At 25.2% G+C, this 66,427-nt stretch overlaps 3 protein-coding genes, 1 long non-coding RNA gene and 1 pseudogene across 6 annotated transcripts in view; 2 read left to right on the top strand and 3 right to left on the bottom strand.

Moving 5' to 3' along the window:
* Positions 1-5,641, bottom strand: part of LOC126905828 (uncharacterized) — a 56,229-nt gene extending 50,588 nt beyond the window's left edge. For both annotated transcript variants that reach the window (XM_050685913.1, XM_050685914.1), the window contains exon 1: positions 5,372-5,641. The gene's annotated coding sequence lies outside the window, so the exon portion shown is untranslated. The remainder of the gene's footprint in view (positions 1-5,371) is intronic.
* LOC126905838 (uncharacterized) lies at positions 3,111-5,747 on the top strand. The gene is made up of 3 exons (XR_007704116.1): positions 3,111-3,305; positions 3,389-3,503; positions 5,633-5,747. It is a non-coding gene; the product is annotated as an uncharacterized LOC126905838 (long non-coding RNA).
* A 17,548-nt stretch (positions 5,748-23,295) lies between these two features.
* Positions 23,296-29,343, bottom strand: LOC126904457 (juvenile hormone esterase-like). 2 transcript variants are annotated; one of them, XM_050683502.1, is made up of 9 exons: positions 29,072-29,343; positions 28,718-28,994; positions 28,177-28,556; positions 26,918-27,086; positions 26,292-26,479; positions 26,035-26,221; positions 24,948-25,026; positions 24,737-24,862; positions 23,296-23,568 (listed from the first exon to the last, which is right to left on the bottom strand). In XM_050683502.1, exons 1-9 carry the CDS (start codon positions 29,249-29,251, stop codon positions 23,553-23,555), a joined length of 1,602 nt encoding a protein of 533 aa, XP_050539459.1. In that variant the 5' UTR covers positions 29,252-29,343; the 3' UTR covers positions 23,296-23,552. The 2 variants fall into 2 exon arrangements, with proteins under 2 accessions (XP_050539459.1, XP_050539458.1); XM_050683501.1 differs by lacking the exon at positions 23,296-23,568 and having other exon boundaries at positions 23,773-24,862.
* A 4,043-nt stretch (positions 29,344-33,386) lies between these two features.
* LOC126903920 (uncharacterized) lies at positions 33,387-35,715 on the bottom strand (annotated as a pseudogene).
* Positions 35,716-47,024: 11,309 nt separating this feature from the next.
* On the top strand, positions 47,025-57,386 carry LOC126904228 (WD repeat-containing protein 81). Its single transcript, XM_050683032.1, has 26 exons — positions 47,025-47,251; positions 47,338-47,461; positions 47,523-47,679; positions 47,751-47,971; positions 48,190-48,381; positions 48,451-48,798; positions 48,861-49,061; positions 49,300-49,445; positions 49,509-49,678; positions 49,751-49,860; positions 49,931-50,101; positions 51,456-52,345; positions 52,414-52,496; positions 52,560-52,789; positions 52,853-53,027; positions 53,087-53,265; positions 53,323-53,558; positions 53,757-53,841; positions 53,903-54,080; positions 54,166-54,239; positions 54,396-54,448; positions 55,493-55,700; positions 55,764-56,051; positions 56,121-56,270; positions 56,353-56,459; positions 56,799-57,386. The coding sequence occupies exons 1-26, from the start codon at positions 47,142-47,144 to the stop codon at positions 57,028-57,030; spliced, it is 5,118 nt and encodes a 1,705-aa protein (XP_050538989.1). The 5' UTR covers positions 47,025-47,141; the 3' UTR covers positions 57,031-57,386.
* The last annotated feature ends 9,041 nt before the right edge of the window (positions 57,387-66,427 follow it).

Here is a 66,427-nt window from a genome sequence, read left to right as displayed (position 1 = left end):
GTTATGGAAGTTTTAAGAAAAAAAAGTGAAAAAATTTCGAAAATTAGCGATTTTTAAATTTGTAATTTTTTTGGATATTTCCCCCATTTGCGGGGAACAAGGGAATTTTTTTCAATTTTTAAGGGTAATGTCTTCAACTAGATACGATTTGTGATCTTTTGACGTATTTTTGAAAGAAATCGGTCCTATGAGAGCTGAGAAAAAGTGGCAACAGACATAAAAAAAAAAAAAAACACATCATAGTAAAATTAATACCTTCTCCGCTTCGCATCGAAGCTAAAAAAGTGTGAGAGAAAATATTTCTTTTACTTTTTTTTTATACCATTTTTTTTTTAGTTATTCCAATTAACTATAATATGAATATAAACTGTGCAACAATATTGCTGAATAATTCATTCATTTTTATTTTATAAAGTTTTTAGTCACAATTATTTCTCATAAGGGTGTCAATTAATTTTTTTTAAACGGCAACATGCATATTTAACTAGCATATAAAACAAAAAATTATATATTAAGGAAAAAATATCAATATCAATTTTTAACCCATTATTTCGAATTTTAATAACATTTTTGAAGTACTAAGTGGAGGAAAAGCTCCACAGAGTAATGCGTAATGATAAAAGTAACATAAACCACACCTCACCTCCGCTCAATATTTTAAAATAGAAATAACTCTTGAAATTATCGGTCAAAAATTGATATCTTTCATGACATTTTCTTAATTATATCACTATTTAATTTATAAATTAGTTAAATATTTATGTAGTCCTTTAAAAAAATTAATTTGGAACCCTTATAAGATATGAAGTCTGGATTAAAAATCAACTATTGAATAATAATTCGAGAAATATATGAAACTAAAAAATATCAATAAAACATTTCTTAACAATGATTTTTAAAAAAGGTTCCAGACTACCGTTAAGAAGCTTTGTTTCTATTGTGCGTCAAACATCAGACAATATTTTTAAATATTAGACCTTAGAAAGTTAAATTGCATATTGTTCTTTTTTCGCACAACAATCAAAATCTGCCTATTTTGTGATACAAAAAAGTAATAAATAAATATTTACGTATACATTTATATAAATAAATAATATTGTATAGAGATTTCAACTAAGAAACAAGTTAATAACCTCCGCTGACGTTCTTCAATAATTCTTTGATTTAATATTCCTTAATATCAATTTGACAGTTCCAACGTCAACATTTTTCTTCCTCGTTTCGTTAATGAATAATGCAACTTATAATAATATTCGAGTAGTTATTTCAAAATTCTATTATTGTTGTCTTTCGCTTAATTTACATTCATTTTTTAGTTAATATTATATTCATATTTATTATTCGTGAATTTTTAAGTTTTACTAATTCAGTTTGTCATTATCTAGTATGATATACCTGAGAAAAGTAAAAATAATTGTAATAAATTTTAAATAGGTTTTTTAAAAAAATTCTTGAGAAAAAATATTTAAGTTTAAATTTTAAAAAAAATACCTTCAAAACAGCTTGTAATTGTAAAAAGGTAGTAGTTCTTCAAAAGATTTGGGTTCTTTAGTTTTGCTTTTGCGATAAAGGAATACCAATAACTACATAATAAACCAATAGCGGTTTATTCATGCTTAAAACACGATTAACATTATTTTAGACTGTACTTACTTAAAATGCTTGTTTTTTAAATTTTATATAAATTTGTTTGTGTTAAAAATGGAAAAGACAAAAGATGTTTCGTATAATACGTGTTTCCAAATAAGATATTTTTCTCTTGCGATCCATTGACCCTTTTTAGCTGTTGTTCTTATATTTGTTTCTACTTTAAACTTACCCATTACTGTAAAATCCTATTAAAGCGTTTTGTTTGACATTAAGTTAATAGCATTACCAGATAACTGTTCTCTACTTATTGCGACAATTAACGCTATGTCAATCTATTTACTTTTAATCCTAATTAAAAAGCTTATAACGTATGTTGTATATTCAGGACATAATTTGATATAATATTTATATCAAATTAAATAACGCAATGCAATTAAAAATGATTTTTAAAGCTATCAAGTAATTTAAATAAAAGTTATTTAGCCTTTTAAAATAATGTAAAATAGTTGTTTTTATCGAAAACATGGACACTATAGTGCACATATTTATTACTCCATATATATAGTGATAAATTATATAACTTTTATCCATCTAAAAATTAGTTAGCTCAAACGGAGTTTTAATATTAAAAAATGAAATCACTTAAACACTTAAACTAACGTACATTTTCTAGAAATTATTGAGTGTAGTTCTATTTACATCAATAGAAATCTTATCGAACTAACTTCTAAAATTCAGAATAATTATGATATAACACATGGTAATATATTACTAGTGATGGGTCCAAATTAAGAACATGGAATCCTATTTTATCTAGAAGAAAAACCTTTAATGTAATTACGTTTAACTTATATTACATGCTGTAATTTAATACTCTTAAAAAATAATTATTTTATTAAGGTTACTACTATAATAATACAGTATTAAACCCTAAGTATTACTTTTCTTATATTTTTGATATCAAATCAATTTTTATAATCTCAGTTAAAAAATTTTAATCTACTGTAAAATATTGTAATTTTGAAAAATCGAACAAAATTGATTAACTATTATTAAACATAAAATCGTTGTGTTTATAATAAATCTCTATTTCTAGGCATTAATTCACCACACTGTATCTCCCGCTTTATTATAAAAATACTAATACTTTTTCCAAATATTTGTCCAAAAGTTGTAATCGAACTGATATTTTCTTGAATAGATCATTTTCTAGTTCGTAATTTGATTAAACTTATATGTTTCTATTTAAAAAAACCAAAGTTAATTAAAATTACAGGGGGGTATAATGTTTTTTAGGATATTATAGAACGTATAGAACTATTGACTTCTGTCAAGAAAAAGTAATATTATGTTTTATATTTCAAAGGTATTTCATGAATCATAATTAAACAATATTGTTTATACACTCTGAACAAATTGATATTATTCTATACAAAAGACAGAAAATAATATTTTGCATTATACATCAACATGTGGTTCTGTTATGATAAGCGCCAGTGTCTGCTCTACAAATCGTACGATTAATCACAGTGACGGATAATAATTATTATTAGTGTACCGTTCATATGCACTGAAATTAATCCTAATATTTAATTCAATGAAACTACTGGGAATTGAAGAATACATAATTTATTAAATCCCATGAGAGTTATTTAGGTAAAATCACCAATAGGTGTCATATACAAGCCGCATGAAATACTCAAGTAAAATTTAAAGTATTAAAAATAAAATTATTTTTATTTGTCTTAAGAACTTATAACTAATAATTAATTTTTTTTTTTCGTGTTAAACATATAAGCTCGTTGTCAGGAACACGTTTTGTAAAATAAAAAAAAAATTGTCAAAGAACACTTTGAAAATGGAAATTGGTCTTCAACACTTCATTTTGTTTTCATTATACAACCGAACAAAAGGTATTTACGACAATGTATTACATATTTTTAATTATTTCAAATATTTTAAGTACATTAGATTAAATCATTTTTTAATGTTTTAAAAATAATCAAAAAGTTTCATTTAAACATACATTTTGGACTGGTCCTAGATTTTGTAGAACCTCGGACATAAACAATTTTTATTATAAATTATGCAACTACTTTAAATTAGAGATGAAAAAAAAATAATAAATGTTTTTAATCAACAATATGATCTAGAACAAATATTGATATTTTCTAAGACTGGCCTTATATGTATATTTCAATACGAAAAACTTAAATAAATATAAAAAACACAAAAAGTGAACGATTGTATATTAATACCTCAAACATTTCATTAAATTAAATTTATAAATTTTATAAATGATTTGATAAATTTATGTAAAAATCTGTTGACTTTTGAGAATATTAGTTACTTGATAGACGTTTAAATAAAAGCTTGAAGTTTTTTAAGTTTAAATAAAGTATTTGAGAGAAAAATTTTAGAACGATTTCTCAATTTTTGGTTTTTATGGCTTATTTAGTTTAATTTATAATCTAAGGTAAGGAGAAGAGACAAACTCTTATACTTTTTTTACTTTTTCTGTAAAGAAAATTCCTTTGTGATAAAATGTCTACACTAAATTAATATTTTTATGACTTTAATTAGACCCATTTTTAAAAGAGTAAAGTAGATTATTTTGTACAAAAAATATATTTCTATGTAGAAGGTCTTAAATATTTTTATTCTGAAAAACATTGTATAATGCATGCAACAGGTACTAATGATTTTAAATTATTTTTTTATTTTTAATTAATTAATGATAAATATTTTAGCAACATAACAATTAAGACGAAAAATATTTTTAGAACTTTGTATGAAACACTTTAAATATCTAAAAACTTTTAATATCGTTGTAATTATAGAAACTTTTGATTTCGAATAATTAAGTAATGTAAGTTACAATTACAATTGACATTTATTATACCTTAAAATAATAATTGTTGTGTTGTAATTCTTAGATAGTCGTTTAGAAAACTATATAAATAATACTACAGACAAATTAGAGTGATGCGTTTAGTTTTGATTACTTATTTATGATTTATTCGGAGAATAAACTTTAGAAAAATACAACAAGTATAAAGTTTTTTAAAAATGTTTGTAGTAAAATACATTTGAAAAAACAAGGTTATTTTAAGTAACCACGATAAAATCAAAACAACTACGAATAATTTCGTACCTGTTGATATATCTACTAATTTTCTGAATTTCAGTGTAATAATTTAGTAAGGTCACGCTAAAAAGTAAGGAAGTTGCATTCTTTTGCGCTCCCTGTTAATTTAAGCACCCATTGTTGCTCTTTTGAGAACACTATTTGATATTAAACAGATTTATTATTACATTGTTTTCCGAACAAAATTAAATCATTGAAAAACTAGAGTCAACAAAAATATTCATATACTTTATTTGTGATATTTTATTTGAATAATGTACTACTGTTAATTAATTATACGAGTTTATAATAACCTGGTAGTGCTTTAAAATATACACAACTGCGTAAATAAATCTTATATTTGAAACTACATATCATTGACAACAAAAATAAAAAATGAATCCGTCTGATACTGTAACATTAATATTCTCTTTCATTACCACTAAATTACGCATGGTACCCATAATTAATATTTTTATATTTTAACATTGAACTATAGAAAAATTATTTGTATATTTCTGCGGTTTTAGAGTGCAATTTTTGTTTGATTTATATATTTTCATTTTAATGAAATTGACAAACTGGACCTAACTGTATATCGTTATATTTCAAATAATTCTGATTAAATTTTCTATAAAATCTACGAGTACTTACCAATAATTTTATTGAATTTATAATCTGTATTTCGATACTAATAATTGTTTATGAACCACAGTCCAACAATTGAACACCGCGAAATTTTTCATTGTAATAAAATTACCGTTAAAGAAATATCCCACAGGGAAATATATGTCTAATTTTAAAATTAAATGTCGACCAAAATATAATAAAAAGTAACTTGATAATAACTAATGCTTGTAAACGAAACAACCCTCGAGAACTCACTAATAAAAACGAATTTTATGACATTTTCAGCTATGTGTGTACAAGTGATGTAGTTACACTATCCGGTGGTTGCAGTGCCATGTGTACCGATACGCTTTACAAGAAGTAGCGGTCGTGTGGTCAAAACAGCCGCGACAAACGTATCCAACGTAACGACTACTCTTCACCGTTTGTACCACACGCAATATGACCTATGTGTCGGGCCTTTGATTCTGCGCAACGTGGCGCATTGGATCCGCTTTTACCACCGCAGAGCGAGTAGCTTCATCTTGCTTGCATAAATACGGTTGGCCAATGCACATTTATTTACGTTATAGGTTAACTTGTTGTAAAATCCTTTTTATTAATCACAAGCTCAATTCTAATTGGACGTTTTTCGCACACACAATCATTAATTACTTTATATAAATCCTTTATAATATTGCCATTTAATATGAAATACCTTAAAATGTTTCCGATAAATGAACAACGCGAGTCTAAAACTTTTAAACGCGTCCTCCAGTAAAATAGTGTCATTTAAAATTTGTCGGTATCAACTGTGCGTAACTTATCGAGCACTTTCCTCTAACCATTTCAGTTTCAACTCAACAAACTCACGGCGATTAAGAACAGTTATTTACTGTTTTCCACTAGTTTAACGTTGTGTCGTTTCACAAATAAATGGTTCATTTGTTGTAATAATATTAATAGTTTGTAATGCTATGCGATTTACTGTCCGAAAATAAAATTGTAATTATTTGAATAGGTTTATATACAGACTTGTGACCGAATATTTTGGAAGTTATGAATATTTTTATACCTGAGCTGCAAGAAAAGAGTGGAAAAGTGATGGGATTTCTAAAAAAAAAGAAAACCCTCACTTCGCTATCACTATATTTAAATGTTAATAAATGTTGAAATATTGGTTAGAAAAATTCCATATATTGAATCAATCATTTTCTTAGTGAACCTATATAAGTTATACCTTTATAAGGAATAACGAAGTAATTTGAAAAATATTTATGCACTTCTAAATCGAAAAATAAATATTACTAAGCCAAACCTAAAAGAATTCTCAAAATTAATATTATCTTAGAAGATATCTAGCTAGATTACTATATTGACCACTGTAGTGACACTAGTAGTTCACTCGGCCTGAATATTTCCCTAATTTATTTCCAAGTATATTTCCCTATTATGATTATATTATTATTTAATACATTTATTTTCCCAACCATCAACATAACAAACAAAAATAATGTTATTTGTTAAAAGTTATTTGGTAATACGACTCACAGTTTGTAAATAAAGTCAAAAATTAGAAAAGGTCAGTTAGATACGCTCTCGTAAAAAATCCATGTATCTATTTGACTTGTCAAACTTGGTGAGAAGTTATTTAGTTCTATGATTGTATTATAAATGTGNAAAATAATGTTATTTGTTAAAAGTTATTTGGTAATACGACTCACAGTTTGTAAATAAAGTCAAAAATTAGAAAAGGTCAGTTAGATACGCTCTCGTAAAAAATCCATGTATCTATTTGACTTGTCAAACTTGGTGAGAAGTTATTTAGTTCTATGATTGTATTATAAATATGCTAAATATTAAAAGTTTAAAAATGCTATATATTTATATTATAAAATGACAGACTTTAAACTCTCGTGTTGTAATTATTAACGAGCATACTGTTGTCAATAATTTATATAAATTATCACTGGAGTAGTTAGTGAAGGCTTATGGGAGTATTCGTACAACGAATTTTCATTTGGACCACATCCAACTGTAATAGTTTTAACGTGGAAAAATGCGGTAAAAGTAAAAGGAAACTACATTATTTTTATTATTTCAACATGTAGCATAAGTATTGATTTTACAATACATAAAGAAGTAGATAAAAAGATTAATCGAATGGAAATAATTAGTGAGGTTTCTACCAAGTATGTCTGTATAGTCGTAAAAATCATAAAATGTTTGGGCGATTCAATACAACGTTCGCTATACGTATACACATAGATCGTATAAATACTTATAAAATGAAAGTGTATCGATTCAAAATCAACTTTAAGAGTTATAAAACATTTTCAATGTTACACTTGTTGGACTTACACGAAACGTTACAACCGATTTATTATTAATAATAAATGTTGTTTTGTGTTCCAATGAACACTATAATCCATAGAAATCAGACTATGGCAACAGGGAATTGTTGGTATTTACAGATGTGAAGTATAAACGATACTTTCAAATACGCTTATATTGTTAAATTAGGTATAATACGTAATGTACTTTACAATTAATAATGAAATATTTCTTTAAAATGTATATCCGATATGTCTCTTTAACTTTCTTTCAATTTGTTTTAGTTTAAAAAACGGTAGCACAGTGGGGTCATGGCCCAGTATGGTCGTGGCATAGTTGGGACAAGTTTAGATGATATCTGACAGTGATTATACTCGTTATCATAAGAAACGCTTCGATGCAAATCTGTAGATAGTATTTAATTTTAAGAAATTAATGGATCGCAAAATAAACTCATATTTTTTGTTCCACTTCGACTGCCATTTGCACATAGAAAATAGGTTGTCGGTACAAATTTTTTTTTGAACGTCTAGTACATAAAAGAAACTTTATTTTAACATATATTTAAAAGACGCAGATTTCCCAGAACATTTTCAAAAGTTAAATTGAAAAATGTCTACTTTTTATACAAATTTTCAAAAATTCAAAAAATTATTTTAACTTTTCTTATTTTGAAGAAGTAAAATAATCAAAAATAAGTATAAATTTATATTTAATGTAAGTTAGATTAGTTTTTATTTTATGTTTATTTGCGGACTCATTGCTATGGCAAATCCTTATAAGATATATTAAAATAAACGAAAAATTGAACACAACTGCAGCAGCCGTTTTCACGTAGAAGATAAGTCATCGGGACATATATATTTTTTTAATTTATAGCACGTAATATAAGCTTTAATTTAACATATGTCTAAAAAACGCAGTATTTCCGGAAGATTTTTAAAAGTTGAAAAAGTTAACTTTTGTAAAAAAGTTTCTAATTTGAATACCCCTCTGTGAGCAGCTTAAGTGTTAAATTTTCAATAAAATGATATCAAATAAAACGAAAATATCTAAGGTTTCAATATAAAAAATTTATTGTAATTCATTCATTTTTCAATAAGTTTTGGAAATTTTTAGAAAAAAAGTCAAAATTTACCAATTTTAAAAATCGTAATTTTTTGGGGGATTTTCACCATTTACGGGGAACGAGAGAATAATTTTTGATGGTAATGTCTTCAACTAGGTACTATTTGTGATCTTTTGACGTATCGTTATGATAAATCGGCTTATCTAATAGTAAAGAATCTGTTAAAAATCAAGATCTCTATTAGTAATTCGTTATTATTTGTTACTAATTATTTAAATAGGGATTGGGTTTTTGCCCAGTCACAGTACTTCGCAGTAAATGTCTAGATTTTGATGTATCAAATAGTTAAATTCGATCAAAAAAAGTTTTTATATTTATTTTTATTTTACTACACAATTAATTAATCAAACAAAGTTAATAAGTTAGTCATTTTTTCTAAACTTGTGATAATAAGTTAGATAAAAAAAAATAAAGTTGTGGAATAATTTATAAGTTACTTGGTTTTAATATTAAATTCAGTCAAGTTACTAGTTACTACAATAAGTAAAAATATCTTTTTAGTCTAAGATAAGTAGCTAATATAAATTTTTGCTGCTCATATAAAATGTAATTTTTTATTTGATAGTAAGAATAAATTCCAACCATGTTAATTAAATTTCTCGGGGAAATGTTATTTTATTTTAGTACTATATTAATAGTTTATTAACCCCAATAACTGAACACTAACAAAATTTATTAAAAAAATAAAATCTTAGTTACTTATTAAGTTATTTAGATAAGTTAAAATATCAACACAAACTTAACTTCTAACTTTTTAAAGCGGTAATACTCAGCATTGGAAAATAGTAAAATAAAAACATTTGTTTATTTGAATGAATGCCAAAAGCTCAAGTACAGAAATTAATTATGAACACAATTTAAATATAATAGAACTTAAAAATAAAAATGATGGACAATAAGGTTAAAAAAAGGCAAAAGAAGACATTTTATTACACTCAATAGATATTCTATTTATAGAATAAGAATAAGAAATGTGACCATTTAATAACTTTTATATTAATTATACATCATAATAATGACATCTCTACTTTAGGGATCTAAATGAAAACTGAAATTATGGAAGTTAGGCTCTCTGTTACTGTTGGTAATAAAATGTAATTTTTTTTTAAATAAATAGCGTAAAAAACTTCGTTTTATTCGCTCTAACCGTTCAATTGAAGCTGTGAATGGTTCCAAATGATACTCTCATATTCTAAAATGGGTCTTTCCAACAAATAATGTAAAGTTTTAAGACAGTTTGTGTTATTGAACTCCTGGATATTACGTATAATGAAGCCCAGAGCTATTAATCCTTTTGATCTTATATGGTTGTGTGACGCAAATGATAAATTTGATTCCATAATTATTCCTAAATCCTGGGAAGATGATTTTTCGGCAAAATGGGTACCCCCCCCCCAAGTTGAAAGTATGTATAATACTGTTTTTAATCTGATAGTAGGATATTTTATAACATTTAGATACAGTTAGAGGCAAACCATTTATAGAGCACTAATTACTAAAGTTATCTAAATCTTTTTGTAAATGAATACAATTATCTCTGGATTTTAAAGTGCAGTAAATTTTTAAGTCGTCAGCAAATAAATGATACTTGCTGAATTAGGAAGCAATTTTCAATGTACATAAAAAGAATAAAAAAAGAGATAGATTTTGTAGATACACTAGATAGAAAATAGAAATGTTCTGATAAATATTCATTAAATTTTACAACTTACGATCTGTCAAACCAATAAAACTTTAACCACAACAAAAGAGGGTTAGAAACACCATATATAGAGAGTCTTTTAAAAAGGAAGGAATGGTTAACTATGTCAAACACTTTACTAAAGTCCTATAAATTACATCTGTTTAAAAACCTCGTTCGGTAATACTCATTAATTCATTATAAAAACATAATAAGTTTGTTTTTATAAAATTTCCGTCAAGGAAACCATGTTGGCTAGAATTTATAAAATTCTAGCCATAAAATTTATAAAATTGGCTAAAATAAAATGAAAGGGATGGCACTAATAGTTTATAAAAAGTTTAAAAAGCGATGACAGTTTAGAAATGGGTCTATAATTTTTATCGCTTGATTTATAAATGGAGCTTATAAAACTAATTTTCTATATAAGGAACATCATTTATGAGTTACGAACGATTTAACAATTTGTAAATAGAAATGATTAAAGCATATAAGCAATATTTTAATAAATTATTGGAAAAGCCATCTTAACCAAGAAAAGAATCAAAATTAAAAAAATCAAAGCCATTAAAAATATCCTGAAATATATAAATGAGAGCGTAATAGTGGATAAATCTACCAGGTTATTTGTACTTAGTGAAGCTGTCCTGACATCTAATTTGGTGTCTGAATAACATGAACTAAAAAAATTCTTGAACAGATTCGCAAACATTGAATCACCCGAACAACATGTATTATTATAATACATTTTATTAGGGATATCTTTATTAATTTTGAGATTTTTAACGTAACTCCAGACAAATTCGGGTTATGAGATAAATTGGCTTGAATGGAATTTATATAGCGAGATCGACAGCGTTTCGCTTTAATTTTGCATAAAGCACAAAAACGAGATAAAACGTTATAATCCGATTGATTTTCAGCCCGATTATATTCATTTTTTAAACATATTTCACCAAAAATAATAGATTTTAATTTATATCACTAGGGAAAATTTGATTTACGATTTAAAAACTTAAGTACAAACATAATTATAGCCCTGTAAATAACTTCATAATAATTTGAGATAACCTTAGTGAAATTTAATATATTATTAGTATAATCGACCAGTCTACGAAACATAAAAACGTATTTGTAGCCGAGTAGTTGCCTTTAGAAAAATTGTATACTAATGGTTTCAGAGAGATCAGTTTATGACCTTTATAATGAGGTTCATTAATTATAAAAGGAGGTAATCTTTATCAATAGGAACTAAGAAATTGGACTGTATGTAACTAATAGAGCTGGATAAACTGTAATGACAAGGTCAAGAATATTATTTTTATTATTATTTACTGGGTTAAGCTTAAAAAACCTTCATATGTTACAGTCTCAGATAAAAAATTAAATTGAGAAGAAGTGAAACCCAAAATTATAGCATGATATTTATTATTTAAACAATTTAAATTTGGTAGATTAAAGTCACCTACTATTGTAATATGATCGTAATTTTTCTAGTTCAACACAAAATCTTCTGTATATATCAGCAGAAACACTAAAAAATTAATTTAATAAACCTTTGTTGTATTGATGTCTCAAAGATACCTGAGTAATTTGATTATTAAAAAAAAAGTCTAAGATAGATAAATTGTTAGATCTATTGAATAAAATGTAATTTTTGAAAAAATAAAGTTTTCAATCCCTGATAATTACATTTTATCATTTTATTGAGTATTTATTTAACTTTACGATATTATTTTTATACTCAGCCTTGCTTATCTTTGGTGACACCACTACTCTATAGTACTATTAAGAAAACTAAATTTATAAAGTTTTTTATTAAATATAAAGCAAAAAGTATCGCATTATTTTTAAAAGAGAGTGAAAAATAGTATTTCTACATTATTCAAAAAGTAGTGATAAATGTAGCGAACTTTTTACCCATAGTTACATATATTTTGTATTTTTTTATAAGTATCAGTTGCTCAATACTTTGAAAATAGCTATTTCTAACCACTGTTTTAGATTATACTGTAAGATCGTTATAATGTTTTATAAATAATTTTATAATGTTTTACTAAAAGAATATAATATTTATTCTTTATTCTTTCTTTATTTACAGAATAAACTTGAATTTACATAATTATTATATAAATAACATTTAAACGATTATATAATATTTAATTTTATAAATTAATTAAAATCTAATACAAAAATAGTAGAATATATAATTAATAATCTGGTTATTAAAATTCAATTTATTTTAAGTTTAAATTTAGATTGCTCTCGATAATTCTTTTTCTTCTTTTTCCTCAACCTAATCCTAATTACTTGGAGTCGGTCACCTTTATCCTAAACTACCACTTGACACAATCTCCCACATCATCAACGCTCACATCAGTTGTCCTCATATCACATTCAATAGCATCCCTCCTTCTCGTTTTTTGTCTTTCTCTACCTCTTCTTCCTTCAACATTCATTCCTATAACTGTTCTTATAACTTCCGATTCCTCACTCATTCATCATAATTAAAATTAAAAATATTAAAACTCAAGTTATTTCCTCTATACATTAGAATATTCCTAAGAGAGTAATTAATAATCGTTTTATTAGTGTTTTAAATTCTTGAATGACATAAAGTTCTATTATAATTTGAATGTAACATGGTCTTAATGGCATAGAAAATTAATTAATAATTTACTAATTTACTTTTAAAGTAAAAATATCAATTTAATAATAAAATGATGGGATCAATATACTTGATCTACATTACTGGTAAGAATTGCCTGATAAAAAATTTGAAATTGACAAAGATATCAGATAGTAGTTATTTCTGAGTTGTTTTGTCACCATGGATGCAATTTGGAAAAAAAATTCAAGAAGACTACATTCGTAATCATTTTCCAAAAGCCGATTTTTTAACCTTCAACAATTTTTCAGAAGATAAAAACGAATTATAAATTTAAATGGCATTATACAAAAAATTACATTTCTGAAGTGTAAAAAACAAACCTTTCAACTAATTATTTTTCGATATTTTTTGACATTAAAAAGAAAACATCTTTTTCTAATACAATTTATAATAAATCTCAAATTAGTGATACATATTAGTTATTGGATATAAACCAGAGAATTAAAGTTCTTTCTACTTAAAAATTTTTATATTATCATTACCATTAATTTTTTAACTATTTACAAAAGATATGACATAATTTAATTGGTCTATGTCATTCCAATCCCTTATAGTTGAATCAATGGTTTTATTTATTCAATAAAATAAATATATTTGTAATTAAAACTACTCAAAATATATTTAAGTAACTTATGAAAGTACACAATTAACTATTTAACATAACTATAAATAAATTGTTTTTGTTTCAATAAATGATAGCTATGTAACTCCAAATTCGATCAGAAATTTCCAACTTCACAACAAATAAAATGGCAGTATTTTATTAAATTTTCTGTCTTTCAACTTTTTTTTAGACGTCAATACGGAGAAAGTTACAATAGCTTTTAAAATTTTTAGACGTTTTCTTTTAGTGAAATGGTGATTTTAAGTGTTTATATTGCCACCGGTATGTTCCAACTGTGTATATAATATTACAAAACGAAATGCGCCTTAAAAAACAATTCTTTCAATATAACAATGACTACATTAAAAAACAAAACAATTAATTAAAACTTTTGGCAAACTAAAAATGTTCAATACAATGTTTTAGTTAATTTTATTAAAAGTCCGTGTCGTACTTGACTTGTAAGTTTTTTGAATTTTTGTACTTATTCTGAACTCTGAAGAAATGAGATTTAAAAAATATACAATGTGATTGATTTATCGCTGACCACTAAATATCTCTTAATATAATGAAGATTGTATTTATTTTTTGATTTTTAAGTGGTTAAAATTATTTTTAAGTTCATTCTTCACTCCTTATAAGGATACTAACTTTTTATAATGACAACATACATATTTTACTAACTGAAATATTAAAAATTAACTTACTAAATTACTGATCCGAAATAACTTATAAACCAATAATTTGGAAATATTATCATTTAAAAATATTTAAAGGAGGAAAAGTGCAGGTTGTATTATTTACATCATTACGAATTATTCTGTCGCTCTCTTTCTCCATTCAATACTTGAAAATGTTAATAACTTCTAAAATAATGAGTCAAAAATTGCAATCATTCTATTTTTTTCCTTGATTATATTTAATTCTCCTTTAAATAAGCTAGTTATAAATGTAATTTGGCGTTTGAAAAATAATATTGGAAACCATATTAGAAATATGAGTTGAAACTAAACGAATATTTAACCATTTAACCAATGTACTTTAATAAATATTACTAAACTAAGATAAGAAAAATATTTTTTTAATTATTATTATTTTAAAAGAAAACAAGTATTAAATGTTAAATCAATCACCCTAAGTATGAATATATATGTACTTTTTTAAATTGTTAGTTATACTGCAGAGTTTTTATAAAACTTTTGTAGCATGTTCGATATTTTTAAGTTTCAACGTCAATCCAACTCACTGAGTTATTGATGACTTAACTGTAGTCTGACTGTAGTTTGTACTCAAAAATTTAAATTTTGACCCATAAATGTCAAATTATTTTTTACTGTAGACAAGCATCATTGCTATATTATATCCCCCGAGATGAAATGAAACATATTTTGATGGATCTTAGCTGTCATTTCGTCATCTCTTTTTTGTATAACAATCGAATTATTTTGAGCACTTCAAATAATACATATCATAAACTACAAGTATGTAGTCAGACAATCGCATAACGCAAAAACGCATTGTGATTTTTAGAAACAATTACTTAGACTATTTGGCGAAGGTGTGCATGATAATGATAGCTAACAATGCAGAATAAAATAAATTAATATAAATAAATTAAAATAATTAAAATAATAAATAAATTAAAACATATCTAAGGTAAGTGTAAGAAGAATATTTATTTACACAGATGTGTATTTTCATGTCACAAATTGTGTGTTTTTTGTAAGTTTGTAATTCATAGTTGACAAAATTTCATTGATATCTAACTTTATGATATAAGGCTAAAATCGAATATTACTTAATATAATATTTGATTTTAGTCACAAAAATATATAATACTACACTTATAAGTGGTTGGAATGTCACTTGATAAAAAAAATTTGAGACTTATTCTGTGCACTTTAATTTCTTAATTTAGTTTACAAATTGTATTTATTTATAGTAATCATAAGTTTGGTTATTTATAATAGTTAAAATTTAGTTCTATTTATATAGAATAAAATATGACTTTCTTTTTTCTCACTAACAATATAATTTATCATCATTAAAGTAATAGTTATGTTCTGTTTTTGAATTTTAGTCAAAAAGAGCAACTAAATCAATATAAATAAATTTTTGGATTGCGTATTCATTAAAAAAACAGTACAATACCAATCAGCTCTAACAGGATATTACCAGAATGAAATTTCCGTTTTTTGATTATATTTTGTATTTATAAAACATTTTCCTTTAAATTGCATTAAAAAATAATTATTTCCGTAAAAATAAAAAAAAAACCAATATATTTTAAAGAAAATGTATTGGAAGCTTATCATATGCTAAGGGTTAAAATAATAAATGTAAAAAAAAAATTTATCTGTGTTTTCTTAAGAATATTCATTTAGAGATTTCACTAATGTTAAATGACTTTACTAGTGAAACTATTAAATTAATGATATAATACTATTTTACATCAAAGAAAAGTATAAATGTATAAAACCATCTTCTACGTCAATCTACCAAGTATTCAAAATGATTGATTTACAGTTGAACTTTTAATTTTTTTTTAATAAAAATAACTCTGAGAAATTTTTTTTTATTCTGTTTGATATTATTTCTTTTCGATTTTGTGGTAAAATATGTATTTTTAAGATCTATCTCTTATCCCTCATAGGGGTACCTCTATGATTTTTTAATGACAAAATACATATTTTACTATTTAAAATAATAGAATATTATTTTAATTAAGAAAATGAGTAGCCGATATTTTAACCAGTATTTTGAGAGTTATGAACGTTTTTATGCTTAAATAAAAAGAAGATCGGGGAAGAGAGATGCGTAATGACAAAAATAACATAATTATCACCTCACTTCCAATCTATATGTAAAAATGTTAATAACTTTCCAAATTTGAAAAGAATATTTCTTTTAATCTTGTATATTTTTCATAGTTATTAAAAAAAAAGTGGTTAGGAAAACACAACCTTCCTTACAAAAATGCATTTAAAACTTTTCTTGTGTACATTTTGAGCTTCTACGAGAATCTGAGAAGATATTAATTTTACAATGATATGTTTATTTGTGTATATGCTTAAATTTTCTTTTGGCTCTCAATGCTGAATTTTTTACAACGATTCAAAAGATCAAAAATCGTATCTAATTGAGGATATTACCCCCCAAAATTAAAAAAATCTGACATTTAACCTATTTACAAGGGGAATTTATTTTTCTTGAAAAACTTTTACATAAAAAGCTAACCTTTTCAACTTATTTTCTAAAATGTTCCAGAAATACTCCACGATTTAAAAGTATATTAAAATATTGCTGATGTACTGTAATTAAAAAAAAAATAAAATTTACGATGACTTATCTAAATTTTTTTGTTTGATTTTTTTTTCAATTATATATGCTTATATTTTAGGTCAAATGGTTAAGTTATACAGGAGGGTGAAAAGTAATAACTCCTTTAACGTCCCCTTATATATTGTATTTAGTTTAAATAATTACCATAAAAATTTTTTTCAAAGTCTTATCTGACTTAATGATTGTGGTTTAACAGTTATGCAATAGCTTTACGCCTTAGCTATACGTCTTAAACCAAGTTCACTTATGTTTCAAAAATAAAAATTAACGAAAATAATTGTCGTTTGTACAACAAAGAGTCTCGATGACTTGACTAGTATATTATAAAAGTATGATAATATACTGCGACACTGCCGCACTTAACAACTCAGTACATCAGCATCGTCTGAACTAGGCTTACTACTTCTTTATATTATTGTTAAAAACTTCTGCCATAGACTATTGCTGTCTGTTACTGATATAAATATTTCAGCCGGTAAAAATAATAATTATAGATATATAAATAATTATAAAGTAAAAAAAAATAATTTTTTCACTCTCTCCATATTCATAAGTTTAAAAGAGCATTTTTTTAATCATTCAACTTATATATTTGTATCTATTTATTTACTAGCAGTTAAATAAAAAAGGATTTTATCTAATGTTGGTTTATGTCTTATAGATATATGGTCTCAAAGATCATATCTTATAAGAGAAATTAAAACTCATTTTATATACTATAAGTTAAAAAAATAATTGTTTTCTACTTGTTAACTGCATAAACATTAAACAAAAAATGTTGTTTGATGTAAAAAAATTACCGTTCTTATAATTTTTTATTTTAATTATTTATGTCTGTATTTTTTAATATTTAAATTTTATATTTTATTTATATTTTTTTATTATTCTAAACGAAATAGTCTTATAGAAAGAAGAGTTAAGTACTCTATTTTACAAAATATATATGTATAATGATAAAAAAGATTAAAATTTTAGTTATTAATTTTAAGTTAATAGTATTAACTTAGTAATTTTAGTGAGAATTTTTGGAGCTTCTAATACAAATCTAAAAAATATATTGAAAAGAAAGGACCTATTCTTTCCAAAAAATGTTCTAGCTATCAATGTCTTATAAATTACAATTTTAATTTCATGATTGAAATAATATTAAAAAAGTTAACTCACTTCTTTTTTTTGATAAATCTATAATTGTGTATTAAATATACGTTCGCCATAGAGGTAACAAATTGAATCATTATATTAAATCTAAATATTCTATTATATTTTAATTATGAAGTAAAACAAATTATTTAATCTAAAAGAATCAAAGATTTTTCCTAAAAAAAATTAAGTATCCACAATTTGTTTAGTAAAATTCTTTTTTTTTTGTTTTTAAAATACAAGTATTTCTATAAATTAAATGTATTAGGTTCATTAATAATTTTTTTAATTAGATTAGGGCTTGAAAAAGTATTCCCAGGGTGTCCTGCCCAAATATGTGAATTTTACAATTACTTTATAATTTTTTATAATTTCTCTGTTCAAAATTACAATATTTAATTATTGAATATCAATTTCATACTAATTTTATTTGCTGTAATAATTATATATTCATTCATATAAATCATAACATTTGTAATCAGGATATAATTAAAGAAATAAGAATTGATTGGCTTTTGGAAAAAACCAACAATTTTTATTTTTGGAAAAAGTACTTAACGATATCCGATTTTTCAATTTTTTTAAATAAAAGAGCTTAACTATGTTATTCTAAGAAAATAATTAATGTGTTGATTTTTAACCGAGTAGTGAGTTTTTATTTTCAAGTTCATGCGTATAGATTTTAGTAATATATGATTTTGTTTTGCACATGTCAATTTTGTTTAAAATTCATATTAGTTTATGTAGTTTTCACTAATAACAAAGATTGTCATTAATGAAAAATAAGTTTTCTTTTGCCTACCTGTTGTTTTGTATAATAATTAGTAAGTTATTATGAAGTATAATTGTAGATAAACCTAAGTATTTTATAGTTATAATACTATTTTGTAAATTATTATTTAATTTATAAGTGGAACTAATTTTCTATTAAACTGCTTTTGGTAGTAATACTTATTTTGCACATTACATATTGTGCCTGGCGTAGCCGGGTACTCCTACTGGAATCAGTGACCTGTAAAGACAGCCCGAAGGGCCTAGTGCGCTCTTTTTTTAATTAAATATTTTTTCTAAAAGTTAATACATGGTGGTGGATTTATCATTCATCACTAAATTCCTTCCAAAATAATTTTAAGAAACTTTTTTTGAATTTGTTTAGTAATATTTATTTTTAAATTTTTAAGTGGTTAAATATTTTTTAGACCCATTCCTAATTCCTTATAAGGATACCAATTTAATTTTTACAAAAATTTATCAACTAGATTTTCATTTAGTAGGTAATTTAAGTTATAACAAATCGGTTGTTAAGTACAAAAATAAATGTCAACTAATAAAACAACTAGAGTACGTTCACTTAAACATAAAGCTTAAAGCTATTTTTTATTATTTTAACCATTTAATTTTATAGAAAATAATTTTATACTTGCCTTTTCCTATAACTAATATTTTGGATTAATTTTTTTCGAAAAATTAAATTAATTTTGGTCAAATTTACTGCTAAATATTTCGAGTTGTTAATTGAAGAGTTTTTCTTTTGTTACATAAGTTTTATTACATGAGAGTTGGTAAAAATTCTTTTCATACTGATTTATTTGAGATTTTTAATTTATATGAGATGTAAAATTTGGATAACTATAAATAGAAAAATATACAGATATTCTGATGTAAATTATTGAATATATTTTTTACTTTCAAGCTAAACTTAACTCTAATTGTTTAGTTAATTAAACCGTCCCTACTTTTATCAATTAAACGATATACATATCTTAAAACTTATTAATTTTTCAAACTTATATTTTTAATTTGTATAAAGGTATACATAATAAAAGGTTATTATGTTTACTTTTTTGTCTACTAAAGTGATATTATTTTACTGGCCCTTTCTTAAGAGAATTATTCGTTTCAAACCTTATTATATTATATAATCTACACTTATAATATTTAAGTTTAAAAATACCTCTTACAGTGAAATTAATATTATTTTTATATATACCCAACTCAACAGTGCATGTTATTTTTTTTTTTTAATTTATTAGAACGGGAAAGATATCCCCGTCAAATCGTAACAAGTGAATTTTATAAACTTAATAATAGCAACACATATGTGTACATATACAACGTATATTAAATAGCTTGTCAAAACATGTAATTACTTACGTTTTTATTTTCCTCAAGATTTTTACAAATAATTTTTTTTAATTATTATTTCGTTTTTAGTAATATCTAGTTTATTTAATAGAAAAAGTTTACAATATTATAAATATTTATAACATATATATATATACATCATGAGTTTATCAATTCATTTTTTTTTTTTATTATGAGTTTTATATAGAACTCATATAGAATAGAACTATTATTTAATTAATTTCATTAATTCTTTTAATTGACTAGTACATTGTTGTCTACTAAATCAATAAATTTATTTGTGTAAAAATATAATATATACACTTTTAGATCTATATATTTAAAGTGGAAATTGTAGATTACAAATCCATATTGTTGTCTCTATGTATATAATCTTATAAAATCAATTATTGGCAATATACATTAAGATGAAAAAATCGATAGAATTCGGTTTATGAAGTAAGATTGAATTACACTAAATTTTATACGTTATTGCTGATTGCAATTGCATGTACCTACTTTTTCTGCCAAGTTTTGAGTGAGAAATTCAAGCTTCTACCATTAGTTATTTTCGGTCTCTCGAGAAAAGTTTACGCCTTATGGATTGATTACAGATTCTGGTTAGAGTACTCGAATACACCGGACAATAGTGTTTAACACGAAAAGCATTACTTTAAAATCATTATGACAAAAATTTAAAAAACATTTAGTTATTAAAATTAAAAAAGAGTAAATAGTAAAATGTGTTGTTATAATATGAAATTTCAAATAAAAGACAATAAATTTAAATTTATATTGATGAAGTAGAATTTAATACATAAAAATAACTTTTTATTGGTCTATAACAAGTATTAGATACTACTGAAAATTTAAAAATATATGAGTATATCAAGTGATAATAGAAAATATACTATAGTTTTAAAACTCTTAAATAATACAGATGATTAGAAATCATGTCCTATAATATAATATTTTAATGTCTCATTCATAATATGAGTTCAAGAGTATTAATTATAAATGGCATCGTAAAGAATTATGGACATATTAGTGGAGTTGACTAGTTAGTTGGCTATTCAGCACAATATGCTGGAAAGTGAATGAGAAATAATCTCGACTGCCGTACGTATCGTGACACTTGCAAGTTTTATCTCTGTGTTTGAATTATTAACATTATTAATTATTATTTCTCCTGACAACACTTCATCTTCATTATTTAAATGAAAATGATAGAAGGCAAGTCAGTTTTAATTTTTGCCCATATACTAGTTTAAAATAACAACAAGAGTATCGATCGTTTTAAAATAATAAGGTCATATGTCAAATAGATATGATTATCTAAAGATAATTAACTTAAAAACATTGTAAGAATACACGGGATACACACACTATATCAAGTCTAAGAAGCGAGACACTTGTGCTGTTGTTGTCGTCACTCGAGTTACACATCCTTAGAGCCAAGCGACCGCGCAGTTGCCGGCGCTACTTAAGAGGAAGTGCCTTGAGCCAGACTGTACTTAGTGCAAGCTACTCTAGGTTATTTTTTATGCTCAATAATCACTGTTCTTACAATTCAATAGATTATCTGTATTATCTTATGATAACATTTAATAACTATGTAAATTATTTAACTTGACACCTTATTGTTTGTGAACCGTCGAAACATGACCCCAATAATAAAAATATGTCTATTTACACATAGTATTTCATTCAGCCTTTACAATACCTCAAATAAGTATAACCACCGAAAATTACTTCTACTAATATCAAATTTTCACATATAAATATTAAATATCATTTATATTTACTTATTTTCTTCTTTTTTTTTTTGATTACTACAAAATATAAACAGAATTGCGATGTGCAAATACAAAAAGGAATCCAAATAATAACTTTGGGCGGCGCGGTCTGACGGATTGAACAACTTGGACAAAAACCAGCAAATTTAAAAATTGATACGTGTGTATTTGCTTTATCATTTTTTACATAGATTATGTACTCAAAACACTTAACTTTAAACCTTATAGATTTACGATAAAATATTAATATTAACCTTGATATTTCTAGTAAATAAACACAACTCACCTTTGTCTTCATAAAGCAAACTTTGCGTTTGAATAATCGCTTATTGCATATGATTTTGTTGACATTTGAGACTTTTTTTAGTAGTGATTTGATAAAAAAATTGTTAAGAGAAAAACTGAGAATTTTTTTGGGGAATTTTAGTTCTAATTATACATAGTATCCTTAACACTATTATTTTTTAACTACTACTGATCAATATATGTAATTACTACAGTTTATTGACATATATATATATATTTCTTAGAATACTTAGAATTTCACATAAATCAACCATATTTGAATCTATGACTAATAATCAATGAGTGACATATATAAAATTACAAAATCACACAGTAAAAAGTATAACAATCAGAATACACTTGTGAGGTTGCGACGCGTGGTGCAGTAATAGAGAAATGGGATGACAAAGATAATGAGTTGATTGTGCCAAGTTAAGCCATTTTACTAAAGTAGTTTACCAAATAAACCGCAATAGCGTGAAAAAAAATCATGAACGATCAACTGCAGTGATAACTTCATAAAATAATATTTTTGAACAATTATTGATCACATGTTCAGATATTTTTTTTAAATTTATATTATAAAAAACATATAGTTTAATTGCACTTGGCATATATTCATTTGTTTGATTATACTTTTTGATTAATTTCATTTTTTAATTTATTTTTTCTTTCGACGTAATATGTTTATTAGTTTTACGATGATTAGCATTTTTTAGTCCCATTTTAAATAAAATTATTATATCTGTGTAAAGAAATATTTTAAAGTTATGTGACACATTATTACATGACACGATATTTATGATATAACTAAACATATCAAGAAAAGAAAACACATTTTTTGTGTAGTTAACAATATAATTAGGTTTTTTATTACTCAATTATTAAAGGAAATAATAGATATTTATAATAAACGTCAATATTATAAATATGTATTTTTCAAAAAAGAAAATCTATATATTGTAGACATGAAACTAGAATTTTTTTATTACTTTATGTAAAAATGAACTTTTGACGACCTATTCTTATTAAAATTAGGCCGTCACATAAATTTCAAAGGTGGGCGCAACAATTCCATCAGCGATCCCCAATTACACCACCGTAATATTGTATTCAAAAATTAGTACATGTTACTTCTAAAATGAAATTTCAACAAAAATTGGTATGAATACATTCCATAAATGTATTCATTCCGCTAAACCGGATGTTGTCATTAGCTAATAAAATCGAAAACTTTGATTTCTTTTTCCATACGCCCCATAAAATGAAAAATTGTTTAAGGGATTTAGTGCATCCATTTCATATTAATAAACTCTAATTAGAACTATGTACTATCTGTATATGCTTTTTTTTTGGTTGTATGTTATTCTCATATATTGTTATTATCTATTCTTATACTTTTGTTAAACCTATATGTATACTCTTTTGTGTTCATTTTGTCTGTACTTTATGCCTAATAGGCGTTTATTATTCAAACAAATAAAAAAAAAAATAACGCAGAAAAAATAATTTTGTATAGGCTAGAAAATTTTTCTAAGCTTCGGCTCAAACTTAAAAATTGTTGTAATTTCAAATAAAATTAGTGACTTGAAAAAGTTATCAATATAAAAATTTGAATGCTATGTAAACTAATCGTTATCATAAAAAGAAAATGTTCTACAGCGAAATAGTTGATTCCTCAGTAAACGATTTTTGAAAAAAATGTTCATTTAAACTTTGTTTCTATATAATAAACATAACGAATTTATTTTTTGAGCTTTAAAATACTCAATTGATTTATTTTAAAAAAAGTCTTCATCCCTTCAGGCAATTAAAGCTATTTCTATATTTTTGTTTCAACTTTTATACAGAAAATTTTATCCGAATTTAAAGAAAGGCTGTTCATTTATTTTTGGAGTAAAAATGTCTCGAATAAACTTAACATAATTACTTTATAATAACTTTTTTGTATCATTTAAGACTATAACTGTAAAAAATACGGCACAGCTTATTTATTTATTTTTCAAACATCACTAAAGAACCTTATTATACATAAACTATATTTCGGATTTTTTTTAGTGTAAGTTTATTTCAAAATACGTGAAATTTTAAATATAATCTATAAAAGCTTTTCTTTATAGTATTAAGTAGTAATGATATCACATTAACTTATGAAATACGCAGCAACAATTATAATAAGCATACTAAATACAAATTTTTACCAAAGATCATTAAAATAAGGAATTATTTTTTTCAATTGCTTTTGATAATTCATTATTGCCATTGAATTTAGACAATAAGGGTAGACTTTTCCAAAATACATACATATTTTTAAAGGGATCCTCAACTAATTCAGGCGTAACTGATGAGATATTGAGTATTATGGAATCTTTTGTAGGATCATATTTAGGCCATTCAGAACCATTTTCTTTTCCATTAATGGTGGGATTCCTTAATATTTTTAATAGATACAAATTAATTCTTTTAAAAATATTTACATTATTTTTTGGAATATTTAATAAATAACTTTAATTACCCAGTTGTTGCAAATTGTGTCCATATGTCTATAACAATTTTTGAAACTGCAGTATCAGCAGGATTTAAATCTGGTGCATCTAGTTAATATAATTTGAAATAATTAATTTACGATATAATCATAATACTTATTTAGTTAAATATAAATAAGTCTTTTTTTTATCTCTATTAATTTAAAATACTTTCTTTGAAAGAATTTATTCCACTTAATATATAAAGGGTATCTGTTTATCAGCATGATAATAAAAAATATTATTATTGCTGTCCCTGTTAACTTGTATTATTAAGGAGATAGAATAGCTATAAAAAAATTATATATTTTTTGAAATCTTAAATAGTAATAATAATTTTCTTTACATAGCTAAGAAACCTTCGTTTTAAAGAAGTTTGTGACGATCCATAAAAAACCGCAAAGCTAGAAAGCAAGGTAATAATAATGTATTAAAAAGATTACGAAAGTTGGAATGAATAGAAACTTTATTTTAAGAATACTAAATATTTTTTTTATTCGATTCACTTAATAATATCACTTTTAACCTCTCATCTGCAATGTATTTTTAGATAACTTTAGGGATAGACGTTATCAGATTTTAAGCTAACTCGTACGTAAATTGATTTTTTATTGGTCACATTAAATGTTACTGCGGCTATAAATATACATGTAATTAGATTAAAATAAGCTAAAATTTGGACCACTTTAAATAAGCCATGATAATAGTAGCGTGTTAAGAAATTTGTCATAAAAATTCCAGATAATTTTTAGAACATAGACTAGAGGGAAACTTTACCCCTACACAGATCATTACTACAATAGTTTTATGAAAATGAGGGTATTCAAATACCTCCTCGTAAATATGTCACTAAGTCGCACTAAAATTAAATAACATTGTCGCTATAACAGATTCTGAGAGGTCATAAGGGAATTTTTATATCGACACTCCCTATTTTTTCTACTCGCTTAACATAAAAATCAAATTTATTCGACGTCTCGAATATGATTCATATAATACAATATAGATAAGTAAATTTAGATTATCATACTATTTTTTAACATCAAGAAAAACTATGATTTAAAATTTAAAACTCACTATTTCCCATGTTGAACAAACTGGTTAATTCATCATTGTGAGATACTCCTAAAGGGATTTCGCAGCTTCCCCATCTTGTATTGAATGAAAATTCATTTTGGTAGTTATATAAGTAGACATATGCAGGAGACGTCCATTTATGTGCCAAATCCATTATAGCATAGGTAAATATTGCATCCGTAAACAACTAACAGTGTATATAAATATCTTTAATAAATACTGAATTAAAAGTAAAGTACTAAACACAAATAACACACCTTAACCGAATTTAAATGAGTAGCCCCAGATATTCTTCCAGATGGAAAATATTCCTTTAATAATTTTATGCCAATCTCTTTTATACTTGGAAGAGTCGAATAATCTTCATAAAAAGTCATCATGGCAATTAAATTAGTAAAATTTTGGTCAAGTTCTGGGAATAACAAATCCGTTTTATTGTATAAAGCTAGAAAATTGTTTAGTTTATTAAATAATGAAAAATTGTATTTTTCCAAAAAATATAAAGCAATTTATTAAAAATCTCGAGAACCTCATGAAAAATATGATTTTATTGACGTAAAAATTTAGTAAGATCTTATTAATATATCGTTAACTAAATTGTGTTGAATTTGGATAGATTTTTAATATAATTAGATTTTTGTTTAATTTCGATGAACAAAATTTCACTTATAATTTCAAAATTTGTATACAAAAAAAAACATTATTATTACTATTAAAAACTTCCAACTCATGTATGTGAACATTTGGGTATTTCTGTTTAAGAATGTATAATAAAAACCATTCATAGTTATAAATAATTTTAGGTGATTTTTTTCAATTTAAAATCTGTGAACTTGTTTTTTTAATCTTTCTTTTTAAAATATAAAGGGTAAATAAAACTCACAAGCCACAATAATTCCTCCTTCTCCGGTATTAGATCCAACAATAATGGGCACATCAGATTCCACTTTAAACTTTCTCAGTGGATGTTCACAAATGAATGCTTTTTGTCCTGCATCACAATTTTCAACAGTTGGAGTAGCATAAATTAATGGATGATTTCGCCATATTACCTATAAAATAAACATCACCCTTCTATCATTGTACAATACAACAAACTATTTACATTCAAACAAATTCAGCTATTTTTTTTTAACAAGTTTTAGTAAACCATAATTAAAATTAAAATTATTAATAAGAATTCTATAAATATTTTAACTTTTACCAAATAGTTAGGTTACAAAATATATCAGGATACATACAACTGTGTATATGCATATAAACTAGTTACATTTTCTGTATAAATTAATTTTACTTAATTTTATTTAAAAGGACAGTATGACTGAGTTAGTAACAGTAGTAGTACACGATACATACTATATCACGTTGGAGACTTGGTCAGAGGCGAATCTGTTTGCTGAGCGAAAATTAGTTCAGTATTTTAACTCAGAATTCCTCACTCCAGTGATCATCACAAAATATCCATGTTTAAAAAACTTTTTCTTAGAGGAGGCCGCAATTTCCATAAATGGTTTATAAAAGTCAAAAAAAAAATGTGATTTTAGGTACTAGCAAACTAGCTTCGTGGATTCAAAAAAAAATCTTGTACAAATTTCATGTTTTAAACTATTTATTCTAAAAATAATAATTTCACAGTGAATTTTTTTAATAGCCTTAACTCATTAACGGCTAGCTTTTTAGTCGTATATTTTAAAAGGCAATTGGTTAGTTCATTACTAAAGAGTAGTATACCAACTCCAATTACAGATTTGATTTTTCTCAGCAAACAGTTCTACTTGCGATAGAATCTCCAATCCGTAATAACTGTTACGACAATATAACACATTGTAAAATAAGTCACACTGCCCCTCTATCTTAGAGAAAAAAACATTATTCTCCATGAACATCTCCAAAAATGTTATAAAAAAATACAAAAAAAAATCGTTTTTTATTTTTTGATGTTTTACACTACAAAATATTTATACAAATAAAAAAATTATTATTTAACTCCCTTTGTAAGAGAAATTAAAAAACCCTTATAAGGGTTTGTAACTAAAGTTATCAACCTTTAAATTTAAGTGTCATAAGTGTTTATGTTAAGAATTTAAAGCAAATTTTTCAATATTATTATTAACATTATATATTTCAAAACAACGTACTTACTAATGATCTCTGAATTTCTACAATTTTTTCATCACTAATATTTTGCAAACATTTCATCATACTTGCTGTATTATTTGAATGGCATCCAGCTAGTTTAGCAAAATGTTCACCTTTTTTACGGCCAAATCCTGGTGGAGCTACAGCCCATAAGGCAAGAGGCGATCCACTTTCAAGAATAGCTCTATGAAAAAGACCTTTACTCATAGGAGACAAGAGATGCAACCCTACACTTGCACTTCCAGCACTTTGACCAAAAAGTGTTACTTTCCCTGGATCACCATTAAAATAACGAATATTTTCTTTGACCCATTTCAAAGCTAAAGCTTGATCTTTTAATCCTTGATTTCCAGGTAGCCGATCATCTTCGAAAGTTATAAAGCCTGTGGTAAAAAAATACTGTTTTAAGTAGAGTTAACAAAAACTAATTTATAAGTTCCAAAAAAAATATTCAAATACAAATTTAGTAAAACATGATTACTTTAAAAATAAATTACTTATTGTTTAGCATATTATAATAATTTTAAATTAAAAGAAACTTTACCTAATATACCAACTCTGTAATTGGTTGTCACTAATACTACATCTTTATCCATAAAATATTTTGCTCCGGCATATGTAGGACCACTATGACCTGATAAAAAAGCACCTCCGTGAATGTAAACCATTACTGGCAAATTTGTTTTATCAGTATGTGGTGTGTATACATTTAAAAATAAACAATTTTCACTCGTATTAAAGCCGGCAGGTTCTTGAATACACGGCGTAGGCTCTTTGGTGGCATCCAAAACACCACTCCATGGATCTACTGGAACTGGAGCCTACGAGTTTTATGTTTTAATTATTAATCAAAAAAAATTGTGTAATATATGATAATAAAATTCAAATATTACATTACTTTAAATCTTAGCTCACCAACCGGTGGCTTAGCATATGGTATACTCATAAAAGAGTCAAATTCTCGCCCATTTCTTGATATCAAAACTTCTCCTTTGAGCACTCCTTTACTAGTTTTTACAGTTAATTCTGACGATGCAAAATTAACAAAAATAAACCCGAGCAAGAAAATTTGAATCATTTTGATCTGGAATAAATAAGTAACTAATAAATTCACTTTTAAAAGTGAAACATAATACAAGTTCGTGCATTAAAAATATATATATATTAACTAATCAAAATATTGTAGTATCAGACCTTTATATACTGAGATAATAAAAAAGTGTAACTATAAAGTAAAAGCAACAAAAAACTATTTAAAAATCCAACTGATAAATTAACTTTATGTCTACATTATATTACGTAACTTGTGTAATGTAAATGTTGTGAATGTCAACAGACATTTGTTGATTAACGATTATCTAAAAGAAATGAGTTCTTTATTAGATATTTGTTATTTGTTATTTGTAGAAAAAATATGTCATAAACTATTTTTTGGGTTAAAAAATGTCTAAGCTAAAGAAAAGATTAACAGAATATAAAAATACATTTATTTCATTCAAAATCATGTTAGTTTAATTTTATTAGATATCTAGAATTTATTTTAAAGGAATATAGGCCATTATTAACAGTGTTGTAGAAAATTAATATTTCTTAAACTTTTTTTGACTTAATTTTATTATTATCTTCGACGCGTAGCTGAGAATGTATTGGTTTTACTATGTCGTTTTTTTATTGCCTAATTATTTTAATACTTATCTATATAATGTTTTTTAATGTGCTCTAATACTCAACCGATTTTGATCAATAATACGCCAAAAGATCACAAATAACTTTTTATATACTAAACGGATCATTATGAAATTTTTATTGACAATATTTAGACATTTATTTTGCCGATGTCATGGAAATCTAAATATTAGCTTAAGTACTGGAGGGTTTATACATCGTGTCAAAACTTCTTTCTTTTCATTTTTTAATAATGTTCTAAAAAACCTACATCCTTAAACTTATGTAAATTTAAATATAGTACAATATACCTTAAGATTACAAAAAAAAACGTCCTAAAAACACTTCTATTTTTTATAATAGGCTGCTAATTTAAATTTGTAAAATATGCGTTAAATTGTTTTAATTTTTTCCTTCTAGTCTTTTAATTTCAATCGCATCGAGACGTTTTATACTAGTTATGTTAATCATTGTCAAATTTAAATCTATACTTGATTGTATTTTGCTAGATCTCGATTGTACTAAGATTTAATTTCATAATAAACATATTTAATATTTTTACATTAGAAAATATTCAATTACTTTTTATGTACAGTTTTATATGTTTGACATGACTATTGTTATAATTCACACATAATGAAAAAATTTCCCATTAGTTATATTGAAATGTTTGCATTGAAGTGTGATGACAGTTGGTATTATCAAACATAATAATTTTCATGTTTCTTTAATTTTTTAACACAGTTGACACAGTTCCGCGTTCAATATAATTTAACAAAATAGTAGATTATAACTTAATAATTACACTACTGCAAAATAGTAGTGACAGCCAAATGATTTTACTATAGAAAGGGAACAAAAACTATTATGGTGAAAATCATCACGGGAACTGCGCCACCATATTTCAAAACTTTTTTATTTGTATTATTATATCAAGATGTTTTTTTTACCATTGCTTTAAATATTACTTTATTAATTAATGAATTATAAAATTTATACAATACTATAGTAAAACACAATTATTGACATATACAAGTGTCTAAATCTGGTGGGACACTCTGTATATTATCAAAGAAAACTAAAACAAGAGTAATGACGCCACAATAAGAATTAATAATTATATAAGAAGTCCATAATAATTATGGACTATTAGTGTGCATAAATAGCTTTCTTTTTAATAAACATATTTTAATAGTTTGATTTATTTTAGAATAATACCACATAGAATTTCTTTCGTATAATGAGGAACTGTCTCGGGTCGAGACTCAGTCACAGGAAACTCCGTTTACTGAACAAGTCATTAGTTCAGTGATTAGAGTTGCCATCTTTCTTTATGTCGATAGACTTGTCCTCTCGAAGTGGATATGGTTAAGAAATCTTTTCTTTAAGAAGGCCGCAACAGCCCTCCTCAATGGCTTTAAAAGTCGATAAAAAAAAATAAAATAAAAGATTTAAAATTGAATGTCACAAATTTGTAGAGGTAATATAATTTGTTCATATTAATTATGCACAATAATTTTTAAACTTAATTATCATACGTAGTTTCAAAATACATAATATGTAAAATGAAAATCGTATAAAAATATCAAAAAGGATATGTCATTGGGCGTTCCATCCCCTAAACCCTCCCATTTTACTGTCACTACTACTATCATCTTTCATATTTCGATGTTAAATATCTGTAAAGTGCAAACCTTAAAACTGCAATTTTCTAAGATTATTACCAGTGGGATGCTGAAACCGAAAAGCATTCTTTTGATGTACTTTTTAAATGAAAAAAATCTCGTGAAAAAACTAAGTACAGGAATAATTTCAAAAATATCACTCACACAAAAAATTATTTTTTCAATTCAATTTATGAAAAATTTCCGGAGCGTCTGACCACTTTTTATCTTTATTAAAATAAAGCTTTCAAAGTGAACTACGATGTAAAAAAAAAAATTAAGTATATTTTAATAAAAAAAATCAGCCGTAAAAATAAAATAAATATTGTATTGAATATGTTTTAGGACGTCTGACAAACTTAAAATTTCCGACAATATTTTTTCTATGAGTTATTTGACTTTAAAATGTTCTATTTTAACAAAAACATTTAACAGATTCATATTGAAGCATTACTTATAACAGTAAAAACAATTAATATCCTACTAAGAATTCTTCATAAAAATGATAAAATTTTGCAAACTTTGTATGTATATAAGTTAAATTCAAAAAATATTGAACATGATTAATATAATATATTGCAATACTATATACATAATAACAGATGATACATATATATGTATATATAAATTAATAAAGTTAACCCTCCAATTTTAGGTATTTTATTTTGTATTAATAAATTAGTCATTATATTAGTAAATAAATTTGTATAAATTATACAAAGGTACAAAAATTAAGAAAAAAGGGTTTCTATTGTTCTAACAATTTCTTTATTTTTCTTTACTTATTGAACGTGTAAATATCAATACTACAAATGCAAATTGTGGTGTGTATAAACAGGGACGATTTCGTAGAGGGAGTGGGGATGTGACATCGCCTAAACGTTTTTCACAGAAATAAAATTTTAACTATCAATTCTAAAAATATTTTTAAATTTGTAAAGTCGATATTCATCTTATATCTAAAACTTATAACTAATATTAAATTTTTTTTTAATTGTTCCTGTTTTTAACACGCTTATATAAGTTCACATGTATATTAGTTGTAAGTTTGTAACTCTGCACGCGCCACGTGTTATTATTCTCGCGTATCCCGTCGTATATGACCTTGAGACTAGACTGTCGTAACGCATTCACCCCACCCTTCTCACCAAACGGCGGCACCACTAATCCTGTATAATTTGTTTAAGACGATATTGGCAGGTATATAGCCATTATTATCAATATTAGTAAACATAGTAGTGAATTTATAAATACACCAACTGCCAATACAGAAATTATAACTATTGATAGTCATAATTGACAATAAACACTCCGTGACTGTAATGGCATAAAAAACTAAAAAGTAAAAAATAAATATAGTTTAAAAAAACACGCTTTCAAACTACATTTAATCAAATCTTGATAAGGTTACATCAACACGACATTCTATTCAATCCATCGAAAATTAACGGTGTTTTGCGATTTTTTGTAGCTGGATACATTCCAAAATAATAAAATAGAGGCAGGATCATTTGACATGCATAATTTCAAAACTAAAAATGTGCGAATTTAAATAGACTAGCTTATTATAATATGTTATGTTCAGAAAATGTTTAATTGTTTTGTGGTGTTTAATTAAATTCAAAAGAAATTTTGTATGTGAAGGTTTATTTTTAAATAATAAATGTGTCAAAATTTGCCTGTTATGCATTGTTATAAAAAAAAACTTTTAAAAAGTATTTAAGTAATAAATCAAATAATTCCCAAAAAAAGTATTTAAATTAACACCCAAATACTATTAATAATTAATTATGTATTTGAAATAATTTTCAAATATAAAAAAAAATGAATTTGAAATTATTTTTTTTAATAAAAAATTTGTTGATTGCACTTCAATAACATTATTTATTTAAAATAATGTTCTTTAGTGTTTGTAGCACCACCAACAATAAAAACCCTCTCAGATGATGCACTACTTGGTAGAGGAATGTTATATTTAATGAAAAACTGAAAACAAAGTACACTTTTTTTTTAGTAAAATTACACTACTTATATTTATTTTAAGTATTCAATTAATCTTACTTTTTCAATTGTGGGTAAATTATGTTTTTGCTGTAGATGTACCCAAGGATCTGTCAATTTCATCACTAACTGTTGACTTTTCCTCATGGACATTTTGTGTCTTGGTAAAGAAGTTAGATAAGTCATTATAAATTTGGCCATAATCCGTAAAATTATTTTCACTAATATTTTGGTGCAACTCATAACAGACATTTTTTAAATACTTGGTGGTCGTTTGCTTTTTTACTTCATTTTTTATTCAGGCAGTTTTAAATTGTGGGTGACAGACAGTAGCAGTAATTAAAAGTTTGTTCATCAAAAAATCAGAATATCTTGTTTCTATACCTAAAAGAAGAGAGTAATACTTAAATATTAATATCAACAAAGTTTGTTTTTATGTACACTCAGTGTACATAAATATAAATATTCAGAATAAAACAATGATGAATATATAATAAATTATAATATGTACCCACATATTAAGGATACATATAATAAACATTTCAAAATGAATATCTAATATTTAATTATGATTAACAAATGTTCAATATTGAAATCTCATTTCTTGAACCCTTTTCTAATATTTGATAAATGATGATTGATAAATTTATTTTTTATTTAAAAAATTAATATTTATAAATCTTAAACCTAACTTTTATATAAAATTGAAATAAAATTTAATTTAAATTTTGGTATGGTGAAAATTAGTTATAATCAAAAAGTAATAAGTTAATAACTACTATCTCTATTGCATAACGGAAGTAAATAACAGAACATAAAAAATAAAATAAACATCAAACTTTATTAAAATAGCAAAAAAGTTAATTAGTACTAAAAAAAATACAACTTGTACTACAGGGTGTTCAGTAAGTTAGGAAACAGTTAAATTATTACAAACAATGAGTACAATAGAAATTCGTTTCCTTATTTACTGAACACTCTGTATACAAATTTAACAAACAAAAAATAATAAAATTAATAGATTCATAAAATCAAAAAATCAAAAAATAGAAGAAATTAATGATGATAATTATGGACAGCAGTAATATCTAGCTTTTGAATTTTTATTATGGTAAATGGAGCTTGAGCTAAATGATACTTAATTCTACTTTATATTTCACTTTGCGATACTTGTTTAAATTTAATTAATATGAAATTTCACTGCTTTTGCAAGTTAACAAAGAGTATTTTATTTAATTTAATGTCATTAATTGCTAAATTTTAAAAACTCACAAGATTTTAATTAAAACCCAGATGAATTGGGTATAATGTTCATATCAAAAATAAAAATGGTTGTTTTAATTATATTCATACTTCAGTGGTACTGATACAATCATATATATATATTAGGGTGTCCCTTATTTTGAAAATTTTGGAAATTCTTCGGGCTCACCCCCCAAATTTATGTGTATACATATAAAAAGTGGCTACAAAAAATTCCAGGCCGATCAGATAAGTTTAACCCGTGCCGACTTAGGGTTGAAAATCAGCCAAAAGGGGTACTTTTTAAGTTTTTAGAAATTAACTCGTAAATTAGCACTCTCACAAAAAAAAATATTAAAACTAAATTGTAGATCTAATTGTTTTGTATAAATTAAATTCTTACAGTTTTTCTTTTAAATCCATTAGTTTTCTAGAAAAATGTCAAAATATATAATATTTCGTAAAATTGCCGAAATTAGCATATTTACGAATATTTTATCATATATGACGAACCATATGTGATACGACCTAATGTTTCATACAAAAATTGTTTAAAATTAAATTTTACGAAATAAAAGTATTAAGTACAAATTTCATTGAACCGATCGTTTTATTGCTATAGCTGAATTAACTCGATCATATTACGATTTTTACTAAATATATGAATTTTATTGCTTAATTTAAATATATTTCCTTTATATTGTAAAGTGATGTATTTGTTTGACTTAAACTCATAATGATACTTACTTCTCAATATTATTGTATAAATTAAAAAAAAGTTACTATATAAAATACAAAATGTTAAATTCAAAATAATTCACAAATTATAACAAAAATATACATTAAAAACTATGTTTTAATGTTTTTTTGTTGCAATTAGGATATAATATTCTATGCTCTTGAACACACAGTGTAAAAGTAACTCAGCTTTTTCATCGTTTACAGTTAAACTTTCATGAAAATCTTCCATTACCTTAACCGCTTTATCTGCAGAGTCATTTACTACTTTAAGTGAACATACAATTTCTTTTCCGTGTAAATAAAAATTATCAGTATTCCAATTACTTGGATCCAAATTTAAAAAATTAGTATTGATATCGAATCGTTTAAAAAATTTCATACTGCTTTTTGACAAAAAAGAAGCTACAGTTTTTTCTAAAAAAAAATATCAATCACTCAATAGTCATCAAAAAATAAAGATATCAAAAATTATTATACCTGAAAATGATTTGTCAATATGAACCGATGAAAGAATAAAACGTTTACTAGGGTTTATTATTGACTCATTATTAAGGGATACAACCATTAATTTTTTTATTTCGGTTGAAATGGAATCGTCCATTTCCCAGAAAATATTACACTCGCGAATAGTCAATACTGCTTTTGCTCTTATAGTAAGATTAACAATTCTTAGGTTATAAAAAAAAACTTTTAGAACTTGTCCAATGGATGGAAGTTTTGAACCTAAAATTTGAGTAGTCAAAGACCCTATTAAAAATATTTTATTGTCATTTCTTAATACTACGGACATTTTTACGTACACTAAAAGAAAAACACAATAGGAAGCAGTTCAACTTAATACGCGATGTGAGCGACTAAAGTGGTATAAGTATAAGTTCACTATATCTATTGCTGCGATTTGTAATAAATTTACGATTTCCAGAGTTATTTATAATTTAAAAATAATAACAATACATTAATTCAGTCATACTATAGTATTATCGCCGTACTTGTACGATAAGTGTTGTAATGAACCAGATGATAACTAACAGAATCTAGCATTAAAATTCATATATTTAGTAAAAATCGTAATATGATCGAGTTAATTCAGCTATAGCAATAAAACGATCGGTTCAATGAAATTTGTACTTAATACTTTTATTTCGTAAAATTTAATTTTAAACAATTTTTGTATGAAACATTAGGTCGTATCACATATGGTTCGTCATATATGATAAAATATTCGTAAATATGCTAATTTCGGCAATTTTACGAAATATTATATATTTTGACATTTTTCTAGAAAACTAATGGATTTAAAAGAAAAACTGTAAGAACTTAATTTATACAAAACAATTAGATCTACAATTTAGTATAAATATTTTGTTTTGTGAGAGTGCTAATTTACGAGTTAATTGCTAAAAACTAAAAAAGTACCCCTTTTGGCCGATTTTCAACCCCAAGTCGGCACGGGTTAAACTTATCTGATCGGCCTGGAATTTTTTGTAGCCACTTTTTATATGTATACACATAAATTTGGGGGGTGATCCCGAAGAATTTCCAAAATTTTCAAAATAAGGGACACCCTAATATATATATACGTAATCATATCCTACATCATTGTATCACAACTAGACTAGACTTATAACATTGATACAGTGACACACGAATTACTACTGGAAGGCAGACTGCATACATAAACACTTTTGGATTTCACTTAGCACAGTGTCATTATATTAATGTTCCAAACGCCGCTAGTTGACTTGTTACCATCATCACGACCATTACTCTTGTTGTCTTACACTTTTTCTTAAATTAGCAACCACCGAGAAAGTTTATGAAGCCATCAGCTGTCTGTTGGATTATTATCATCTCAAGGTGTCCAGCAGATTGTATTGTTTATTTAATATTTCTTTACCTAATAAACATTTACATCGTTGTTAACCAAGAGTGTTATATATATATATATATATTGTAGTGTGACTCTTGATAGTTCCTCTAAGGTAGTATAAATTAAATAGGAGACCTCAGTACCTAAAGTACATATAGACTAGCTAGGTATCCTCCATTGGTCCCTTAGTACACTGTTGATGGGCATTTAGGCTCAACCTTAAATAGTGACGTATCAATATATTGCACATTTTTATTCTATGATAAGGTATAAGAGACTATTCCCAGTTATCATAAGTAATGGAAATAAGGCTATGTAAAATACAACCGTATCTAAAAAATTATCATAGGTATTTTGTTTGAAATGAAATGAAATTATTCAGTTGACAATGTGTAGGACTATGTCTCTTTAACGTTCTTTTAATAATTTTACCATAAATTTTATATAAGCTAATTCTAAAATTACTTATAAATTATACTTCTAAAAATATAATTAAATTACTCACTTTTGAGTTAAATATGAAAGAAATCATTAACAGGAAAGAGACAAGAGAGGCAGAAATCTTGTCAGTTCTCTTGTTGCAAACAAAATGACAATGTCTCAAAAGGAGCATTTATAAAAATGGTAATATTTGTCAATAATTTGCGAGAATAACACACAAATCGCAGTTGAATTATAACACAATTAAAAACGCCCGTATTAGAAGAATTGTTGGTCAGTGGATAAGCGGCACGTCTAGTTATTCCGCCATTAGCTCACCAAATGAATTCGCGCTAGTCTCAATAAAATCATCATAGATCATTGTAATATTTAAAATGTTATTATTTTACTAATTAAAGGTTAAATAATTATATAAAATTATAACTGCATATGAATACTATTATAACCACTATAATGACTATTGTACTTCAAAAAAATTAACTAGTAGGTACAGATCGATCGTATGATCGTACATAAACTGAGAGCCAGGTTACCGAGTGCACTCTTAAACTTTAATAGAACCGTACGGTTTTATTTTGAATTTTGATCTGTCTTAGTCCTAGGCGGCTCGTGGTTTAGACAACGGGACAATGGCACCCCCTACTAAAATTAATTAAAAGAACAGAATTAATTGTATATTCTACATTTTTATTAAAAATTCAAGTTTTTAAATAGTAAAGTAGTTATAATACATTTGTCGTGTGCGAACATTAAAGTTGTTTCCCTCAGTATGTGCTGGTAAGCATACACACGCGAGCAGTGATTGGACGACCGACAGCGCTGTCCGAGCAATATGCAGAAACGTATATTATAAGCAAAACGCTGCAATCATGTGCGTGAGAGTTTTGGACGACCGGCAACGACGTACGGTAAAATTTTAGTATATTATTATATTGGTAATTTGTTTTTAGAATTAACAGCTCGTCGATATCGGTTGCTGTAATAGTGTAATCGCTATTATTGTTATTTTCATTTCTATTTTCTACTGCGACCTTTAAAATAATAATAAGTCTATTGTGTTTTATTTTTTTATATTTGAAGTCACATCCCCACCACCTACACCCACGAGCCGCCACTGGTCCTAGTACTTATAAAATAAAAAATGGGTTACTTATTGAACGCTGAACTTTACCAGAACTCTTAGGTCGCTTGAACCGACTGTGAATCACTCTACTCTAATGCTACTCTGTCGGAATCCGAATTGAATACTATAGTACTAATATGGCATATTTTTTTTTAACCGACTTCAAAAAAAGGAGGAAGTTATGAATTTGATTGTATTTTTTAAGTTTGTTACCTCAGAATTCCGCAGAAAAATATGTTTACTACTACTAATAAAACTTGCCTCATGACACTTATTTTCGGGACTCTCGGACATCGAACGCAAAAATATATTTTCAAAATCTTTAAAGCTTTAATGATCTTCGCAAATTATAGACGTAACCACCTCCTCCCTTTAAAAAGCAAATAAAATATTATGTTAATTATCATATAAAAAAAATTAAAGGTGATAAGAATTCATTCATCCATTATAAAATATTTTTTTTAAATGCCAGCAAACTGGCAACATACATTTGTAGCTTACTTGGTAAATAGAAAATGATCTAATTTAAAAAATTACTGGTCGATAATAACTTTTTAATCAGTACTTAGGAAATTTTTATACTTAGACATTTGGAAATGCGCGCCCGAGAAATGTCTAATGATAAAAATAGACACAAATATATCGGAAAAATAAATTGAAAACTACATAACAAATTGGCGAAAAAAGTCATAAATTAGTTTGAATTCGAGATATGTGATGAAATTAATACAGAAGTCAAATGAGATAAGTAGTAAGAACGACAAATTCAAATAATCGGCTGAACATTATTAAAGTGTCATAAATGTATAGTACAATGAAAATATTGCATGAGGGAACGTGACTCAACGGCCAAATGGTAAGATACAAAAAAAAGATCCAACATTTCTCAATAGTTACTTAGTTGTGTTCTTTAGTGTCCCGTCGGTAAGAAATAAGTTCACAAGCAATTTGGCAACGTTGCTTCTATAAGTCTGTAAAATTAAAAGGGACAGCTCATTGAAATCATTCTGAACGCTTATGAACTCCACACGTTGCCAGTTTGCTTATGAACTTGAACTTTATTAGAATTTGTCGAAGTTTTTAAAATATTTTTCCCATCTGCTGAAAACGGTTGTTTGAATTTTTCGCTCAAATATACTAAAATTATCGCTATTAATAGACCGTCCGGTTCAGTTATTTTTCTATTTTTGTTATTTATCGCCCATTAATATTGCAAATAAATAGATTTATAAAATGTATACTGTTTATTATGTAGGATTAGTACATTTTCGGTTCAAATTATTTAAGAACCACTTTTACTACGTAGAGTCATATTTTTTTTTTAGCAGAAATGTTTGTTATGTTTGATAGAACTTTTAAATTCTCTCTATATATTTTATTTGAGATTGTATATATAATGTAATTAATAATAATTTAATCGGTTACGGTTAAATAACTTTTAATTTAAAATTTAAAAGAATAAATAATTGTATACAAAATTGTAAACTTAATAAATGTATACAATTGTTATATAAAAATTATGTTTCAAGTTTAAAATTTTTTTATGCAGTTAAAAGTTATTTATGTATATTATAAGTAGAAAAAGAATTATTTACTAATCTTAAAAACTTAAACAGTTATTAACACGCTTATATTAGTTTCACCTGTATGTATGTAAAATGTTTGTAACTTTCCACGTGTCACGTGTTATTATTGCCGCGTATATCGTCGTGAGACTAGACTCCGTAACGCATTCACCCCAACCCACCCCACCCACGCTCACCACATGACGGCACCACTATTCCTGTGTAAATTTATTTTTGGTTATCATATCCGTACACGCGTGCGTGTCATCAATATTATATATATATAAACAAATTTTATTACTAGATATAAACATTTAAAGATTCAAATTTTTTTGAGTTAATATAGATGTATAATACATAAGGGAGGGCAAATACAGGTAGCTAATTAGTTTTTTATGACGATATTAGCAAGCATATAGCCTTTATCATCAATGGTAATAAGACACAATGTTGCGAGTTTTTAAACACATTAACTGGCAATACAGAAATTATACCTATTGATAATCATAATTTGCAATAAATACTCCGTGACTGTGACAGCGATGTTATTAAAACTGAAAAGTAAAAAATAAATAGTTTAAAAAAACTAAAAAACATGCTTTCAAAGCATATCGAACTAAAAAGTCAAAAATAATATTAAAAATATTGTTTTAAGCTTATATGCGTGTTTTTCAGTTTTCTTAAACTATATTTTTTAAAAATAAAGTATAGACTACAATATATGATATTCTTAATATTATTATTAAATGACAGTTGTTAAATACTTTTCAATTATGTTTTTCTAAATCAATTAATTTATATGAATTTCAATAAATTTATTTATATAGTTATTTTTGTGTTCTCAATTCAAGTTCTTTAAAGTTATTATATTTTATTTCTCGAGTTGATCGTGTAGTTCTAATGGAAATTTTATTTTATTCTGAAGTTTCAGTACTAAATACAGATTTAGAAATAAATAATTTACTTTCATTGCTAAAATAGTTGGTATCTAAAGAATTAGCGATCGAAATATCAATGAGTGTCTAATGACTTCATAAATTTAAATTCTTTTCTATTTAAACAGTAGTATTTCTTTTTTAATTTTATCCAATTTATACATAGAAGTTTTATTTGTGAAACGATTTTACATTTTAGTGTTATGGGGCTCTCAGTTTTCAATCACACCTGCATTAATGGATTTGAATACAGATTATGACTAATAGATATTGGTTTTTGGCCTAACTTTGAATGAAGTCAATTTAGTTAAGTAGTAAGAGCGTCAAATTCAAATAAACGGATGAACAAAATTAAAGTGTCATAAATGTATAGTACAATAAATATATTGAATGGGGGAACGTGACTTGGTGGCGGTAAGAGAGTATCCCATCCAACAAACTGACAACATAGCTTTCATAAGTCTGTATAATTTAAAAGGGCAGAGCGTTAAAAACATTCTTAACGCTATGAACACTACGTTGTCAGTTTGCTTATGAACTTATCTTATATTTAAATTTGACGCTCTTACTAGTTGTGGCTCCATTGACTTCAGTATTAATTTTCTCAAATATCTGTCTATCGAATGGATAATAATCAAAATTTCAGCGATATACACCGTCTAATGGTGTATAGTAAACTAAAATCATTGCTATTAATAGACCATCCAATTGGGTTGTTTTCCTTGTTATTTATCGCTCATAGTATTGTTAATTGATTGCATTTTAGCTGGTTATACACGAAGCTGTTTAGCCGCTAGCTGTCGCGAATAAAAAACCGCGTCTGTGCCTAATATTTACAAGTGAATGGGTTTTATGTCCGTATTTATTTTTGGCGACAAATGAGAGATGTCTTGAGAATACTGTGTGGATTAATTATAATCCAGTTTTGTGATATTCGTAAAAGGTGACAGTTATGAATTTCAACGATGCAGAGCTAGTTGTTATTTAAATAACATACCTTTTTTTACAATTTTCATTATATGTGTTTTATATTTAGGAAACTTTATGTAAATTACTCAATTTAAAAATATTGAACATAGTTAATATGGAAAACATTTTAATCTTATAAATTTGGGAGATGAAATTTTAAGTCTTGGTAATTATTTATAAGTAAATTTAATGGCGTACTATTCTAAAATAAATTAAATATTATAAATGGGTTAAATAAGAAAAAATCATTTATATTTATCTAATAGTTCATAATAACATCTTAATAGATGTTATTATAGTTTTGATGTAGGAGACAGCTCTCATGATGATTTTTATCAAGGTTTTTCATCTCCTACATGGTAAAATCATTGGACCCCCAGTGTATTTTATTAATATAATAATACTATAGCCTATACAACCTGAAGCCACAATAATGATTTCGTTTTCATTAACTATATATTGATAATATAAAACTGACACGGAATAAATGTGAGCAACACAATATTTTAAGATTGAAAATTAATGTAGATCTGTTTATTCCCACTAATAAACAAGAATAGCATACAAAAGGCAAAAACAAGAATGATGCACGAGATCTAATTAATTAACCAATTTCCAATAGTGTAGTTGCTTGACTATGTGCCGAAAAAAATAAGCCATATTCGAACGATGCATGTCATTAGGTATCATGAAGATGACTTCAACGTATATTCACAGACTATATGTAGTCTGTATAAGTGTTCAGTAAATAAGGATTTCTATTTTTCTTTTTCTTTTAATAATTGACCTGTTTCTTTACTTACTGAACATTGTGCATAGAAAATATATTACAAACTTCATAAAGTCAGTGATGTATTCATCGGGCATGCGGCATTTGCTGGACTTTGTACCGTGAAATCTTTAATAATTCATGTCTATTAATAGACACATAATATTATATTCAACGCAAGATTTTACTATTGTTTATTGTTGAGCAGCCGGTATGGAAAATTTTCTTGTTAACGACCACAAAAATAATTTTTGGGCTATAGATAAAGATTATTGTGAAAATTAAAACCAAATTAACGATGAATTTGTATTTGAAATTCAAATCTTTAAACAATTTTAAAAAATGAAACCTTTGATCAAATAAAAAATTAAAATAAGGATTCCCTTAATAAAGAAAATTAAATTTAAATTTTTTTATCCCTGAAAGGATAAATCACTGTATATTATTTAATGAATTATAATAAGAGCACGAAATTATATGCGCTTAAAAAGATCCAAATATAAGCAAGTATGCTAAAAAAAGAGAACAATAAAATATAATAAACTGTTCTTAAAAAAAAAATTTTTATTACATTATCAATTATGTTCAAATCTTAGTTATTTAATAAAGTATAGTCTATAATATTGACTCGGCGGCCTGGGATTGATCGGCAGCAAGTTGTGCCTCAATGTGCAGATATCGAGATTTGATTAAATATCGCTGAGCTGTACAAATTTCCATCGTCTCATACAAGAAGTATGTTTCTGTTAATTATTATTTTTCCTTTTAATTAAACGTTTAGACTAATTTTAAAAGTAAATTCTAAAAGAAACAACTAGCCACAATTACATATTTTTATTTCTAAGTGAATAAATTTTAAAAATTAATACTTTTTATTAATAAATCATATTAAAACTTTAGATGAGACTATTCGCGAGTAAACACTATCACAGCCTACACCCGGCAATTAATTACTGACGGCTGAGAGTATTAGCTGGAAAACACTAATTTTTAGGTGACCACACTGGTCATAGTAAAAAAGAAAATCTTAACATTTTTTAGTTGAGAAGACATTAAACAATATCAAAAAAAGACTACATTATAGATATAAGTTCATTAGCGTATTTATCATAGGAGTCGTGGTTGTAAATATACTGTCAGTTTATCTTGTTTATGGTATGTTTTTATATCAGTTGATAATTGATAACAAGATGTTGTTTATTTGTTGTTGTTTTTGTCGTGTTGTTGTTAACTATCAGTTTGTTGTTTACATCCGGTTTTGTTGTTGTTTACAAAAATGACATTCTTGGCATTTAGCTTTTCCTATTCTATACCAAATATTTTCTGTTATGTTAATTTTAGTTTTTTACTCATATTTTCTTTATTCTTTTGACTAATGTTTGATAGATAACCAAGTCTTACTAATAGTTCATCCATCTTCTCTTTCGTAATTTTTTGGATAGTTTGTATGGACTTTTAGCAAGACTTGGTTACCTATTATACACCAGGCAAAAAGAAAATAACTTAATGTGTGAAAAAACAAAAATTAACATAACAGAAAATATTCGGCGTAGAAAAGGAAAAGCTAAATGCCAAGAATGTCATTTTTGTAAACAACAACAAAACCGGATGTAAACAACAAACTGATAGTTAACATCAACACGACAAATACAACAACAAATAAACAACATCTTGTTATCAATTATCAACTGATATAAAAACATACCATAAACATGATAAACTGACAGTATAGTTACAACTATGAGTCTGTAACTATCGCTCTGAAGATTAACTCTGCAACGAGTCAGAAACGTCAGCTCACTACAAAAAACGCGGATCCATCCGTAAAAATTTCAAGCAATTTATATATATATATATATATATTTTTTTTTCATTGAGATTATGAAGAAGTCTTAGAAAGCATTTCTTAAACATAAGCGTAACTTAAAAAATTTGTCAAAATGAATAAATTAATTGAAAACTTTATCACATTTCTTTATCATCCACTATTCTCAAAAAATTAACTTTAATTATGGAGGCATTATTTTATGGACTCGGGTTATTCATACCCGTTAAATACGTGTCTCAGAACTTTTGAAACAAGTATTTACTTTCTAAATTGAATCATTATCTTTTAAATTTATAATAGTGTTTTAATAGTAACTATTAATTTTTCGTCTATTGAAACATTATAGTCTAAAAGTCATCTCAAAGATGAATAAAAAAATGACGAAAAAGATATTCGTGGTTGTTTTTTTGGTATAAATCGAGTTTAACAGACACCCTTTTTTCAATTAATTTTTTTAAATAGGGTTAAGTTTTCACACTGATAAATTTTATGTAAAAAGTTTTAAAAAGCAACAATTGATTTAAAAGTTTTAAAATTTGGTTGTTTTTTGTTAAAATCATTTTTTTAACTAATAAAAACCATTATAATCATATATCAGGTACACCCAAAGAAAAACCTCAATCAAAATTGAAAGAGAAATTTTATCAAGGGTTTATGATAATGTTTTATTAATACGAACAAAATAACTATTCTTATAAATAATTATTGTTCAAGACAAGAAAAAAAAATATCATATTGATAAATATATCATTGATTCAATAGTAATGATATATTTATCAAATTGAACAATGAATTTATTATATAGATCGAGGTTTTTCTCTGGGTGTATTGCGATATTATGACATTAGATACAACGACCTTAGATATATTTCTGCATCAACTGAGGAACAGGTTTATCGGTGCAATAGCTGAACACCTTTTCAGTTCAATCGTCCAAGTAATGGCTAAGATGATAACTTGAAACCAAATGATCATGAGGCCATTTATATGCTTTTTGCAATTTATACATGCTCGTTTCTAGCTATTTAAAAATTGTTGTTGGCGATTAATTAAAAATAAAACTTATAATTTTTACTTTCCTGATATATTAACGTATCTAATACATATCAAATATATAATGTACTAATGTAATAGAATTTAATTATAAAGAATAGTTTCTTAATCAATTACGACCTAAAAAAAGTGTACATTTTTTTTTTAAATTGTTAAAGTAAAATCTCAAGTGAGAAATGGGTTCGTTAATGTTATTAATTAACTACGTTTATTTGTAGATGAGGTTTAACACTTAATTCTGTGCCTGTAAAATTTAAATTAAATACTCTCAAATTAGTTATTTGAGCGCACAACATATTTCAGGAGGTCGGACGGTTATAGTCACGCGACGGCAACATGAACGAGCGGCATAAAAATACAGTATAACTGCGGTTCCTGGAATTATCTGGAAGTTCTCGTCAGTAGCGGACTGTCCGTGTTTTAGGCCATCCCAACTTTTCCATCACAAGTTGTACCTGTGACCTTCAATAACTTTTTCAGATATTAATAATTAAATTATTTGGAACTATTAATTATTGAATACCACTTATCTATTTTATAGTTTTACCCTCATTCATTATGTAGATATTAAAATTTGTTAATGACATTAACCAGAAACCCAATACAACCTAATCAGTGTTGAATCCAGGTATAGTTCAGAGAAATCTGGAACCACCTTGGCATTTTGATAGACCCTCCTGACAATATCAGAATAAAAATGATAATAAGCTATTTCGACAATTGACGGGATGTTTTGTTTAATAGTTGGAAACCATTTTTTAAAATTTTATAATTATATAGGAAAATAATTTTTTTTCTGCTTAGTCCAATGCTTAGAATCTCCAATAAAAAAAGTTCTCAATTCAACACTGATCCAAATCTTTTGAAACATAAACTAAATGTTACAAAATATATAAACCAATAATTATTATTGTTTATTATTTTAATTTTATTATCATTTATCAGTTTAGGTGTAACTGATAAATGATGTTTATCAAATTTGATAATAAATATCTCTAGTAAACATTGAAATTTAAAAACAGTAAAAGTTGTTTAGTATTCTAAAAATTTTGACATCTTCAATTTGTGACTTTGATTTATTTTTAAATCTTAAATTATTAAGATGGTATTGTTAAACATCGTTTCACAAGATTTGTCGATACCATCTGAGTATATAAAACAAACAAATAACCCTAAACGCTTTTTTGCCAATGTTCATCGTATTTGGTACAGGTAAAATTATCTAAATAATAATTGATTATAAAAAAAAAAAGGAACTCTAATATTATATTAAACAGAAAAAAAAAATTTTGATGTAGAGATTTTTTAAATGGTATTTATCGACCATTCTTGCATCATGAAACTTTTACAAATGATGATGTTCAAGCTAAAGTACAACAAATTGAAAGTTTAGGTGATGCTTGGATATATGTTCTAGTTTCAGTATGATTTTTAATGTTTTTAAGGAAATCAAAGTTTTATTTTATGTTTTATTTATGTGTAGATTATTACTAAAAAAGATAAACATGTTATTCCATTAGCCCGAAAATATGAATCTATTAAGTTTGAAAAAGATTTAAGCCTCTCTCAACAACTGCAGTATGTAACAGTTACCAATAGAAAGAATTTATGGAAAGAAGCATTTAAAAAATATAGCTTGAGTAATGTTTAAAATATCTTTATGAATTTTTTATTGCTTTAAATTTATATGATTTTGTTGTTTTTTTTTTAGATGGATTTTTTTTTAAAGAACAAACATTTTCTTCTAATATTTGTTTATTACCATATAATAGTGTTATTAAAGATGTTCTTGTACGTTTTTATAATTCTCAAATAGTTAATCTTCGAGAACGATCTCAAAAAGTGTGTCCATCTTCAGATAACGATTCACACTCTAATATTTTATGTGCTAACATAGTATTTGAAACAGAAAAATACTTTTATTTATTACAAGTAAGATCTTTTTATCATTGCCTGTATTTTATAATTTATTTATTACTTATTAATTTGATTCATTTTTAAATCTTATCATCAGCAATTTTCAATTTTGAGTTTATACATTTTCATCATTATATCATCAAATCATATTAATTATTTGTATTTATTGAAATATATTTTTAGATATTTATTTATTGATTAAATTTTTTTATGAAAAAATACACTAATTTTAGGAAACAAATGATACTCATACTTTACAAGATTGTGTTAATTATAGTCCAGCATTATTAAAAAATTGTTATGCTCGACCATTGTTTTTAATTTTTCAACTTTTAAATGCTATGCAAAATAGTCATGATCGTGGACTTGTTTTGGGTAATATAACATTATCAGATGTTATTGTTTCTCCAGAGTTATGGATAAAGGTATGTTTAGTACAGAATAAGTAAATAGTAAAATAATGTTATTTTTAAAATTATTTTTATTTTTGAAAGATTTTGCCCAGAATTACTGACAATATTTCAGACTCTAGTAGTAGTGATTGTAATAATGTATCTAATGACATAAAAAATCAAATGCATACAGAAAGTCTAGCCTTTATGTGTGAACAATGGGTATATGGGAAAATATCAAATTTTGATTATTTAACTTTTTTAAATAAATTAGCTGGTAGAAAATATGGTGATCCTAAATGTCATCATGTATTTCCTTGGGTTACGGATTTCAGCTCCCGTGCTGGTCTAAATTATCGTGATCTCACAAGATCAAAATATAGGATAAACAAAGGTGATAGACAGTTAGACTTGACTTATGATATTGGAGATCAAAAAAATTCAATTTTGGTAAGTTCTAGTATTTTGTTTAATATATTTTCTGTTATTATTTTATAATGGTCATTTTTTAGATCCCTCATCATGTAACTGATATATTATCAGAGATAACTTACTATGTGTACAGATCTCGTGTAACACCACGTTCAGTTCTTTGCCGATACATAAGGACAAAATTTGTACCTGAAGAATATCCATCAAGTATACAACGTATGCAACAATGGTCTCCGGATGAATGTATTCCTGAATTTTTTACTGATCCTTCAGTTTTTAAAGTAATTTATTTAAAATTAGAAATTTTTTATTGTAGTTTTTAGTACTTAATTATTATTATTATTTTTACATTTTTATTCAATGGTGTTGTTAATATTTACAGTTAAAATTTTGTACACTAGTATATTTATGAAATTTTAAAGTTTATTTAGTAGGTTATTGTTGATGAATTAATTAATATTTATTTTTTTTCCAAAGTTGTTTTTATTATAAATGTGTTTTAAATATTTCTAATTTCAGTCAATTCATAAAGAGCTTCCAGACTTAGGTATTCCAACTTGGGCAGAAAATGTTCAAGATTTGGTGGATACTCATAGAGCTATACTAGAATGTAATTATATTTCAGAAAGATTACACCACTGGATTGATTTAACTTTTGGTTATAAGTAATAGACAATTTAATGATTTTTACCTTTTATTTAAAATATTTATGCTTTTAAATATTTTAGATTATCTGGTATAGCTGCTGTTAAATCAAAAAATGTGTGTCTTCAACTTAGTGATAATCATACAAATTTATCATCCTCTGGTATAGTTCAATTATTTACCCAACCTCATCCTCAAAAACTATTGCCATCGCCTTACTTTTCACATATTCCTCCAGTTTTACCAAAAATGAGTTAGTAAACACTTAGTCTATCTTAAAATTTCTGATTATAATTAAGAAGCATTTATTTATTTTTTGATATAGAAACGCCACCATTAACTGAAACGGAACAAGAAATTTCATGCAATGAAACTGATGATAGACCTAGCAATGGATTTACAAAATACTTAGATTTTTCAAAAACACCACTTTGTGTTAGTACTATTTATTTTAATGCTTAATTATTTTTTAATTGTTTAATATAATTGAGCTGTACTATTTTAGCTACCTCCTGATTATAATCCTGCTACTCCCTTGTTAGCATTAGATACTTTGAATAAATTTTTATCAGGAATATATGCCACATTTAATCCTTCTATGGATTATATCAACAAACCAAGGAAGATAACTTCATATAAAAATGTAATAGCAAATAGGAGAGCTCAAGAAATTCAAGTAATAATTTTGTATTAAATTTTGAAACCAATAAATAGTATTTTTCACGTATTATGACTAACAACTTTACGTAACAAAGTAAATAATTTATATAATTTTATCTTTTTAAAAATGATTAATATTCAATAAACTTAATTCATAGATTGTTAATAATCTTTATATTATTCCATAATATATATTGAAATTATAGTTTTTAGTTTTGATGCAAAGCTATAAAGGTATTAATTTTATTTTGATGTGTTTTTTTTTTGTTTGCACCACTTTTTCTCAGTTCTCACTGAACCGATGTCTTTCAATTGTATGTCAAAAGATCACAAATTGTATCTAGTTACATTATTCTCAAAAGTTAAAAATTGTGATTTTTACTTAAATTTTTTGTATTAATATTGAAATAGATCATTTTAATAAAAATTATAGTATATAAATATAAAACTCTTGGTATTTAAATAGATTCTACAACTGCAAAATTCCATATAGCTATATCCTATAGTGACATTCTATAATATAGTAATATTCAGAAGTATTCTGAGCCTAGTTTCACCTATGATTTTATAGCCTGGTGTTAAATTTCATTTTAACTTAAAATTTTTAGGTTATTATTTTTTTAAATTTAAATATTCTTTTTTTTATATTAATTAGTAATAATCACAAAAATTAGAGATAATAGAAAAAATCTAATTGCAAATTTGAAATCCGCTCAAAATTGGTTTAGAAAAAGTATATTTTTGTCACTGATGAATGTTGCTTGTAGACCAGTATAGACTAAATTACTTTAAATTATTTTTTGAATAGTTTTGTATCAAACACTTCAATTTTTATAAATGTTTGCCATAGAACTAACATATACATTTACTTATTAATTTTTTATAATTTTTCTGTAAAATTTACAATATTAAATTATTGAATATCAATTTCATAATAAGATTAATTACCATAATTTAAAATATTAATTATTAAGTATTTTTTTCAACTGATTAATCAAAGAACTACTAATTAAGATATAATTAAGGAAATAGGAATTGATGTTGCTCTTGAAACAATCCACCAATTTCTTAAAATTATGCACTACGCACAAATTTGCATTGAAGCATTTCTTTTGATAGTGATTTTAATCACTGTCAGATATCAATTATACTTGTCCCAACTATGTCATGTCCTCACTGTACCATAAGTTTGCATAATTAATGGCAATTAATAAATAGTAGTTTATTGAATTATTGCTTTTTCTATTATGATAAAAGATATCATTATATAAACAATATTTTAAAATTTTTTAGAAAAATATATTATTTTTTATATTTTTTTGAAAATTTTTTTTTAACTGATATTATTCTAATTTGTAAATTACTTTTAGGTTTTAGGTTGCTTAATGGTAGAATTATTCATGAGCGATAAAATTATAGCTCTGGGTAGCAATTTATCTACATTATCATTTACAAAGCGATTACAAACTTGTCGAATTTTGGCTTCAACCTATCTCAAAGATTTGCCCAATTGTATCAGACATGCTATCAAATTACTACTTCAAATTGATAAAATCCCTTTGAATGAAAATCCTTCACCTTTTGATTTTAACTGGTGTACTGTCGTAACAGATTACGGGCTTCCTCCACCAACAGCTCATCAATTACTTATTCCTATGTTATCTTCATCATTATTAAGTTTCCCTAAGTATTTCTTTAACTTGCAAAATATTTTAAAAATTTATCACAATTACAAATTAGTAAAATCTGAAATGGAAAGTGTAAAAAATTTATTAGATGAAAATCAAAAGTATACTTTAGATATGTTTAATGTATTATGTATCAAGATTATTACTGATATTGAAAATGAAATGATTGAATTAAATGAAACAGAAGTTTGTGGTTTCTTAATTGACAGTACTTGGATTGAGTTTTTAGTACCTATGATAATTGATCTTGTATCTGATACAAATTGCAACATTTTAGCTGCATTGCAGTTATTGGAACCGGCATTTAAATCTTTAGGCGTTAAACGATCAAAAGATTTACTTCTCGAATGTGTAGTTAAATTATATGAAGAATGCTTACGTGATTTAAGTGAGGAAAGTATTTTCATTCAACATAAGTGGATCAAATTGTATCAGAAACCATTTTTAATGAAATTAATTGCTGGTTTTGGAACAAACATATTTTTAAAAAATATTGTTCCTATTTTAGTAGAATCTGTTGGTTCTGGTTGTAATTTTAACACTGCTCATCCAATTCCAATTCAACATTTAAAGTAGGTTATTATTTTTAATAATTTTTTATTTTATCATCATTTTATTTTTGGTATACAAATTACTTTAGTGACATCTGTGGCTCTTTTCCATCTCAAGAAAACTTATCTCCAAATAAGATTAGCAAAAATATGTCTAAAGCATTTGAAAATGGTAAAAATTACATTGTACAAAAAATAAATGTTATATAAAACTTTTAAAATGCCTATTTTGCAGACTCTATATCATTAGATGATGAGGCATTAAATAAAAGTATAGTCTCTCTTAAAGATGTTTTATTAGATGATCAAGTATTCATTGATTATGATCGACAAAGTACTGACACAAATTTTAGTGATGACAAAAGTATGGTTGATGTTACTATTGAAGGATTATCAGATGATGAAGATATGCAGTCATGTCATACTCCAGATTCAGAAAAATGTATTAATGCAGAGCCTTTAAAAGTATAATATCTTATAAATATTTTTATGAAGATATTTGTAATATTTTTCTATCTTCTATATTAGATAGCTGAAGTTAGCTCTGAATCATTATTATGGATATCAGATCGCGTTGGTCCAGTACACACATCACTCTATGTAACAAAAAATTTACTAAAAATATTGATGTTGTGCTATAGTAATTCTTTACAAAATGATGAAAAAGCTGTTATAGTTATAAATTGTCTAATAAATATTGCTGGTAAAACAATTTTTAATCGAAATCGAGTTTTCTTAAATTAAAAAAAATTATTATTTCAGGTATTTATGGTGAGCAATTGATTTTGGTTCAGTATTTACCACATATTTCTGATGTTGTGGGATTATGTAAGCGTAGTAAAATGACAACTAATCTTGAAAGTGGTCTTATAGGATGTATAACTTTACTTAAATATTTGATGTCCTATTTCACTAAAACAACTTTAAATGAAATCAGTCAAGTATAAAATAAAAATCCACAAGTCAAAAAAACTATTTTAACACATTTTTTTTTAAAGGACATTTTATGCAAAGGTATTATTCATCCAATGATACGAATTTTGTCATCACCTAAAATCATGTTTCCTTTGGGAGCTCCAAGCCGCAGTAATTTTGCTGTTAAATTAATTGACACAATTTATTTTTTTGGTCTAAAGCAAGGTCATTTAATTTCAAAAACAATTCAAAGACTATTTTTAATATTTGATAGATTACGACATGTTGATCTTCCAAATTTAACGGATATCAATTTGAAGTAAAACCATTATATTATTTTAATGTATTTACTGAAATATAGACATATTAGTTAATATTATAAATAAGTAACAATTTATATGTTTTATAGTACATAAGCTCAATTTTTTTGATTTACTTATGTTAACTGGTAAACTTAGTATTAATTTAATTTGTTTATTCTTAAAATTTTAATAACAATATTTTTATTGTTTTATAGGGGACAACTTATTGATTCTAATAATAGTGACTCTGGTGATTCGCCTGTATTAGCTGGTACTGAAAAATCACATGTAAAAACTAAAGTAATTTTAAAAGTCGTTTGAATTAAACTGTTTTGTGTTGACATTGCCATATTTTATTTAGGCAATGGAAGAAATATTTAAGGTTTTAACTCCAGACTTAGCATATCATTCTTACAATTTATTTATGAAGTATTATGGGGAACCATTTATGCAAAGAACATTAATGAACTTCATTTTTATTAAAGAATTATGTGCTATGTATAAAGAAGAAAGAGTGTACGCAAACTACACAAATATTGGTATTTATAATTTCTTGTTTTTATAATTTTTATTTTAATTGAATCAAATTTACCTCATTTTATTTATAATACTAAAATCTTATAGATGATTGTTCATTACAATTCGAAGAAAAACTTGGTGCACATCTTACTCTTAAAGGCAATAAAATTCATTTTCAAGTAAATATTTATTTTTACTCATTTATATAATTTGTTATTATAATAACATTTTTTGAAATTATATATACTCCGATTAAAATATTTTTTTATCAGAAATATTTACAATTGCTATTTTAAAGCAAAATTTATAAATAACATTTATTTATTTATTTGTAGGAAGAAGAAATAGAAGTCGCAGAAGATGCTAAAATAATGATGGACTCATCAAGGTATGTTTTATTTTTTAATTTACAATCATAAGTAGTAAGGTTGATTAAAATGTTATTCAAATTATTTTTACATGGATACAATTTAGAGAAATCTAAAGAAATATAAATGTTCAATTTTTTTATAGCATCATAATTTAATAAAAAATTTATATAAAAAAATTAATTGCTTAAAATTGCTTAGAATAATCATATTTAGAAGTCGCTTGTAGTTATTATGTGTGTTGTATAAAGTGATTAATTAACTATGTTTTACACAATATATATACAAATAGAAAACATGATATAATTTTTTACTTTTCAGAAATTAATGGTATCTTATATTTTATATTATTAAAAAAAAAAAAATGATCCTATCTCTGCTCTCCTAACTTTAAAATAAACTTTAGTTTATTAAATGGAAACATTTTTTTGTGACAATAAGATTATATAAAATATATTTTTTGCAATAAAGCTAAAAAGGCTATAATAAATCTGTTTGATGTTAAAATTGTATTGTTAAAGTTAATATAAAATTTTAATGTCCTCAATAAAAAGTCAAAGATACTAACATGTGTGCTCCAAGTACATTTCTATCACTCAAAAAAAAAAAAAAAAATGAATACCTATGTGTAGGATATATTGAGATTTAAGAAAAAACGGAATTAAAAATCATATATGTATTTTTATTAAATGTTGTTTTCTCATAACTCATAACATATTTATACTTAAGATATATTTTTTAACATAACTAAAGGTATTAAACAAAGATATAAAACAATTAAATTCGAATTTGGATTTTTAATTCGCCCTAACACATGGTCTAAAATTGTTATCATTTATTTTTATTTTATTAATTTTTAACATACTCACTTTTAAACTAGTAATTTTATAAAAGAGGATAGAAAATCCTATATAACTCAGCAGTTGAAACAAACCACAGTACTAACTTAACTTTTTCCAACTGAGACATGTAGATTGTCTAAATCATAAAATTCAACAACTTGTTTAGTTGCAATAAACAAATATTAAAAATTATAAATATGTTCTATTATTTAATGTTTTTAGACATTTAAAAGGAAACTGGCTAGCATACTGGGAATATGAAATTGGTCGTAGCAGTCATGATACTTTATTTAATTTTAAACAGATAAAGTTACAAATGTTTAGTGGACACCAATCAACTATTAAATGTTTAAGTGTACTTGAAAATGAAAATAGTTTTATAAGTTCTAGTCGAGACAAAACTGTTAAACTCTGGTCATTAAGAAATCAAGTAAATCAAGAAAGACTTTTTCAGTATTTCATAACTTAATTATTGGTTATTTTATTTTATAAGGGTGATGGTAATAGTGTTTCACAATGTCAATACACTTATAATAGACATAGAAAATCAGTTTTATCTGTTACCTACCTCGAAAAATTTCGCACTGTGGCTTCATGTGACTCATCAATACATGTGTGGGATCCATGGAGTGGTGGTCGTCTAGTTTGTTTGATGAATAATATACCTGTGAATATTCTTAAATGTTTACCCACTCCTCACCCAAATTTGTTAGCTGCATCTACTCAACCAGCTTTACATTCCATTGATCCTAGAACAGGAAAATCAGTAGTTGAACTCAAAGTATCTATAAATGATGTAAAATAAAAATTAAAAAATTAATCGAAAATTAAAAAAAAAAAAAAAAAATAGATATCTGCTAATGCATCAGGGTTAATAAGGAGTATTGCTGTAGCTGATAATGGACATTGGATTGCTGTTGGCCAATCAACTGGATATTTAACAGTAATCGATTTACGTACAGGTCAGGCAATTGCTAATTGGAAAGGTCACGAAGGAGAGGTAAAATCTAATCTATCAAATTAAAAATAAACTCGGTATTAAAGAAATTATAAATAATTTATTTAAAAAAATATTATTTTAGGTTTTACAACTATTAGCTGTTGATAATAATACTATCGTCAGTTCATCACTTGATCAATCTTTGTCTGTTTGGAACATAACTAATGGTAGTCTAATTTATAACATGAGGTATATTATTTAATACTAAAACAGCCAATTTATGGGATGATTTATTTAAGATGATACTTCCATTTTTAATTTTTTGTTTTAATTTTGATTTTAATTATATTTGTGAAAAATATTCATTAATATTTAAAAAATATATACTAAATTTGCATTCTAAAGGATAAAAAATTACTTTTTTAAGTAAAGGTACCATTTTAAAATCATTATTTAATGACAAATTGGAATTATCACTAAATTATACTTTATATATGTGTGTGTATCTTTATGTACGCATATCTAAATTACATAAAGATAAGTAAACATATCTTTAGTATGTTTAATCAATATTAAATTTTATTTTAGAGGGTCACCTGAGCCAGTCCATTGTTTAGGTCTCCACGGAAATGAACTAATATCAGGTACAACAGCTAACCGAATTGGAGTACATACTGGTTTCACAAGTGAAGCATCATTTTCATCTACAAAAATTAGAGCAGATATTTTTAAAGGTGTTTTAACTACTATGTCAGTATTGAGTCTAAATAAAATACTTATACTTGGTGCTGATAATGGAAATATAACCATTTTGTGTTAATAAGTATGATACACATATTTATGTATTATACTAATTGAATAGTTAGTATATATAATATGAATATATATATATCTATATGTTTTACTACGTTATTATGTATAATTATAGAGAAAATAAAACTTCAATTTTTTTCTACATTTTTTTATTCCCTTTGTAAACATACTTTTACTTCTATTTTATTGTAATATTATAAAAACTTATTATTTAAAAAAAAAGCTTTGCTTAAGTTATGGTTTTATTGAAGTACAAATTTTTAATTTTTTAATTTTATTATTGTATTTTACCTAAAAAATAATATTTTTTATCTTTTAAACATCATCATCATTATAATATAATTTTTGACCACTACTATGTTATAAATGTTAAATTATTTATGAATCATATTTTAACATAATTAAAAAAAATATGTACTCTATTTGAATTTTAATAAATTAATTTCTAGTCATTGAATATTGTTATACTTATATTTTATTTTTATTTATGTAAAATAAATTGGCTAGTTGCATGTTGACATTCATTTTAAAGGGCTCTGTATACATTTTCTTTACACTACCTAGTAATTTTTGTTTATAGCTTTTTTTTAGAATACTCTCCATAGCCTACTGAGGCCATGCTAAGGACATTGGTTGTTTATTAACTTATTTAGTGTAGTTGTAAATATACTAGTTAAAAGTAAAATTATTGTTTCATATCTGATATATTTTGATGTCAATATTGCATTTACTAAATTTAATTTTCTTAATCTTCCAATAACTGTTGTAGTTTGAAAAATGTACGTTTAATAACTCACAAGAAATACACAAGAAATATATTGTTGGTTTATTATTTTTGATTATTTTAAAACATCACAAATGTTTGTGATCAATTATAGAATTTTAAGTAAGGGCTAATTAAAAAAATTTAATTGAATCATTTTTTAACAATGATTAAAATTAATAATGTAATCGTTTTTATCGTCAAATTTAAAATTATGCTATGACTAGACTAATTATATTTATATGATGTCATTTTCTAGCTTTGATGCAAAACTCAAAAGGTATTAAATTAAAGACATTAATTGTATCCGTGTTTCGTAAATGAAGGAATCTACGAAAAAAAATGTCGATTTTTAAAATCAGTAAATTTCAACAATTTTTTTTAACTTTTTTTTTACCTGAAATTTTCATAACTTAAAACGTATTCAGAATATATATTCGAATGTTAATAAAAGTTAAATTCAAAATATATTTTTAAATACTTGAATAATAATTATTGATAATAATAATTGATTCAAACATATTGAGCATATATTCAAAAACAAAATTTAAAAATAATAGTCTATATTTATAAAATATAAATTGTATGACTTAAACATTATATATAATAAAAAAATTGAGTGTATATACTATACTGGCGTCACGAAAATTACGGGTAATGTCAAGACAATTGAGCATCGAACAGTTCTATACTAAATGAAATTTATTGAAGGATTGTACATTTATACAATAAGAAATTAGGAAAAAAAGTATTTAAAATGATTATGTAATATAACGAATTTTTTGTCAAAAAATTACAAAATTAATATGAACAATAATAATATAAAGTACAATTGGCCCCTGTAGTTAAAAATGTACTACTCTTGTGTTCTAGTTCTATAATTTTATATTTTATACCTTCAACTTTTAATTTTAATAACTTTTCGAAAAATGTATGAATCAATATAATTTTAATTTTTAATTACTTTATACATATCTCTTTTATCCGTCATATAGATATTTTTTTAATTTAAAATTTCTCATAAAGAGTGACCATTTTTCATAAGTATTGTATGAATTTCATTTACATTGAACATAAAGTTAAGTTTATTTTGAATTTTTGCAAATGCCAGAGATAAACGACTATGAAAATTTGAACTAGCTTAAAATGTTCATTTTATCTTTTTACTAGTGCATTTTACGACTACCGGATTTGTAATCAAAAGGATTGGAAAATCCTTATACCTTTAAATATGTCTTAAATTATGTGACATATTAAAAAAGTTGAAAAAAAAATTGTCCCGATGAGTTGTTTTATGTAAACAGGCCTTGAAATTAAATAAAAAATGTTAATTTTGTTTAAAAGTCATTGTTTTTCGTGATTTTATAATTCTCTGCTTCAAAATTTATGTCAATTATTTATATCTCTACTTTAGGTCAAACAGTATAATTGTATAGTATGAGAAGGTAGCTACTCTTTTTTTATAAAGAAAAAAAAAGTAAATGAGTGTTTATTCAAGGGACTAATAAATATGTAAAAAAGAAGGGACTGGAAATTCGATAAAAAATGTTTTAGCTACCAATAGGTCATGATAAATTACAATCTCAATTACTAAGTATTTATTTAAGTATTTGACACGGTCCTCAGCGCTCCGTGATATGCGGAACACGCACCATCTTTGTCAATCATACTATGTGAAAATATAGTAGTTAGACTGATTAATTATTTAATTACAATATTATAATATTTATTTAATATTAACAATGAATAAGTTGTCGAATAACGACTGCACAGCCGACTGTTTCAATACTACGTCGAGTCTTTTTCACGTCGTCCAAGTGATAACGTCGAGGATGTACGCCATCGACTCCGGACGTACAACACGTCCAGACACGACGAATCGAAGCCGCACCAGTACACCGTCGCCACCAACGTGGCCAACTATTGACGTCCAATGAAAATGACGGACACCGTGTCCACAGCGACAGTGCCACGACGTTGTGCAAGGAGTACTACTCATTGCGTTCGTCTTATCGGTTTTACAAATGATCTGTTGTTGTTTCATTATCAATAAACGTCTAAATTAGTATTGACTACATTATTGCGACACAAGTCGTGTCATATTATATTTAAAAACTTGTATAACAAAAATAGCAGATGATGTTGCTTTTGGCACAATCCAACTATTCTCTTTAAAAACACTATTTGCATCGAAGCGTTTTAATGGTAGTGATTGTAATCAATTATAAAACTTTTAAGATTTAACTTGAAGTTGATAATAATTTTTATATTTATCAATTTATTTTAAAAAAATAATTATAAATTTGTTCATCGACATAAAAATTGATATTTCAGTTTTATTTAAAATACTGACTCATTCTCTAAAAATATTCATACGAATTGAGTTAGTTATTTTTTATTTATTTATTTTTAATATTTCACTTATTTTATTTTACAAATACAACCTTCATTTTTTTCGTTAAATAATGTTTTTTTTATAAAAAGTAATATTTCAAAACTGATTACGCCTTCAAAATTTTATTTACTGACTCTTCCATCGTGTAAACATAATTATAAATCCCCATTTATATTTTAAGCTCACCTGTAAAAACTACTCTAAAAATAGAGCATCCCTAAATACTAACTCAGTTGTCACCTTTTATCTTCAAATGCTAATTTAAATTTCCGAAATTACCCATAAATTTACCTTTAGGTAATCTACACTTGCTCTAATTACTTGAAATTCGACAAATGCACATACAATTTATCAATATAGAATCTTCTGCTTGACATGCTAATTTTTTAGGGGTTTTTAATTTTTTTTTAATTTTATTGCACTGTTCCCTAGTGATAACAAAATATACGTATAAAATTTCGTATTAATTTTTCTCTAGAAGCTTTTTCTAACTTATATGAAAAATATAATTCTTTTGTACTTTTAAAAAATAAGGTTAGAATTCTCGTTCAATGTCATTTTATTGCTTTGAGCACAGATATAGATAATCCGTAAAAAACCTGAAATAAAATTGTTTTACTGGCTGCTACGTACATCTAAAACCCTGTCAAGTTGTGCAAAGTAGTGAATAAGTATGTAGCAGATACGGGAAATCGCCCAATTAAAGACAATTGGCTATAAAATCTGTAGCCAATTTAGAGAAACGAATTTAACTTTGACTATTCACCTTCTTTAAATTTTTATTTGCGAAGATAAATTACAATAACGTAATATAAAATAACGTGTTATTTCCAAAAAAAAAAACAATTTTTGTGAAATTATCCGCATGTGAGGGTAATATCGCCCTCCATAAAAATAATAATGTATCCTATTTTTCTTTAACTAGTTGCTAATAACCTTAAATTATATCGTGAGATAATTAATTGTGCATTAGTTAATAATAACAGGTGTAAAATAATGATATCATATTATAAACACTATTTTGAGCATTCATGAAATACTGATTATTGAAATGTAAATACCATATTTAGCTAAAATTTAAAATTCTACCAATAAATTATTAGATTAAACACCACCAAAATAAAAAAAATTGATCATAAATGTGAAGTAAAAACTAAAATACATTAAGTTTTGATATAGATTATCCTAAACAGATTATGAATTAGATTTTGACAATATCTAATTAAATAATTGAGATATAAAGATGAACAATATTAACCGATAGATAACATTTTATTATTATTATTTTTAGCTTACAGGTCAACTGACTTGCTTAATTTCCATCAAATTTTTTTTCAACGTTTATATGATAGATTTACAAGTGTGTAGTGTAATGTACAATTGATAAGTAATATTAAAAAGGAATTTAAAATTTTATACATTGAAATAACTTATTCACAGTATAATAAAACAAATATTAACAGTTTCAATAAATTGACGGTTGGACGAGACTGCTTTAAATATTTTTTTCTAATTCCTCAAGTTGAGTAAATAATGCGGATTTACTCACATTCATGAAAGAATTAATTAAGTCAAAGTCGATTGACTTGAATGTATTATAAGTACAATAAAACAAAACTTTTGTGCTCAGAATGCTTTCTCTTGCTAAAGTTTTAGTTATTTTTTTAGATGACATTATTTCATTATTATCTGGTACTATCTTCTTTAGATCTTCTATTAAATTCTGTGCTGAAATTTCATTCGGAACTTGTATTGACTCAGAACAATTTATGTTAATGTTCAATCTTGACGATATGTCATCTAATATATTGACCACTTTTTCAATAATAGTTTGAATTTTATTTTTAAAAAAAGTCAAATTTTTGGAAGATTTTATTAAGTTGAGTAGTTCCATTAATTTGGAATCATCTTTTAAGTGGAAATAATTGATAAATCCTTCTAAATATACGTATATGGCGTCGTTAAAGCGGCCTAATAAATGAATTGGGTTGATATCTTTTAAATACAAAAAATGTTTCCATATTATACGTATCATTATTGTTTTGATAAATTGAATGAAATTGTGCTGATATATGGTAAGTGACATAATCTGCTTGTACAATGGCTCATAATAATTAAGTGCTATATCGTGATGAGTGTGTAAATAATTAATTAGCTGGTTGAAACTATCTGGGATAACTTTAAAGACGTACAAATCGTTCATAAATTTTTCGTCTTTTATAGCATTATTCAAATATAAACGTTTATTCCAAAAACTACTTGTCCGTTCAATTATGATTCCATGATTTACATTATATGACATTTGATCATTCAATTCCTTTTTATTTATTGTAATTTCTCTTAAGATATCATTTATATAATTAACACTTTGTGGGTTTTCAATTTTGTTTAAGTCAACTGCTCTCCCACACTTGAAAAATTCATCATACCAATTTTCACAGGTATCAGTTTCTTTAAGATAAATAAATATACTTTTTACCGCTCTAAGAGATTTTAAAAAACTAGGTATTTGTCGAAACTTATTGAAGTCAACGAACGAATCTTCAGCGATCTTAGTAAATTTTAAATCATACATATAATACATCCAAATAGCATTACGAATAATGGGCTTAAACTGGTATTCATTTGAAGATTTATTGTATAATACTGCCAAAATTCTGTTGATTTCCTTATCAAATCTTATAATTTGTATTGATATTTCAAGAGTTTCTTCGACGTTTAAGAATAGCAATTCAATTAGTTGGATATGTAACAATACCCGATAGGTAAAACTACATTGCAAGTGATCGTAACAAGTTTGAATTTTCTCATTCAACTCGTCAAGTGGCATACATTTCAAGACTTCCAAATCAATTTCGTTATCATTAAAAATGCCTGTATCAATTTCTTCTAGTTTTTTATATTGATAAATAGCATTCAAATGTTCTTTTGTGGATATAACTCTATTGACTCGAAACAATAAATAAAAGAGCACGATCATATTGAATTTAAATTTTAAACACTCTTTTAAATACAACATTGCTGTTTTACTAATTAAAGAGAAAAAATATTCAAATTAACTCTTTAAAAAGACCTCAAAAAAAAAAAAAACTAGGTTCAATGAAAATTAAAGTTTTATCTTAAGAAACTCTTTTTATATATGTATAATTTATTTTATATTTAGCTCTTTTAATATATTTTCAATATATTTTTACAAATGTATAAATATTGAATTTGTATTTAGACAAAATACAATACCTCTAAATTCTAATAAAAAATATAAGCAAAACTATAAATTATTTTTCTGAACATAAACTATATTTTTATTATGTTTAAAGAAGTTAATAGTGCAAATCAAATAATAAATAAATTTATATATGATGAATAAATTTATTTTAAAATTCATAGATATATATTTTTATAAATTATAATTTCAATAGTTATTTAATGGTTTAAATTTCACCTTCATTTTAATAATTTATTAGAATAATTATTAATGTGTTATTATTATTGATATTGTTAATTGTTAAAAACAGATATGTAATTTAAAAATACAATACGAGTGTATACAATAAATATTGTTATTTTAACACGTTGATGGAATCATATATTATTGTTATAGCAGTAATATTAAAATTTGACTATTCCAATAATATTCTAAACTATTCTAAAAATGTCATTACTGATATAGCAGTAATATTTTCAATGATTTCTTATGAAGGAGGAAGTTGTTCATGCATCTCATAAAACCAGTGTTTGTAAAATACCATGTCATTAACTGTCCATCAACGTGTTAATTAAATTACAGCATTTTTTCATAAGCTCATCGCATACTTTTAGGCAAAGAAAATAATAAAATTTTCTAAATATTGTTTATCCTTGAAATATTTGTTATTCAAATATTAAGTTTTTAAGTCATGAAAATGATTCATTGTTACCACCTACCTTTTACCCAGAGGATTAAACAAATCTATTTTAAAAATAAATTTCATTAAATGATAACCAATGATACGATCGTGGTAAAAATTATGCTATAATAATTAATATGCAAGTTTTTATAATTATAAATATTGAGTGTTCGGTTTATTATAAGCCACTCGATTTCTGTCAAAATAAATACAATATTGAAAAAAAAAATTGTCTTTTTTGGTTACATATATTTTTTTAGCTAATATTAATTTTTAGAATCATCCCTCATAACTTATAGGTAAACTTTATTTATTCAAATGGCAATGTACGAAATTTACTAGTATATATAATAGATAATAATGTAATTAAGATAATGACTAGTCGATAAAAACTTTTGTACCAGTACTTTGGAACTTGTTAGCATTTTTTATATCTAGAAGGGAGGAAGAGTCCAACCTTGAAATAACTGGTGATAGAAACAGCAGCACCCAGTCCTCACCACCAGTCATTACTCTCAATTGTTAAAAAATTCTGAAATACTGGTTCAAAAATTGTTATCGACCAGTAATTTTCTTAATTATATTATTATCTATTAAAAAGACTAGTAAATTATGTACATTGTCATTTGAATAAACAAAGTTGACTCCACTATAAATAGAAAACTACGATTCTAAGAAGTAATTAATAGTCGATAAATCAAGAAATATATATAATCCAAAGGAAATTTTTTTTTTAATATTGTTTTTATTTTGCGAGTAATCGAGTGGTTTATGATAAACCGATCACTTTGTATATGAGTGTCCCCATGTTTATTGTAAGTTTATAATTCTTTCAAAGCTTAAAATTAAAATGTCCACAGGCAATGTCTTTAGTATACTCGTTAAATTAAAAAAATTTAAGCGTTTATCTAGTGTACTATAAAGATTTAACTAAAATTTAAAAAGTTAAAATGACGGAAGAGGGCGGGAGTAATTATATTTTCGTATATTTAAAAATATTTTTTGAAATTATAAGTATCATTTCAAATATATTAATATATTTTTTCAACTATTTGCGAATGGAGGGAGAAAGGGGCTTTGCTAATTTGCCTCCTCTTTGAGCTCCTTGGACACGTCCTGCAAAAAAGGTCTGGACACGATTATAATTATTGAAAGTATTATATACACATACTAATTATCAGTGTTTAGTATAAAGGAAGTTCATGTATTGTTTATAATTGTATATATAATTATAGTATTTTAAATATTACCTCCTAATTATATGACTCATGAATAAAGGATAATTATAAGTTAATGCAAGTTTTGTGTAAATTGTTTTCATTTTCTAGAATATAAAATAATATGACTGTCATGGCGAATATAAATATTATTATTTCAAGTAAAAATTTTTATATAATAATTAAAACGTCTTTGAACTACGTAAGTATAGAATCCCAATTATAAACAAGGGTCTTATTTTTTGAATATGATGATAGCAATCTAGATGGGTTTGTTTCAATTGTACTATATTATAAAAGTTTTTTAGATCTATCCACTATAATGAATATTTTAACAAGTATTCATTAAACATAAATCACAAAATAATTATTTTTTATTACATGATTGTTGTAATAATTATTATTTTGAAACAGTAGAGTTAGTTACTATTTTGTAGTTTCTGAAAGATTCATTTTTTTACTAACTAGAATCTACATTTTATTTGTTTATTATTACATGCTATGAATTATGTTTTGTTTTTGAAATACTTCTGTGAACAAAATTTATTGCATATTAAAATAAAAATATTTAACGAAAATTGTACATACATGAATCATTAAGTTCTGTAAGAAAATATTCTCAAAAAAATGTACATTAATATAAAAAAAAACCCAGCACAGGGGGGTTGCGGCACAGTGGTGACGTGGCATAGTTGGATCAAGTATAATGATATCTGACAGTGATTAAAATCACTATCAAAAATAAACGCTTCGATGCAAATCTTTAGATATGTTTAATTTTAAAAAAATTGGTGTTTTATTCCAAAAGCTACTTGATCTGCTGGTTCCTTATTAATATCTCGATTAAGATAAAGTATGTCGAATGAAAAAGGGTTTATTAAAAAATATTATTTCTCATAAAAAAATTGTGTGGATCCATAAACTTTTCAATAAGTTATAGCATTATAAAGTTAAAAATGTAAAATACAAAATCAAAAATTTTCACACAAAATTAGTATTCGGTAGCCGTTTTCACCGTGAAGATAAAATAAAGTCCGAAATTTTTTTTTTCATGATAATATATATTACATTATCTTTAATTTAAGATATATATAAAAGTGTCAGACCTTCCGGAACATTTTCAAAAGTTATGTTGAAAAAGT

This window comes from Daktulosphaira vitifoliae, unplaced genomic scaffold (genome assembly GCF_025091365.1).
Source record: "Daktulosphaira vitifoliae isolate Bord-2020 unplaced genomic scaffold, ASM2509136v1 Scaffold_4, whole genome shotgun sequence".
In the NCBI taxonomy this organism is placed as follows: domain Eukaryota; kingdom Metazoa; phylum Arthropoda; class Insecta; order Hemiptera; family Phylloxeridae; genus Daktulosphaira; species Daktulosphaira vitifoliae.
This window is presented reverse-complemented; position numbering and strand designations above follow the sequence as displayed.

What these genes read in the sequence shown, in the direction of transcription:
- LOC126904228 (XM_050683032.1), top strand. Translation starts at nt 47,142, where the DNA reads ATGGTATTGTTAAACATCGTTTCACAAGATTTGTCGATACCATCTGAG. An exon ending in CTGATCCTTCAGTTTTTAAA is followed by an intron (nt 49,062 to 49,299) that starts GTAATTTATTTA and finishes TTCTAATTTCAG; the next exon opens with TCAATTCATAAAGAGCTTCC. An exon ending in GCAATAAAATTCATTTTCAA is followed by an intron (nt 54,240 to 54,395) that starts GTAAATATTTAT and finishes ATTTATTTGTAG; the next exon opens with GAAGAAGAAATAGAAGTCGC.
- LOC126904457 (XM_050683501.1), bottom strand. Translation starts at nt 29,251, where the DNA reads ATGATTCAAATTTTCTTGCTCGGGTTTATTTTTGTTAATTTTGCATCG. An exon ending in TAGAAATTCAGAGATCATTA is followed by an intron (nt 27,087 to 28,176) that starts GTAAGTACGTTG and finishes TTTATTTTATAG; the next exon opens with GTAATATGGCGAAATCATCC. An exon ending in AGGAGGAATTATTGTGGCTT is followed by an intron (nt 26,480 to 26,917) that starts GTGAGTTTTATT and finishes ACAATTTTCTAG; the next exon opens with CTTTATACAATAAAACGGAT.